The sequence below is a fragment of the Cajanus cajan genome, chromosome 3 (genome assembly GCF_000230855.2).
Source record: "Cajanus cajan strain Asha chromosome 3, NIPB_CcT2T_4, whole genome shotgun sequence".
In the NCBI taxonomy this organism is placed as follows: Eukaryota; Viridiplantae; Streptophyta; class Magnoliopsida; order Fabales; family Fabaceae; genus Cajanus; species Cajanus cajan.
This window is the reverse complement of record NC_138519.1, coordinates 64,001,838-64,055,031: the sequence shown is the minus strand read 5'-3', so window position 1 is coordinate 64,055,031 and position 53,194 is coordinate 64,001,838. Positions and strand designations below refer to the sequence as shown.

Sequence of the window (53,194 nt, the reverse complement as noted above, 5' to 3'; positions counted from 1 at the left end):
TCACTTCAAATGCATATATATGGGCTGGTAAATTGTATAGTTTCACATTAATATATTTTCTCCCTATATATATGGAGAGGTTTCAAATTCGTATATATGGCGAGGTCTCATTTTATAGTTTTGCATTGATTAACTCTATTTTATATTCAACTATGATAAAATTGCTCTTTAAAAACCGACTCGGGAAGGAGACTAAAATCTTTGAGAACATAATATTTAACACATTTAAAATAATGAAAATATTAAATTCAATATTTTAACCATATTATCATCGTTGTATTTTGATAGATAAAAAATATGAATTAAAATGATGAACAAATCTTCCTTTCATTCAAAATTAATCATTCTCTATGGTCTAATACTAAAATCTACACTACACCAAAATACTAATTTATTATAAAATAATAATATTTGTAAGATTTGTATCGCTAGATCTTCCTACACCAATCATACTTTTTGTTGCTAAAGATTTATCGAATCTTAATGCTTAGAATTTATCATCCTTGATCCAAAAATATTAACTTAGCTTTTTTGTTTCTAAAACATATTTTTTATTAATCAAATGTAGTTATCATTGGGGCAGTTCTTTAATCCATTTGAACATCTCTAAAAGAAAAAACACTTTTTAATATTATTTATTTAATAGTTTCATTAAAAATTAGGGAAAGTTGGAGAAAACCAAAATGGAAAAAGGATAAAAAGATCAAGCTATACTACCAAAAATACATCTATGTTTTTTCATATTTTATTAATATTAAATGACTATGCTATAGGTGGTTTGTGACAACATAGAAATGGTGCATATTAGAGGACCACAATTTCATTCATCTTGCTATTTTTCTTTTTTTCTTCTCTCTTGCCAATAATTGTTTTGTAATTTTAAAGTAAAACAAGTGGTCTTGTTGGTAGCATAAAATCCTTGATGTTGTTTCTTACCTGATTTTTCTATGCCACTGTTTCTCCAATTTTCACTTGGTATGAAGTTGAGAAATTAGAATTTTACTCAAAAAGCCTCTTTAATTCTATAGATACGATGTCAATTTGCTAACAAGATGATAAATCAATACGCTGTTGAGTATGTGGAGTCTGAAGGATTTATTGGGCTTCTCCCATTTGCTTTCTTTCTTTCTTATAAATGTTCATGTAATTGTAAACCTAATAAGATGAAATAGAAAATATCATCTAGTGCAGTCATGGACGTACGTTATTCTGATCGAACCACGTAAATATTTGTATCTTGTTTTCTCTCTTACAAATGTGTGAGTGAGTGCATTTGGGATCCCAACAACTGGTATCAGAGCCTAATTTTCATGCGAGTGGGAGCAATGGAAGAAGACAGGGAAGTGAAGATTGACAAGTTCGATGGGAGTGATTTCAAATTTTGGAAGATGCAGATTGAAGATTATTTATATCAGAAGAAGTTGTATCATCCTCTGTCCGAGAATAAACCAGAAACGATATCTTAGGAAGATTGGAATTCGCTAGATCGACAAGCTCTAGGGGTTGTCAGATTGACGTTGACGAAGAATGTCGCCTACACCATTGTCAATGAGAAGACGACATAAAATCCTTGATGTTGTTTCTTACCTGATTTTTCCATGCCACTATTGCTCCAATTTTCACTTAGTATGAAGTTGAGAAATTATAATTTTACTCAAAAAGCCTCTTTAATTCTATAGATACGGTGTCAATTTGCTAACAAGATGATAAATCAATACTCGACAAGATAGAATATACATAGCAAAGTTTTTTTTTTTTTAAAAAAAGAGAGAATATATACAACAAATCAAGTAAATTTTACTAATTTAGATAGAATTTACAGTCATTAGATGTTTATTCTATCTATTGTTATTCAACCTATCTCATCGACAACAATTTCAAGCAACTGTTTATTGAGTTAGTGCATGTCTTCTCGAGAATTGGAAAACAGAAACATTATACCAAAGCAAATTAAGTATCCTTGTGAAAAAAGGTAGGTAAAACACGAGTCTACAGTGGAGGTACAATCTCAATTAGAAAATTGGATAAAAACTTCCATTAAATGCGAGTCTTTTTCTACTATACATCCAACCTAAGAAATACACTTTAACATGATGGTAATTTGTTGGCAAACAAATTGTGTGTACATTTTACAATTCAAACCATTTTTTTTCCTTTTATAATATAGTAGGGGTGACAAATGAATGGATCGGATAATTTTTTAGGCAGATTGTTGAGTTTCTGTTTGGAGTTAGTTTCTCTTCTTGTGAAATGTAATTAAATTTCTAACCACAGACTCAAACACAGCAAGTGCACCGGTCGTTCAAGTAATATAAAAGATCATACACACATGGACTAGATAAGGTAAAATAAACATTTAATGACTATTAGTGACTAAAAAATGATTTCATTTTATAATTTATGATGCATATGGAATTAAATAGTATAAATTACTCTAAAACTAATTTTAGAAGATAGTTTGTGTGTGGAAGAGATAAGAAATGATATAGTGGAATTGTGAAATTGTGAAGGTTAGACTTCACCAAACTACACTCTTATGAGTTAATACTTCTCTTGTTACAAACATTATTTAGTCAAATCATAAGTATACTCAAACCTAATTCCTTAAAGAAAAAGCCTAGGAACATATATTGGATATTCAAGATATTGAGTATCAATCCCTTAAGTATCTAATATATGAACCCACATTAATGGTTAGGGTTTGAGACTACTAATTTGTCAAGCTTCATTCCTAGATACAATTTCCATTAGGTATTTTGTTTCAAAGCTAGTTTCAAGAGTTATTTTCCAACACTCAATGAACCCTATATCAAACAACGGGAGATCAATCCAAAGCAGGCATTAATATAAACACAATATAATAATGAATGAAACAAACATTTATCATTGATAGGATAACCAATACATAAGAGTTTAGTTGGTTGCATCTAACCCCACAAAAATGGGAAAAACCACTCAAAATTATGAGGGAAAATCAAAACAGACATGGAAGAGAAGATGGAAGAAAAAATGGAAGAACCGAAGCAAAGACCCACACACGGCACGGTCCCAAGTACCGAGAATCGCTTCCATAGCTCCTAGAACTTGAAACTTGTGTGAATAATGGAAAAACCCTCGATAATGTGTTCTAAAAAAAGCTGGATGAGTCAGGTCAAGATTTCCGTGCCCGACATAATATAATTTCGTGCCCGACACAAACATCTTCCAGAGAGTTGATGGTCTCTACCTCGAATCACGTCTGGTGCAAGAACATACGCATTTGGTGCATAGTGAATTCTAAAGAATGTTGCTCTTTGTCTTGAGTCACACCCAGCACAGTAACACATAAGTCCGACGCGAATTTCTTCTCCAACTCCTTAGCTCCTCATTCTCAACTCTATTAAGTTCTAATCCAAGGTATCCTCAACAACAACCTCTTCTACTCAATACCTATACAAAAAATGAGGTGTATTAGTGTATTGTTAGATGATTTTCAAGTTAGCAATATATGCACAAAAATTGAATCAAAAGAGAACAAATATTATGCAAGGTTAAATGTGAAGTTAGATGAAAAACACATAGAAGGGGGTTGAATATGTGTGTGTGTGAACTAAGAAATTTTAACGTTTTCGTAAGAAGGCTCTTTTTCATCCAGTGAAATAATATTGGTGAATGCTAAATTGAAACTGCCCAGGATTGGTTTAACAAAATATTTTGCGTCTGGAAGTTTCATCGTCTGCTTAGGAAAAATGCTTCTTAAACGAAAATCATTCTTTAAGATAACAAATTGAACAAGTATGGTTTTCGTCTGAAGATAGTTTTAATAGATGATAAGCATTAGATGAAGTTTCAGTATATTAAATCAATCAAATAAAAGTGCATCTGAAAAATTAAAGCATAGTGCAAATATTTTTATATTGGTTCACTCAAACTGAGCTATGTCCAATCTCCTTCAAATGAAGGGTTACACTAGATGTTCAATGAAGTACAAGTATTTTTTGTTCAGCCTCTTCAGGCCCGCAGTGAGTATTTTAGACCACCCAAGTCACGACCACTCCTGGTCCTAAGTATTATCAACCACTCCTAACTCGTCAACTTCACTTGCTAACACTAGTATTCTTTGATCAGCCACTTCTGGCTCTTAGTGAGTATTGTCAACCAACTCATAGCCCATCAACTTCACTCATCGATGCTAGTATTCTTTGATCATCCACTTCTGGCTCTCATTGAGTATTCTTTGACAAGCCTCTCCAGGCTTTACAAGTATTATTTCCCTAGCCTCTTCAGGCTTAATTTACATATGATAACTAAATAGGTTTGGTTTGAGTGTTTGGGTTACTCACATAGAGAGGATACATAAGTTGAATACACTCACTAAGGTTTGTGTTCCTAAGATGCACACTTGAAACTCCTTAGTTTACAGAGATAATTATACTATGGTACATTTGACTCTATACTCTCTATCTCTGGTTTCGTTACTTCATAGGCTGGATATCACTCTTTGTCTAGCTCGAACCATCTCAAGCCAAAAATAGCCAACCTTTCAAGGTTTGAGGTAGTGATATATATATTGTCTTATAGAATTTGCCCGTTGCAAGTATCCGTTGAAGCAGATATAATCGTTCATGACTAGTTTGATTTTTCATTTAATGCTCAAGATCTTGCATTAAATGTTGCTTCATGTTTATGGACATTGCGTGCAGTCTTCTTTGCCTTGTTAGCAACTATGTCTAAATGTAACAGAGACCTAAGAACCCTTTTGTCCTTTTCTAGTTGCGTAGCTGTAGAGTGTTGTCCTTATCTAAAAAAGTGATGTACTTTTTCTAACACATGCATGTTTTTACTTTTGCATGCTTTTCTTCTTCTTCTTCTTTCATCACGCTATCTTGTTGAGAGCATTTAAGTGATCGTAGATAATGCCTTAATTTTTCTTTTGTGACTTGATTCTTTAAGTGTTTTGCGTGGCAATCTTCGTCTGTTGGTCCTATGCATCTTAATCTGTGATTTTCGTCTGAGCATTTGAGTTTCATGCTTTAACTTTCTTTTGATCTGGTGAACGCTATAGATGGACGGACAAACTTTGTTTTTGTCTGAAATATCTTTCAGTCTGTGCTATCATTCGTCTTCTGCGTAGTTGACTTTCTTCTATTCTTTGACTCATGCTTCGTCTAATTTCTTATGTTGTACTGGAGGTTGTCCTTGACACACCTTCGTCTAAAGTTAGACTTATAGCCGTCTAGCGCACATATTATACTTTGTCTATTCAGTTAGCTTGATTTTTTCGATTCTCATGATATGCCTTGCCTTGATTGTTCTTTTATCTGAGTTGACCATCTGGTTTCATCTGATGTTTGATGCATCTTTGTCTTGTTCCAGATTTAGCCCTATTTTGGCTTTAGTGGACCAATTCCGCATTCAATTGGTAATCTATCAAAGCTTTATTGGTTATATTTAGCTGACAATCAACTTTAAGGAAACATCCCGGTATCTAGTGGCAATATATCTGGTTCTGATGATCTTGATAAGTTACACCATGCCAAGCATTTGTAAGTCAACTCTCTTCTGCAGTAGTTGGCTTATCAATTTTTTTTCTTCTAAATACACTACAAGAAAATTCGGTATTTCAGACGGCAAAAATCCGTGGGAAATGCCCAAAATCCGTGGGTAATGAGGCATTTCCGACGGATTACCGTGGGTAACTTTCCCACGGATTTTCCCACGGATTTATCCGTGGGTAATTTCCCACGGATAAATCCGTGGGAAATTACCCGAAAATTATAATTTTTTTTAATTTTAATAAATTTATTAATGTAATGTATATGTATGTTGTCAGTATAACTTGTATAAATTAATTCATTTAAGTCATCCTCAAATATACAATCTCGTATTTGTACTATAATAATAATATATAATAATTTTATATTACATATAATAATAATTAATAATAATAATAATATATTTAATTATTATTTATTTATATGTACTTACTTTTATAATTAACGTCTACTTATTTTTATTTAAAATTATAATTTAAATTATTTAATTTTATAATTTATAATGATAATATAATTTAAAAAATTATAAATATTTATTTAATACATACTTATAAATTAAATTTTAATATTTTAAATAAATTATTAATTAATTTAATATATTTATTTACCTTAAATCAAACATATAAAATTCAAAAAATGTATTTATCCTTGTTGTTTTTTTTTTTCTAATTATCAACTATTAATAAAATACTAACTTAAAATCTTATCTAATTATATATAATATTCTCATATCAAATTTAAAATCAGATATTAGTTATACAAAAATATTAAGATCATATAGTAAAACCAGATATTAATTATACAAAAATATTAAGATCATATAGTAAATTGTCAATAAGATTTTAGTTAAATAATTTAAAATAATTAATGTTTCAATTATATTGTTAATTCACAAATAATTTATTCCAAAACTAATTAATTTTTTATATTAATTATTAGTAAAATTTAGTAACTTTTAATTTAACAATTAATTAGATCGATAAAATTCAACACACGCCATGAGTTACTGAGCAGAATAACTTTACCAAAGAGTTATTTTATAAGTTATCTTAAATCAAACATATAAAATTCAAAAAATGTATTTATCCTTGTTTTATTTTTTAATTATCAACTATTAATAAAATACTAACTTAAAATCTTATCTAATAATATCATAATATTTTCATATCAAATTTAAAATCAGTTCTTACATTTTCGACAAATATAAATTTGTCTGAAATATTTCATCAATAATATAACTTTTCCTACAAAAATTTTCTCATCGAAAATATAAATTTTTCAACAGATTTAATTTTGTTTTATAATAAATCATCTTCGATTAATATAACATTTTGTATATACGATTTAAGAGTAAAATATTTTTAATTTAATGGTTGAATTTACAAAATTCACATTTAAATAAAGTTATACGTCATCTTGTAACTGATTTTGTCTAAAAAATAATAGATAATCATACCCTTAACTAATTTTTATTTTATATATTCTAATTTTATTTGTAATAATATGATTATATATTTAAATAATTTAATTTAAATAATTTTTTAAGTATATTTTTGTCTTTTCACTTAAAATATTTGAATTTCCATATTTTAATTTGAATTATTTTTTAAGTATATTTTTGTCTTTTTGTCTTAAATTTTTGAATTTCTATATTGTAATTTAAATAATTTTTTATTTCTATTATTTATTAATTCTTTTCTTTTTTAATGTTTTATAACATTATTAAAATTTTATAATTTTAATCTCTCTAATTTTATCTTACTTTTTATTTTATAAATATAATTTGGATTATTCATTTTATAATTAAATTAATTTTTTTTAAATTTTTTATGAGTTTACATTCTAAGAATGTATTGAAACTCATCAATTTTGAATTTAAAAAAAATAATTTTTCATAGAATTTCCCACGGATTTATCCGTGGGTAATTTCCCACGGACTAATCCGTGGGTAATTTCCCACGGATTTGTCCGTGAGTAATTTCCCACGGATAAATCCGTGGGAAATCCGTGGGAAATTCTGTGAAAAATTATTTTTTTAAAATTCAAAATTTTATTAAATAATTATCCTATTTAAACATATTAAATCAATCATAATTATGTAAATCAAAACAAGTTCATTCATACAAAATAAAATGTCATACATAACAAATAAAGTTTAGGAGTTCAAATTTAAAAATAACATATAGTACGATCAGTAGTAGAATTATAACATAATGTCTAATAATCAGAATATCCATGTTGTTGCTATCTAATAATTAAATATTGAGGAATTTCAATACATTCTTAGAATGTAAACTCATAAAAAATTTAAAAAATTTGATTTAATTATTAAATGAATAATCCAAATTATATTTATAAAATAAAAAGTAAGATAAAATTAGAGAGATTATAATTATAAAATTTTATTAATGTTATAAAATATTTAAAATAAAAAGAATTAATAAATAATAGAAATAAAAAATTATTAAAATTAAAATATAGAAATTCAAAAATTTAAGACAAAAAGACAAAAATATACTTAAAAAATAATTCAAATTAAAATATAGAAATTCAAATATTTTAAGTGAAAAGACAAAAATATACTTAAAAAATTATTAAAATTAAACTATTTAAATATATAATCATATTATTTCAAATAAAATTAGAATATATAAAATAAAAATTAGTTAAGGGTATGATTATCTATTATTTTTTTAGACAAAATCAGTTACAAGATGACGTATATTTCCCTTTATCTATTACTATAGATAATCAAACAACTATATATTTAACTATTTTTCTTCTATTCATTTTCTCTGTCTTTATCTCTACTTTCTATATATAGATTCATTGAATTTTTAAATACTCATATTTATACTCGTTACTTTGTATTTTACTGATTTACTTAAATATAAAATTCAGAAATCAATAAAATGTAAATTTAAGAAATTACTACAACTTAAAAAGAGATTTTTAAATCAATAAGTTATTAGGAACAAAAATAATTATTTAGTGTAATTATTTTAACTTTAATGTTTTAAGTTTTAAATAAAGAAGATTTAATCTAGAAAAAATTTCATTAACCCCTACTTGAAGTTTTTCTCAATAACGTCATACATATATCTCTTCTCAAATTTTTAAGTGAGCATTAATTTTCTTATTTATTTATTTAAGTGGCACATACAACTACTTATATAAGATAATAATGTTTATATACTATTAAGAAAAAATAATTTATTAATACAAATATCAATAATTAAATGAGATTTGATCTCTTATTTCATTATTTCAACTTTTTTGAAATTTATTTTAAATATCATGCACACTGTGATTTAAAAATATATTAAATTTAAGTAATAATTTAAAAAATGAATTGAAAAAAATATTATTTTCAAAATTGAAGATCAATGAAATTTTTCATCAAAATGACATAGTATTGGATGTAATTTAGAAATAAATGATAGATACATATATATGATTTGCAGAACATAATTTAACTTTTTTCCCCCTTATTTAATTAATAACGTTATTTTCAAAGAGATGAGTGATTTTTAAAATTAAAGAAAAGATGTGTTATTCTTAAATTTGAACGTCATGTGTTGGTATTTTTCAAGATAAGTAACAAAAAACACATTTACGCTAATTAGTTTATAATTTATAATAACCTAAACATATAATTATATATAGGTAATATAAGTCATACCTCACACACTTTGATTTATATTTATCTTATCTATATTTTGAAAACACCCATATAATAATGAAAATATTATATAGTACATTGTTGTGTGTATTGATGCGATTAGGATTGGTTGCATTTGAAAAATAATTGGCTTAAATTTTATTTAATAATTTCAGACGTGGGAAACTCCGTCAGAAATTTCAGACAGATTTTAATCCATGGGAAACTTCGTCAAAAATTTTAGACGGATTCAAATCCGTGGGAAATTCCGTCGGAAATTTCAGACGGATATAAATCCGTCGGAAATTCCGTCGGAAATTCCTTCATGTAAAAATCCGTGGGAAATTCCGTCAAAAATTTCCCACGGATCTAAATCCATGGGAAATTTTCGACGGATTTTGGTCCGTGGGAAATAATCCGTGGAAAATTTGACTTTTTCTTGTAGTGATATGATTTGCTTTTGTACATACCAAAATCCATCAACGTATTTCCAATATATACAGTCATCTCGGGAAGAATAGTCCAAAATCTATCAATATAGTTGAACTTTTGTAGCATGTGTTGAATTAATATAGAAAGCGGGTACAAGCTTCCTTGTTAAATATATACCTTTCGACCTGAAAAATTTCTTGGTCAAGCTTTTGGAAAGCAATCAACTAACTAGAAACATTCCAACTACGCTTGGACTAGTTCAGAGTTTAGAGGTGGTGTAAGTGTCTATATTAGTTCCCGAGCAAGTTCGTAAATTTATTTATTTTTGCTCTCGGCATTAGTATAATGTTACACATTTGTAATTTTGTATAGGCGCTTAGATAGTAATTCATTAAGTGGACCTGTGCCTCAAAACATCAACAACCTTACAAATATTCAAGATCTGTAAGCAAACATAAAGAACATCTGAAACATTTCATTTCTTTGTATGCGTACTTATACTTGAAAATTGAACTTTTTTGGCTTTAATTTATGCATTTCAGGTTCTTGTCCAACAATAAATTTTCAGGCTCCTTGCCAAACCTTACTGTTATGAATGCCCTCAACAACTTGTAATTTGAAAAACACTTAGATATGATAATTATATTATAATTGTTATTCCTATTGTTAGTAGTAGCCTTTGTTCATTTGAAGTTATTGCTACCTTGTAATAATAAGTAACTTTTTTAATCTATTTTGAAGGGACATGACCAACAAATAAATACTGCATTGGTGTCTTTTTTGCAAACACAATTACCAGATATGATGAGGCATATACTTAAGGCAGTTCAACCATCAACATCACCATCAACTAACCAACGTAGGGAGGATCAAGGACGAGATGATGATGTTACTAGCTTAGGTTGATTACTATTTAGAATGACTCGTTATTTGGCTTTTCTTTTTGTAAAACATTGATTAGTTTGGGTTTCTTTAAGATAGTATGCACAAGTTGGATTTTGTAAGACATTTAACAATTTGGTTTCGTAAGAGATATTGTTACATGCAACTTTTATTTTAAATCATATCCAATTGAAAAAAAATTATGTTGTTGATTTAGACTTATTTAAAATATCAAATTAAGTGGTATATCTACATGGATTCATGAGAGAATAATGTATATATAGTTAAATTGGGAAGGTTTTGCAAGATATTAGTGAGGGATTCACGAGAAAACTCAAAAGATATCTTGATAAGGTTTCGCGAGGGATTAGCGTGGTATTCGCAAGGGAACTCAATTGACATGCTTTGATGGATTTGCGTGGGATTAACGAACAATTTGCGAAGGACATATTTGCAAGGGGTTAGCAAGGGATTTGTGAAGGACATATTTGCGAGGGGTTAGCGAGGGATTTGTAAGGGACCTCAATTGATATATTGCGATAGAGTTGCGAGAAATTGGCGACAATATCACGAGGGATAATTATGACGGAGTGGCGAAAGATTAGCGAGGAAATAATTAAATAATATTTTGCGATGGAATATCGACAAAGTAGCGAAGGATATCTTGCGAAGGTTTTGCGACGTGTTAACGAGGAAATATTAAATGCAGTTAGTGAGGGAATTTGGGTTCTACATTTGCGAGGCGATAGCGATGAATTAACGGCACAAATTTGTGATAGACTAGCGAAGCTGTTGTGAGGGAATGGCGAAGGATTGTAGCAAGGGAATTGCGATGGATATGCATCCATAGTTAATTAGCGACTTGAATTTAGCGAGGGAATCGTCCTTCGCAAATCCCTCACTAGTCCCTCACCATTTTGTTTAGTGAGGGATTTGCGAAGGATCTTTACCTCTCTAATTCACAATTTTCTTGTAGTGTTCATGTGTTCTTCTGAGAGTGTGGATGATAAGCAGTACTTCTTGTTGTGACTTAGTAGACTTTAGACGCAATTCAACGTTCTTCATTTTCGTCTGGAAGTTTTAGTCTCCATCTAAGAGTTAGACTTTGACTTTGATTGTTCATCATCTGTAGTCTTGTATCATCTAAGGCTTCATTATTTTCCTTCTTGTGCTTGGCTTGATATCGTTTGATCTCTTCATCTGATATCTTGTAGCTTTTACCTTTATCTTGATTGCTCGTGCTCTGTTCTTTATTTTGCGTTGTGTCTGTGATGGGAAGAAAAAATTGAATTTGTTGTAATGCAAGGTTTGTAGTTTGTGGGTAGCTTTGTCTGGTGTATATCCTTCTTTTGATCAGACTTCAACCGAACTTTAAGGCAAACAATAATCAAGCTGGGTATAAAGCCCTAGTTGTAGGATTTTTTTTGCTTAACAGATGGAGTCACAAACATAACAGTAAGAAGTGATTCTCAATTGGTGATAGGTTAGGTACTTAGGAATTTTAAGGCTAAAGATCCTCAACTCACTAGGTACTTAGATCGAGTTAAAGAACTATGCTCACTATTTGCAACATTCAAACTCACCCACATTCTTAGAAAGCAAAACTCACAAGTGGATCTTTTATCCAAACTAGCAAGTACAAAAAAAAATTGGGAACCTCAAGTCAATCATTTAGGAATTTTTGTCACAACCAAAACATTACCATAGAAAAAAGGGAAATCAACTTTATAGAGGAGGAACGAAAATCATGGATGGGTCATATCATGGCATATTTGGAAAAAGGGTCACTACCATCATCACTAACCAAGGCAATTAGACTTATGAGAAAATGTTTGATTTGCCATCATTAGTGAAAACTTATATCGCCAAAGGTTTTCAACACCATTTCACTTTTGCATTGCTCGAGTACTAGACAAGTATATCATATCATGTTCAAATTAAATCCATGATGGAGCACGTGGGAGCCACATTGGTGGCTAAGCTTTAATTAATAAAATTTTAAGGGCTGGATATTTTTGGCCAACTTTAAAAATAGATTCCATGGAGTATGTGAAAAAAATGAGAAAAATGCCAACTTTATGTCAATCTACACATGGCACCGGTTGAAAGGCTACATTCAATAATTTTCCCATGGCCATTCTACAAGTTAGGAGTTGATCTATGACAGCATTGTTGAATAATTATCAAAAATTACTATATCTTTCCCAAAGATATTTAATATAGGGAACAACTTAGGTTATTCTTCTCGAAGACACAAGTCAATATAATCCAAATTTATCATGTATGGTTAGAATGGAGATTTTTGGAATAGTGAACAAAAATTGGAATATTAAAATGCAAATAGAAAATTCAATTGCAAATTTCAATCAGAAAATGTATCAATTCAAGTTTTCAACCTTATAGTGAAATTTTCATGATTCAAAATATAATCCAAACTATCAATCAACCTAAATCAACACAAATGTAATCAAAATGTAGATCTAAATTTAGATCTATTGAATTTCATACAAATGTGAAATGCTATCATGATCTTGCAATTTTTGTGAAATTTAAGAGTGGTGAACGGTTGATTTAAGTGATTTAGGTTATTTTAGATATAGATCCAAAAATAAACTTCGATCTCGATTCTAGATCTAATTAAATTGAAATTCATAATTATGAAAATGGAAATTAAATCTAAAATAGAGAAGAAGACAAAGAATTCGTACGATAAAAATATATTGAGAATATGAATTTTATCACAATTCATGTAATCTTTAATCGATTGGATGGACTAGCCACATATCTCCATCAAGTTGCTACAATTCATTCATTTAGAAAATGTAAAGAAAAAAATCCAAGAGAGAAAAAGAGAATTTAGAGAAACTTGTAGAGAAAGTAATACTAAAATCTAAAAAATTAGAGAAGATGTACATAACAAGTCTCGCAACAACTATTAATATACCAATGTAGTGGTCCTAATCAGGATATTTACAAGACCTGACCCACTAATCAACTAACTAACAAGGTTAAACTACTAATACAACAAGTTCCTAAAGTAAACCCAAAATAAAGTACACAAAGTCGTAACATTGAGGCACATTTTTGGACACTTAAACGTTTGAACTAGGTGAAACTCTCAATAGAGAAGTTGTAGGGCTCTATCTTAGCTTTCTAGGGACACCAAGAAGACCCAATTTTGAATTTCGGAGCTCCAAATATGGCATGTGCAAGACACCATTTCAAAGTGGAAAGAAATTACAAAAATTAACTAGAATTTAGAATTGAAACCAAAATAGTCTAGTAAAACAAATGTCAATAAATTCATCAATTTAAGACACTTATAAATGCCAAATAAGCCCAATGTAATATGTTAAAATATATATTAATTATGCGCTATCAATTAATCTACTAGCATTATTCCCAAAAGCCATACACCAAAATGAAATTCCTCGTCATAGCATTCAACTATTTTAGCAAATGGATAGAAGCTATCCCTATAGCTATTATTTCTATCGAACGATTCAAAAAAAACTTTACAATCAATAATTTTCCAATTTAGGCTACTAAAGACAATGGAATTCAATTTGCAAGCAACCCAGTACAAGACTTTTGTCGAGGGTTAGGAATCCATATGGTTTTCATTTCAATGGAACATCGTCAAGCTAATGGACAAGTTAAAGCAGCAAATAAAGTAATTTTGAAGGGTCTAAAAAGGAAATTAGATGATGCTAAAGCATTATGGGTAGAAGAGCTCCCACAAGTGTTATGGTCATATCACACAACTACACATTTTTCTACACATGAAACACCTTTCTACATGGTTTACGGCATGAACGCAATAATCCCTATTGAAAAAATATAGCCTACTTCTTTAGTACTATCATTCAATGAAAAAGCTTTGGACAAAGGTAGACAAGCTAATCTTCACACTACATTAAAAATCCAAGATATAGCTCACATCAAAGAAACAACAATCAAGCATAGAGTAAAATGCAAGTATAATACTAAAGTATGATCGAGGTATTTCAAGATTAGTTATTAAGCTAATGACATTTTTCAAGAGAAAAGTTTATCAGATCATACTATAAGACGAATAATGATAGACAAATGGTTATTTTGTTATTAAGTCTCTCAGACAAATGACGTCATCTGTAAGGCAAAAGCATTTAATATATATCATTTATGATGTCTAATAATCAAGTCATCTTTGTTTATGTTATTCCTTAACAGACTGAAAGGAATGAAAAGATTCTTTGGTATTTGAATTACAAATAGGAATACAAACATGTTTTGTATCAAAGAAAGGACAAGAAAATCCCTCGAAGCACGTGAAGTCTCAAAAAAAGTTGTTTATGACTGACACATACAACACTTCCTTTCTTTTGGTACCAAAAAGATGATAAATAGCTTCCTTGATCAAATAAGAAGTGACAATTTGGTGAAATGCATTTATTGCCCATATTTAATGCACCAACGCACACTTCCATCCACAAGGAACAAAGATAAAGATAGACGAAACAAACCTGTGAGAGACACTCAAAGATTTGCAACAATCATCTTAATAAAGCACCTAGATAAAAAATCTTGAAGATTTAAAAGTACAAACATAGAAACACACATATACATACATAGAAATATAGAGACAACAATTGTAAAAATTTATATACATTTTTTCTGTAAATGCTTTGTACTTAATTAGCTGTATCATGTTTAAATAGTAAGATGAAACAACAAAGTGATTTTTCAGCTTTTACTTTATATTATTGCTTTGAGTTTGATAAGAATTATCTGTAAAAGAACACTTGGTTGTTGGAAGCTAAAGAGGGTTGACTACAAAAGAATACTTGGTTATTGAAACCTGGAAAGGCTTTGTGTTCAAAGAATACTTAGATATTTTCCTGAAGTGGTAAGTCAAAAAAAACTTAGGTTGAGCTAAAAGTGACTTGTGAAAGAATACTTGTATCTTTTTAAAAAAATAGTAGAACTTGATCAAGTTGATCAAGAATTGAATGTAGTCTTAATAATTGAGATGAATCAGTATAAAAATATTGTGTGTTCTTTTCTCTTAACTCTTCGTTTGCACTTGTAAGGCTTCATAAGTACTTCACTATTTTGGGAAAAAAAGTGTTCAGTTTTTTATTAATATTATTCAACCCTCATTCTAATGTCTTTCCTACAAAAATAAATTTCATTGGGAGTGAGAATCTACATCTCCCCAAGATAATTGCAAAAGTATCACTATGATAGATCGTATGTCAAAATTATCAATAAGTAGTTGAAATTCATCATGACTTGAAAAAATACATAATTCTACATATGTCAATCTGCAAGCTAAAGAATACAAATTAACAAGGGATGATATTTATCATCTTGACAAAACAATGATCGACATATGGACGAGTTAAAATCATTACAAGATTAGAAGAAACATTTGTTGTATTAACAAAATAATGATCAACATATAAACGAGTTAAAGTGGTTACAAGATTGGAAGAAATGTTTGTTGTATCGCAAGACAATAATTGGCCAAAGGATAGGTAAAATTTTCACAAGTTTTGAAATATTAACTACCTATTATATCGACAAGATGATGCTCGACAAAAATACAAATACAATGACTTAAAATAGCACAAGAGGAAGAAATGTTCAATACCTTGACAAAGTAATACGCTTTATCAAGAAAGAAATATTTATGATCTAGACAACAACACGATCTACGAAAGAATAAGTTGTAAATATTTATTGTGTTATTATATGAGTTAACATCATGGTTAAACTTTAAATTTTTTATCTAGACAAGAAAATGATCTGCAAAAGAATAAGCTCCGAACATTCAGTGTTATTAAATCTCTTCACTTGATAAAGGATGAGTCAACTCTTCATAGTTTAAACAAATTTTTATTTATCTCGACAAGAAGACGATCTATAAAAGAATGAGATAAAATTTTTCATGGCATTATTAAAATTCCTTAGTCAATAAAATGATAAGTTAACTCTTCATGTTTTAAATTGAAATTTATGTCTCAACAAAAATATGATCTACAAAAACATGAGTTAAAGAATATATAGTGTTATTAAAAGATGAGTCAACTTATCATAGTATAAAATTTTGTCTTGGCAAGAAAATGATTTATAAGTGAATTAATTAGCATTCATAATGATATTAGAAGTCTTTTCTCAACAAAAGATGAATCAACACATCATGAATTAATTTTGAATTTGTTAAATCAAAAATTTTATTTTAAGATAACAGACAATCCCTTAAATTTTAATGATGACAAACTAAAGATTTTCTTTAAGCAAAGCTAACATTCTTCAAAGACAAAGCATATCAGACGAAATGTGAAGAATATATACATATCATTTGTAAAATGAAAGAAATCAGACGATGCATACAGTCTGTCTAATGACATTAAATGAACACTGTTATGAGATACTAACATTAAATTTCATTTATTGTATTATTTATCAGCAAATCGAACAAAAAGAAGCTTTGAAACTCTCAAAGTGTATTAAAGAGGAAAAAGACAAAATGTCCATGAGAAGAAAAAAGAAAAATCTCAAATATCACGGAAAAGACACTACAAAATACTACTTTACGCCAACCTCAATTGCTCTGCCTAACACTACTTCTGCTATGTTCAATTCAGAAGAAAATGATGATAAGTAGCTGCCAATATGAGGAAAGAGATATACGCTTCATTGAAAGGAATTTAATGCTTACATTAAATGCATCAACTCCAGAATCAGCAAAGAAGATAAACAAAGCAACTTATGAAGAAATTTAAACGTTCAAACTCAACGTTGCTATAACAGTTATCTTCTCTGAAGCTACTATATAAGGATCAAGTCTTCAAACACCAAGCAGAGAACACACCACATACAGATACGAAGAGAAGCGTTGTTCATAACAAGATCAACATTCACTAAGTAGTTTACTCTAATCAAACATACTAAGAACAAAGTTGAAGCACTACAAAGAAGCTCTTCATTGTAAATCTTGTACATAGTTATTTGTAGTCTATTTGTGTTGTATTTTCATAGCATCACGTCTAGAAGAGACGAAGTTATCCTTGTAACTCTTGTCAAATTTATTTGTAAGGACTTGTTCAAAAGAATACTTGAGTTTTAGCCTAAAAAAGCTTGTTCAAAAGAATACTTGGGTTTGAGTCTGGAGAAGCTTGTTGAAAGAGTACTTGGTGTTTAACCTAGAGAGGCTTGTAGAAAGAATACTTGGGTCTGAGCAAGAAATGACTTATGAAATAATACTTGTATCTTAAAAAGATAGTGAAACTTAATTTGATTGGATTGACAACTGGACGTAGTCTCTATGTTTGAGACAAATCAGTATAAAATATCTATGCCTCTTCGTCTGATTCAATTCCAGTACTTCGTCTGTTAAAGCTCTTACTAATATACTGCAAAAAGCACAAGCTTTTGATATACACTATTCAACCCCTCATTCTAGTGTGTATTTTTTTCTCTAACAGAATTTTTATCTCGACAAGAAAGCGATCTATGAGTGAATGAATTAAAAACATTCAATCATTATTACTTGTTATCTTGGTTGCATTATGATCTACAAGGGAATTATTAAAAAAAAAACATTTTTGGTTTAAAAAAACACATCGTTACGTACTAGTCTGAGTAGTCTCGACCAAATAACGATAGAACAAAAAAGTTCTAACTTTTATCAAACACAAAGAATCAAAATGAAAAGACAAATATTCCATTTCATAAACTGAACAACACTAGCATAAATAACATTTATAAAACCATCTGTTAAAATGAAAAGAAAAAATACTAAGGTGCTTCTTCTTATTCCATGCCACTTCAATAATCTGACCATTAACTACCTTCTTGAATGGATTGATAACCCCAAATCAACTTCTAGACAAAAAAAAACCTTTCTTGCTTAATAGCATTATCAAACCTGATATGTATTGTTGGGCACTGGTGAGTTTTACTTTGGCTAGATCGGTCTCCAAACCTTTAGCTCGACTCAGCTAATGTCAATTGATCCTTAAGAGAGGAAGATTAGAGTGAAGCTTCAAATTTTTATTTTTTTAAGTTGTTATAGCAAAGTAACAATATTTTTTTTATTTTATCTTCAAATTATACACGCTCTTTTCCCATATATATCAGCTTTAAATTGCTCAAGACCTTCCTTTTCACTAACAAAGTTACTAATTTCGATTTGTAGTCGATCCACCTCAATCTTCAACATGGCTTTTTCCTGCTTAATGACTTTCTTCTCCCTGCTCATTTCTTGATAACGATCTTCGGTCGTGATAACAAGAACATTGGCTCGATTTAAAATGGCCTGTAAACCACTTGAAGTACCATAAAAACTCAGATTTTGCATTTTTGGGGCATCAACATCAAATAAGTTATTAGTTTGGATATGCTTCGAGTGAGGGAAACCAAGTTCCCTCAGAGATTTCGATCCCTCAGTTGTTGGCCCTACGTCCATAATACCTAATTATCCCCAATTATCATATTGACACCAACTTGATTAATTACTAGAATGAGAAGACACTTCATATAAATAGGATTTTTTTGACACTCACCTTGGGGGATTGTGTTGATTGATTTCTTTTTGAGGCATTTACAAGTCCTTTTTCAATGATAAGTGTATGTTTGGGAAAGCGTTTCAAATAACGTAACTGACCTTTCCCACTTTCCAAAGCTAAAATGTAAAAGCAAGGCAATACTTGCTTTAAGTTTAATGTGCATTTTTTGGGTTTCAACGTCAACCCAAACACACTAAAAGACCTCGTTAGAACTAGAATCAACATGGAGCACATGTAGAGCCTCAGCCACTTTAGCTAAAGCATTGACCTAAGTTTGGGCCTTCAGCATTTTTTCCATCTCCCTTTTTGGCATCACCATAGTTGAATCTACACAAGAAGTAAAAAAGTTTAAAAAATAAATAGATCGATATTCTAGTTCTAGTAAACGACCTATATCAAAAATCACATTAAGCTTGTCCAACTTTTGATAGTCATCCCATTTCTTAGGTGTCAACTTATGCCCATCCAATCCACCATAGACTTTAGGATCACTCAGCCAATAAAGGGGAACCCTAGCAATGACTCAAGATTATGGGCAGGGGCTAAATCTAAACAAACTTCTATTTAAAATTTTTAAAGGGGGTTAAGCATTACTCATCCTTTCACACTACTTAAGGATGTCCAAAGCCTTTTTTTCACATTCTTGAGTTTGAAAAAAATAACTTCCTACACTCGTCCTTTCACACTTCTATTTCAAATAAACTTCTACTTAAAATTTTTAGAATAGGTTGTAAAAAGACTAAGCATTACTCATTCTTTCACATTGCTTAAGGATGTCCAAAGCCTTTTTTTTCAAATTTTTGAGTTTGAAAAAAAAGAAAACTTCCTACACTTGGCGTATACCAAACACCTTGCAAAAAATCATAAAGCCACAGATGAAAGCCCAACTATTAGCATGATGCTAGGTCGAGGCTACATTTATAATCTTAAGAACGTCTTTTTGAAGAGTAGTTAAAGGAATCCTTACAACCAACTTAGAAATCATAGTAGTATAAAAAATGCAAAAAAGGCTCTTCATTTCCCTCTTCACCACGACATCTAGCTTCACCCACCAAACACGGCTCGACAATAATGTCAACCTTTGCTCCATCAAATGTAAAGGCTTGATTACGCATAAGATGATTCACTTCGGGCCACTCAGTGTATATCAATTATTTCCTACAAACTTCCTACTTAATCAATGAGTAAGGGACTTCCTCCTCCCTCTCCACCCCTCAATCTCCCCATACACAATAAAAATGAAGCGAGCAAAGGATGAGTGGGTGAAAATACCTTCAAGGAATTGCTATGTCACTCAGAAATGGCAAACACCACACTAGAAATTGCTTCATTGCGCTAGAAATCACAAACACTGTGATGAAAATTTCTATTCAAAGAGCAAAGAAATATAAAAAGGAGGGACACTGACCACCTTTATTTAAAGGAATGACTAACATCACATGAAAGGCTACCGTCATTACGAGCTTTTAATGAGGCAAAGTGTTGGCAGCAGGACAAGGGCACAAAATGATGCACACTAAATTAGGGAGATGTGCGCGAGAAAAACTCTCCAAACATGTAGTGATATGTGGAGCGCGAACCTCTCACCAAGTGTGTCTTTGGTAAAAAAGAAATAAATAAGTGAGAAATAGAGTGGAGAAAAATAAAAAGAGAGTAAGAATGGATAAAAAAAAATAAAGTAGAAATTTGGTTGTTTAATTGAAGAGAAATAGGTGAAAAATATGTGAGAAATAAGGTGTATATAAGAAAGAAGAGAGAGAAATAAATAAATAAAAATAAATAAGAGGCTCGAGCCCACCACGATTTAATTTCTCATTCTCTTATTTTTCCTCAATCAAATAACTTCACTTATTTTCACTCTCTTATTTTCATTTTCTCCACCTATTTCTTACCCATTTTCCCTTAGCCAAATGAGGCATAAAATAAAATATGTCCCAACACATTTAAAGCACAAAAATGAAACATTTTGAAAAGACAGTCGGTCTCACGAAAGACTATTCATATTCATAAAATAATAATAATAATAATAATAATAATAATAATAATAATAATAAACAAGGGACCCTATTTAAGTGAGAAATGGATCTATGAAAAGACGACCATAGTTTATTTAAGCCTTTGTGCACTATAGCACTTAAGGTTGAAGGACAATGTACCATCCTAGGCTTATAGCTAATCTATGAAAAGAAGACCATAGTTTATTTTAGCCTTTATGAACTATAGGACTTAAGATTAAAGGGTTGTGTACCTTTCTAGGCTTATAACCGATCTATGAAATGATAGTCATAGTTCATTTTAGCCTTTACACACTATAGCGCTTAAAGCTGAAAGGTTAAGTACCCTCCTCTGGTCGATCTACAAAAAAAGACCAAAGTGTATTTTAGCCTTTACACACTATAGCACTTGAGCTTGAAGGGTTATGTATCCTTTTTGAGCTTATAGCCGATCGATCTAAGGTCAATAATTCCCATGTCAATCATCCCATAACTGATCTACTATATATTGAGCGTATAATCTAAGACCCATTTAATTACATATATATATTGTACTATCCACGTCAGATACTAAAGCCCACCTCGATGCTTGCTCGCCCAGCAACCTCGGCCAAGCAAGAGGCCACTAACCTTATTGGGCCGCAACCGGCCCAATCCTCACCCAAGCGAGAAAAACCCTAATTTACATCAAGGTACGTGCATTATATATATGAGACCCGCACATCTACAAAGACTAACTTAAGCATCAGAGTCTCTTTTGCAGGTGTCACCCCCACCTCAGAACAACCGACTTACCAAGCAGAGGAGGCTCACAAATCTCATCAGAGAAGTTGCCCTAAGACCGATCTCAGGTGAGAACATCTGGCACCCACCGTGGGGCCAAAAAAGGACTTTCCTTTTCAGCCAATCTTATAGTTTTCACCCGAAGCCATAAAAGAAGAGTGATAGACGAGGAAGATCAGAACGTACCAAGGATGGAAGGAGAATCGACGCTTCGGCGATTGATCGAACAGGTTGAGCAACTGCGACAACAACATACCAAGGCCCTCGAAAACATGCGCACCCAGCATCAAGCTAATCTAGCGACACTGCGAGCAAAAAATGAGCGCATTCGTGCCCAACTCCACTAGCAACCTCCCAACCCACCTCCTCAACCAAGTTACCACCATGAGGAGGAGCACCAATCAGTTTGCCCGCCTCCGAAGGCACAAAGAACGGCCACTCATCGGTCAGCAACACATCAATCTCACGCACTGACACAGAAATCAGACCATGAAGTCAGCCATGCCCCGACCCAAGTCCCGGAACATCAGATAAGCGTCCGCTGTCATCCCTTCGTTGATGGCATCATGGAAACCCCCCTCCCTTTTGGGTGGAAACCTTTGACCATCGACCGATATGACAACACGATTGACTCAGACGAACACATCAATTTGTACGTCACACAGTTGAACCTATACACCAATGACAATGTTATCTTGTGTCGAGTCTTCCCGACCTCGCTGAAAGGTCCAGCACTTACCTGGTACACCTAGCTGCCAGCAAGGTCAATCCATAATTTTGAAACCTTGGTAAGATGATTTACGGCACAATACGCAACAAGCCAGCCTTACCACAATACATCAGCAGCCTTGGCCAACCTAAGGCAGGGCGATGACGAGCTGCTGCGGAAGTTCATGGAATGATTCGCCAACGTCTCCATCCAGATCTGCAACTTGAATCCCAAAGTTGCCCTACACGCCATGCTTATGGCATTGAAGCTAGGCCCTTTCGTCGACAGCCTTTGCCGACGACTTCTTCCCGACATGGACGAGTTACGCGCTCGGGCTGCTGGAACATCCAAATGGAAGAACATATTGAATTCTGCAACCAAATTCGCGGAAAGTCACAAGAGAAGCAAGACCAAGGCAATAAGGACAAGTTGAGAATTTCTAACGATAACCAATTCAAAAAGCCGAGACAAAATAGGGGCGGAAAGTATGATTTCTACACTCCCCTAAACGCGACTCGGGTACTATTGAGATTTCCGTTGAAGTACTTTTGTTATAATTGAAATTTAGTTTAATTCCATCAACGGTCTCAAACACGGCAAGTATACCGGCCGTTCAAGTAGTAAAAATATCGTATCCACAGGGATTAGAAGGTAAAATAAGCATTTAATGACTATTCGTGACTAAAGAATGATTCCAAATTGTAGTTCGTCATGTATATGAATCGAAGAGCATGACTACTGGAATGAAAGCTATAAATAAATAATGGCTTGTGAGTGGAAAAGGGTAGAAATGGTAATGGTTTTGTGAGGTTGTGGGGGTCAGATTTCACCGAACGTAACACTAATGTATCCTTAATCTCTTGTTAAATTCATTGCTTAGTCAACCCATAAGTTTACTCAAACCTAATTCCTTAGAGCAAGAGCCTAGATGTGGATATTGAATATCAATCCCTTGAGTACCCAATATCTACATCCGCATTACGGGCTAGGGTTTAAGACTACTAATGGGCTAAGCTCCATTCCTAGATACATTTCCCACTAGGCATTTGTTTCAGAGCTAGTTTCAAGGGTTATTTTCCAATACCCAATGGAACCTATATCATGCAATGAGATTAAATCCAAAGCAAGCATTAAGAATAGAAACAAACACAACAACGAATAAAACAACATGTATATATATCATTAAAACCGTAAAGATTACAATAGAGTACGTTGGTTACATCTAACCCCACAAAAAATGGGTGAAACCACTCAACAAAGAGGGCAAATACAAAATAGAGATGGAAGAGGAAGTGAAGAACCGAAGGAAAGATCCGCACACGGACGATCCCAAGCCCTGGGAATCCCTTCCGCAGCTCCTGGAGGCGCCCAATGTGTGAATGGGGGTTTCTCCCCCGAAAATGGCTTCAAATACGAGCTTGGGGAGTCAGATTAGGGTTTCGCGCCCGGCGCATAAGTCTTCGCGCCCGGCGTGGGGCCTTCCAGATACTCTCTGCCTTAGGACAAGCCCGGCGCAATTCACATTACGCCCGGCGCAATGGCTCCTAGAGGTGAGATACTCTGTTTTGCTCGCCTGGCGCGGATCACCTTGCGCCCGGCGCAGAACCTCTTCTCTGCTCCTTATCTTCTTAGATTTCCAATCCTAAGAGTCTTCAACTTTCCACTCTTCCTCAATACCTGCACAAAAAATGAGGTGGATTAAGGTATTGTTAGATGAATTTGGGTTAGTTATATCTGCACACAAAATGAACCAAAAAGAGAACAAATATATTGCAATGGTTCAAAGGATGAGTGGAATTTGTTCAATAAGTCTCATCCAAAAAGAGGTAAATTTGAGACTTAACAGGTACATATACTAGAAGAAGCTAGTAACATCGATCTGATCACCCTACCACTGCCTGGTCACAACCCCAACAACGTTGACAAGACAAAGCATTGCTGCTACCATAGAAACTACGGCCATACTATCAAGGAGTGTCAAACACTTAGAGATCGCATCGAAGAACTTGTCCAAGGTGGACACCTCGGACAATACGTCCAACGACCTTAATCTCACAGAAGTGGCTACCAAGGGCAAGGTAGAGGACGAGGACGAGGCCGAGGTTCCAACTCTTGAGTGGAACAACCCTCCAAATCCCGACAGAACGACGGCGGGACAGGACAAGTTGAGGTAAGTCATGACACAGAAACTTTTCTCCTACGGGGAGTCATTAACACAATCTAAGGAGTATCAACAACGTCCACATTGTCACCACAGCTCCACCATGCAACACACTACCAATCACCTTCACGGACGACGATTACATCAACATCTGTCCCAACCAGGATGTTCCCATGGTCATCGTAGAAGAAGTCGCCAACTGGGAGGTCCACAAGACACTGATTGACCAGGGCAGCTCAGCTGACATCCTGTATTGGCCAACTTTTTTGAGGTTAGATATCCCTCATACTCTCATTCAACCTCATATAGAGCCCCTAGTCGGTTTTGTAGGAGAACGGGTCCACACCCGTGGTTACATCGAATTGCTAACAACCTTTGGAACACCTCCCAACTCAAAACGAACAATGGTCAAATACCTTCTTGTCGATGCCAACACATCCTACAACATCATCGTAGGTAGATCAACATTGAATCAACTTGGCGTTGTGGTTTCCGCCCCGCATTTGACGATAAAGTTCCTAGGAAGCAATGGGCAGATAATCTCCATCAAGGCAAACCAGAGAATAGCTCGGTAGTGCTATACAGAGAGTCTGAAACTGTCACCACCCCCAGCCGAGACCCAACACCGAAATGACACCCCCACTATAGCCCACACAGATCAAGTTGAAGTCACCGACCTCGACCCATGGGTCGAATCCAACGACAACCGTCCAAGCCCCATTGACGGCTTAATCAACTTCTAGATCGGTAAATTGCTCGGTCAATGCACAAGGATAAGCCAACAACTAATCCACGAGCTGCACAAGCAACTCATGGCCGAAATTTCTAAAAACGTCGATCTCTTTGTTTGGTCAAGCACCGACATGCCAGGTATCGATCCTAACTTCATCTGTCATAGGTTGGCAATCCACAACGAAGCACTCCGGGAAGTGGCGCATGTGCGTCGACTACACTGATTTGAACAAAGCTTGCCCGAAAGATGCATATCCTCTACCGAGCATCGATAGGCTGGTTAACGGAGCCTCAGGTCACGCCCTCCTCAGCTTCCTCGACGCACACTCAGGATACAATCAAATCATGATGTACCCACCAGATAAGGAAAACACGACCTTTATCACCAATCAGGCTAATTTTTGCTACTATGTGATGCCCTTCGGACTTAAGAACGTAGGAGCCACCTACCATAGATTGATGGATAAGGCCTTCCACCAACAGATCGGAAGAAACATGGAAGTCTACGTCGATGATATGGTCATCAAGACCACATCTGCCGACCTGCATGTAGCTGACCTCACTGAAGTGTTGGGCCAAATCCGCAAGCATAACATGTGTTTGAACCAGGAGAAGTGCATTTTCAGAGTTAGAGGAGGGAGATTCCTAGGCTTCATTATTACCAGCAGAGGAATTGAGGCCAACCCCGAAAAATGCGAAGCTATCATACGAATGCAAAGCCCCCAAACTCCCAAAGACGTCCAACGATTGGTGGAAAGATTACCCTCCCTTTCACATTTCATACCCAGATTGGCAACAAAGGCGGGGCCATTCTTCAACCTCATCCGCAAGCCAAAAACCTTTAAGTGGAATGATCGGTGCGAAGAAGCTTTCAAGGGCTTCAAAAGCTTCCTCGCCACCCCACCAGTCTTACAAAGGCTGGACCACCATTCCAAAGGATGCCATCAGTGCAGTGATAGTGCAAGAGCACCACAAAGAACAAATTCCCATATACTTCATTAGTTGAGTTCTCCAAGACACAAAAAAGCGATACCAGATGATTGAGAAGCTACCGTTGGCACTAGTCACTTCTGCCCAACGTCTCTGACCTTACTTCTAGAGCCACCAGGTCGTAGTGAAGACAGGCTACCTAATTAAACAGATACTAAGGAAACCAAAACTCGCGGGGCGCATGATTGCCTGGTCGGTTGAGCTGTCCGAATTTGGCATCAGATACGACTCTCGAGGACCTCTTAAATCCCAATGCCTAGCAGATTTCGTGGCCGAGCTTACCCCAACCTCTATAGAAGAAGACCAAATTTGGACCTTGCACGTCGACAGATCCTCCAACACTGAAGGCGGAGGTGCAGGAATTATCCTTGAAGGTCCTAACCAATTCGCCATCGAACAGTCCCTTAAAATTGGATTTCAAATTACCAACAACTAGACAGAATATGAAGCATTGTTGGCCAAATTGAGGTAGGCACAAGACATCAGAGCACAAAGGGTAAGATGCAATAGTGATTCAAAACTTATGGTGGAACAGCTTAGCAGCGTCTATCAGACCAAAAACTCACTACTACAAAGATATTACCATGAGGCATCCCAATGGATGGCACACTTTGAAGAGTTCACATTACGCCATGTGCCTCGGGAACAGAATGTCAAGGCCAACCTCCTGTCCAAGCTCGCCAACACGAAACATCCTGGGTAACACAGAACTATTATTCAAGAAACCATCAACTCTCCAGTCTAGAAGGCAAGGTTGTCAACATCAGCGATGTTGACGATAAAGAATGGATGACCTATATCTGGAAACACTTAACGATGGGTCACTACCCGAGGACAAAATTGAAGCTCAAAGAATCAAGTTAAAGTCGTCCTAGTTCACCATCCTAGCTGGAGAACTCTTCAAGAGAAGCATCTCGACCCCTCTACTTAAATGCCTAACCAAGTCCCAAGCCAGCTATGTCATTGAAGAGATTCACCGATTCATATGTAGCATGCACTCTGGTGCACGCTCCATGGCAGCCAGAGTAGTTCGAGCTGGGTATTAATGGCTCACGCTAAAGTCGGACTACAAAGACTATGTGCAAAAATGCAAGGTGTGTCAGCAGTTCGGCAACGCACACCGACAGCTATCGGAGATCCTCCACCAAATTGTGTCCCCATGGCCCTTCACCCAGTGGAGAATGGACATCCTCATACCATTTTCCCCCGCTAGAGGCCAGCTCAAATTCCTCCTAATAGCCATCGACTACTTTACCAAGTGGGTTGAAGCATGCCCACTCGCCAAGATCACCGCCGAGAATGTCCCAAAATTCATATGGAAGAACATCATTTGCCCTGCCAAACTCCTTTATCACCGATAATGGAAGACAGTTTATTTCCCAAAGTTTTGAAACCTTCCTCTAACAGCTCGGCATCAAGCACCTAGCCACCTCGGTCGAACACCCACAAATCAACGGCCAAGCTGAGGCCACCAACAAAGTCATACTGCACAAACTCAAGAAACGACTAGGAAACGCTAAGGGAAGTGGGTAGATGAGCTTCCGAGTATCCTCTAGGCATACCATTGCACCCCACAGTCAACAACCCAAGAAATACCTTATAGGCTGACCTATGAATCTGATGCCATGATTTCGGTTAAAGTAGGAGAGGCATCTCATCGGTGACTTACCTTCAACAACGAGCAAAACATCCAGGGGATAGCGGCTAACCTCGACACGATCAAAAAAGTCAAGGAGGAAGCTTGGATAAGAGAAGAAGCTTGCAAACTTCGCGCCTCAAGAAGGTACAACACTAAGGTCTGACCACGAGCTTTCCGAGCCAGAGACCTAGTCTGGCGATTGCAAGGTGAGGCACGAAAGAATCCTTTACAAGGGAAACTCGCACCTAACTGGGAAGGCCCATTCCGAGTCACTGACACCCTTGATAATGGAGCATACTGATTAAAAGAACTCGGTGGTAAAGTCATCCCCAGAATGTGGAACGCCACCCACCTCAAGTTTTATTTTAGCTAAATTGTAAAACAAGGTGTTGTACTCTTTTTCCTCCTTGATTTTTTTTCCCAAAGAAAAAATAATGGGTTTTGGCTGAAGGGATTTTAACGAGGCACACCTATCAAATCAATAAAAGAACCACCATTCTTCACACATTCTTAAATTCATGCTGTCTAAAAATGCCAAGATCGAATTGGTACAATTTGTATGTAGCCAAGGTCGAATTCGAACCTTGGTACAATTCATATTTAGCCAAAGTCGAATTCGAACCTTGGTACAATTTGTATTTAGCCAAGGTCGAATTTGAACCTTGGTGCAATTCGTATTTAGCCAAGGTCGAACTCAAACCTTAGTGTAATTCGTATTTAGCCAAGGTCGAATTCGAACCTTGGTGCAATTCGTATTTAGCCAAGGTCGAATTTGAACTTTGGTGCAATTCATATTTACCCAAGGTCGAATTCGAACCTTGGTGCAATTCATATTTAGCCAAGGTCAAATTCGAACCTTGGTGCAATTCGTATTTACCCAAGGTTGAATTTGAACCTTGGTGTAATTCGTATTTAGCCAAAGTCGAATTCCAACCTTGGTACACTTTGTATTTACCGAAGGTCAAATTCGAACCTTAGCGCAATTCACACTTATCCAAACAGGAGCAACATATGAGAAAACCAAAGCAAAACACACTTCATTCAAGCATAAATATTCATTACCAATGCCAAGTCTGGAAATACATAAACAACAAAAAATACATAAAGCGTTAGTCTAAACAGTTATGTCTTCACTTGAACTCTCAAGGTTGTCCTCGTTCACCAGTTGGCCACCCCGAACATTCTTGTTGACATTCATCAAGGAAAAATCTACACCCGGAGCAAGGAGTTTAGCCTGACGAGTCATTTTAGCAAAGCCCTTCTTGTGCTCAATCAGGACGGCTCGTTGAGTATCCCGGAGCTCCACCTCTAGCTTTTTCTTTGAAGAAGCAAGTACCTTGAGATCTGCCTTCAAGGCACCTATTTCTTCGGCTCTGCCAACAAGGAGAACCTCATCACACAATTGCTTCTTCTCGGCCACCTTCACCTTGGCCTTCAAAACCTCGCCCTCCTCCTCCAGTGAACGAGCTCGACCAGAAGCGGCCTCTGACTCACTCTTAGTCGCCTTGACGACCTCAAGGAGTTCGCCAACCTTCGCAGCATAAGTCTCGTTGGCCTTAACCGCCACCTCCAAGGACTTCTGAGTTTTTGCAAAGTCCCTCCTCATCACCTCGAGCTCATCATGTTCCCTCTCTCTGCGCCTTCTCTAACTCGAGTTGGTTGCATTGCCATCAACGCTTCCAATGGTCCACGATGGCAATGGACCGCTGCATGAATACTTCGGCCGAGTCCAGACCCTCAACCGGACCCACCTTCTCTATAATGGCCTTATCATCCATAAAGGCAGGATTTTCCTTATAGAACCCCTCAGCAGTCAAATGAGGGTTCAAGAGTGACGCCACGTTGGGTGACATGCTGACGTGGTCCAGCCGGGCCAGCGGTCGGGTGACATCGAGTCGCTGGTAGAGGCATCTCGACTTTGGCGCAGTAGAGGGAGTCGCAGCAGAAGGAGCCGTCGATGGTGCCCCCACATCGGTGGTCGCACCGACCACCTCGGTGCTTGGCGCATTAGGAGTCGCCTACAACGAACAAAGAAACACGAAATAAAAGGTGATGGAAAATAACTTAGAAAATAAAACACGATAACTACCCTACACGAGACCAAGTTGATACCTATTTCTCTGGGATAACCTCGGTTATAGGCTCCCTAGGCAGAGTCACCGGACGAGGACTCACGGTCAGATCAATAGTGGTCGGCTAGCCGGCAACAGCCAAGGTCACCTCTTCCAACACAGGACCGGTCAACGATTTGATTGCCTCCTTTTGCGTCGTTTTCCTCTTGTGGCGAGGTCGAAGTGATGACCCCTCCTCCTCATCGGGATTCGACACCTCAAGCTCCTCTGTGTTAAACTTTGCCTTGAGCTCGCGCCACTTGTTTTCCCTATTAGTTCTAAAAACCAAAAAAACACAAACTTCATTACAATAACAACAAGTAAGTAGCAAATTGAGCAATCACAATCTCAAAGATACTCACTCTCCAAACCTTCTCTTTATTTGTCAAGTCTGCAAGGGCAAGGGCGAGCTTGTTATCTAGTGGACGAGGCAGCTCCTTAAGATTGTCTATGTCATCCTGGTCCGAAGCCGACAAGAGAATGCAGCCATACCCATTAAACTTAACTGGATTTCACTGCCAAAAGAAGGGAAACCTTAGTTCCCCCTCAAGATGGAAGACGCCCTCAGTCTTGGGTTGGTATTTATTGGGCGAACTCAGACAAACTCCTTCTTAAAATTTTTGTAGGATTGGGAGTATAGTTGAAACAGCCCCCCAACTTGGCTACCACTAAGGGAAACCCAACCTAAGAGAGGCTCGCCCAATTTCAACTGGTAGAAATGAAGAAAAATGAGAAGCAACGCACCCATCCCCAACGCCGAGCATAAAACCTGGAAAGCTCGGAGAAAACCCCAGCTGTTGGGATGAAGTTGGCTAGGGGCGACGTTAACGTGCTTCATAAAAGAGCACTCAAATGGTGTGTAAGGGAGACAAACACCGAGGTCCCTGAAGAGACATCAATACATATAAAAAAAATGGGGTATTCGTTGTACCCGACATATATACACACTCACCGGGTTGGCAAGGCTCAACCCGAATAAGCTTGGAAACGACCGACTTGCTTATCATCAAGGATTTCCAAAGGGCGTTCACTTTTAGAAAAGTCCTAACCCTACTCTCAAACTCTCCCATATCACCCCTAACCCACTCGTAACTGGGAACGGAGATGGGGGATGTGAGTCCCGCCAGTTGTTCCCCCCTTTCTTCTTTTGATTGCCACCCTCATCAATGACTACCCCACCGACAGGGCACCCAAAGTCTGAGAACCAGTGTATTACCAAAATCGACCTTCAGCATAAACTCTTCGCCCCAAAGAGCTCAGAGCTTGGGGGGCTAGTATACTATCCACGTCGGATACTAAAGCCCACCTCGATGCTTGCTTGCCCAGCAACCTCAGCCAAGCAAGTGGGCCACTAACCTTATTGGGCCGTAACCGGCCCAATCCTCACCCAAGCAAGGAAAAACCTAATTTACATCAAGGTATGTGCATTATATATATGAGACCCGCACATCTACAAAGACTAACTTAAGCATCAAAGTCTCTTTTGCAAGTACCACCGCCACCTCAGAACAGCCGACATATCAAGCAGAGGAGGCTCACCAATCTCATTAAAGTAGTTGCTCTTAGACCGATCTTAGGTGAGAACATATATATATATATATACACATGCACTTCACTTTAAAAGCAACACTTTTATGGAATGAAAATGATAATTCTTTCCAATATGAGTGGACTTTGATAATATAAAGATAAATCAATTAATGATAAGAATCATACTCGAATTAATAGGAAAATAAGACCTAACCAAACTACTATAAAAGGTTGAGCTAAGAAGGGAGAAGAAAGTTTTTGACTAATAATCACACTTTTATGTTGTGGATAAGACTACTCTAGTTTCTATACTAAAATAATTTTATATAATTTTATATATATAAAGGATTGAAGGGAGTATCATTTTACTTTAGATGTTATGCACTCATTCATTCAAGGAACCTTGTTTGTGGTTTATTAATAAATTTTTTAAAGTATTCGACCTCCTCGATACTACTACCTTTGTTTCTATATGTAAGAAACAAATGAGAGAGTTTTATTTTGTTTTTAATTATAAGAAAAGTAAATCAACTTTCAATTATATTAATTGGTAATTTTTTCTCATATCCTTAATTTATTATGAGTTTATTGATTAATGAGTTATCTATGCGTGTTTCTTGAAAATGAATGTATTTGTTAATTGGTAATTTTTTCTCATATCCTTGTCTTTTGAGTAATATTAATAAATATATAACTATCACTTATATTATTTGATTCAATGGATATTTTGAAATAAAATTTAAAATTATAAAATTATTAATTATAACTAATTAATTTAATTATTTTTATTACTCTTGATACATTAAATATTTGTTTTTTATATACATAAACAGAAGTAGTATTTAAAATTCTCTATTGTTATATGTTGTAGTTGTAATTATTAATTAACAATATTATTATATAAGAAACACATCAAGAATTACTTATTAATACGGCAGTTGAAGAACTATGGTTTAGTCTAACACTTTTAAAAGTTATTCAAGTATATACATGATAATTACATGAAACAAAATAACATTCTCTATACTTTACCAAAAGACATTCTCTTTATTTTACCATCCTTGAGTTTATATATAATTGTTATTCTAATATTTTTATACATTACATTTTTTTCGCTTTGACCGATGCATATCGTACACATTTTCAAGTTATTTACTTTATATATACTTTTCACGTTTGAAACAAATAGTTTCGTTGGTATCCCTGGAGCCTGTTACATTTGATTCATTGGCCAACTAATGTTAATCTGTTTGATGCAGCCCAATTCCTTAAGTATGTACTTCTTGAATGAATTAAATTTGAGTCATTTATTCCAAATTCAAATATAACAAGAAATTAGTGTCAGTCTTTTGATTGCATAGAAATATATCTTTAATTATTCGAGTCAATAATCTCAATTTTTAATATTTTATAGCCGACAGTGATTTAATTTTATGTGTATATGGGTAGTTACTGACTTACTGGTTAAAATATAAAAGAAATAAATTGCAATTTTATAAAAAGGGAAATTTAAAGCATGGATGACGGAGTTAATTACGTGTGGAGGATATAAGCATGGGATGATACACACGTGGTTGGTTGAAAGTGTCATAATCCCAACAATAGGCACAGTGAACGGGTTAATTTGAATAGGAATTGGTGTGAGAGGAAGCGCGAATAGTTAGGAGCAGAAAGAAATGGAAGGTGGAGATGTTATCGGAGGTTGTGAATGGCTGAGAAGGAAGGAGCTGAAGATATATAAGCAGGGGCGAAGAGGTGGAATATGCAGTGTTCTCACTCACAGTGTAAAACAAATTAATTAACAGAGTTAAGAAGAAGACATGGGTGCCGCAACAAAGTTTTCGTTATTGCTGGTATGCCTCTTGGCAGGGACAATGTCCCCGGTGAAGGGCGAAGACCCTTACTTCTATTTCACATGGAACGTCACGTACGGTACTCTCTCTCCTGCGGGTGTGCCCCAGCAGGTTATTCTCATCAACGGTGAATTCCCGGGACCCAACATCAACTCCACCAGCAATAATAACATCGTCGTCAATGTCTTCAACAACCTCGACGAGCCCTTCCTTTTCCATTGGTACGTAAAACTTTAAATGCATGCAAACCCTAATAATCGATTAAATTGATTTATTTGTTTTTGGTTTTAGGGCGGGTATCCAACAGAGGAAGAACTCATGGCAAGACGGTGTGGCGGGGACAAACTGCCCTATTATGCCTGGCATGAACTTCACGTATCACTACCAAGTGAAGGATCAAATCGGAAGCTACTTCTACTACCCAAGCTTGGGCATGCAACGCGCCGCCGGAGGCTTCGGTGGGCTCCGCGTGAACAGCCGTCTGCTGATCCCAGTGCCCTACGCGGATCCCGAGGACGACTACACCGTCCTGATCGGGGACTGGTACACCAAGAGCCACTCCACATTGAGCAAGTTCCTGGACAGCGGACGGGCCTTGGGCCGCCCACAGGCCGTGCTGGTGAACGGGCAGAACGCTAAAGGCGACGGCACCGACAAGCCTCTCTTCACCATGAAGGCCGGAAAGACCTACAAGTACCGCATCTGCAACGTGGGCCTGAAGAACTCACTGAACTTCCGCATCCAGAACCACCCCATGAAGCTGGTGGAACTGGAAGGGTCCCACACCGTGCAGAACACCTACGACTCCCTCGACGTCCACTTGGGGCAGTGCTTCGGAGTCCTCGTCACCGCGGACCAGGAGGCCAAAGACTACTACATGGTTGCCTCCACGCGCTTCACCAAAACCGTCATCACCGGCAAGGGCATCATCCGCTACGAAAACGGCAAGGGCCCCGCCAGCCCCGAGATCGCCGAGGCCCCCGTGGGCTGGGCCTGGTCCCTCAACCAGTTCCGCTCCTTCCGCTGGAACTTGACCGCCAGCGCCGCCAGGCCCAACCCCCAGGGCTCATACCACTACGGCCAGATCAACATCACCCGCACCGTCAAGCTCATTAACTCCGTCAGCAGGGACAACGGCAAACTCCGCTACGCTCTTAACGGCGTTTCCCACACCGAGGCTGAAACCCCCCTCAAGCTCGCTGAATACTACGGCATCGGTGACAAGGTCTTCAAGTACGACACCATCTCCGATAACCCCTCCGCCGACGTTGGCAACTCCATCACCATCCAGCCCAATGTTATCAAATTCGAATACCGCACCTTCATCGAAATCATCTTCGAGAACCACGAGAAGAGCGTCCAGTCCTACAATCTCAACGGTTACTCCTTCTTCGCTGTCGCGTGAGTATTAATTCATAATTTAATATCCATGTTCCATTCCATGCATATAATATAAGTATATAACCTTTTGTTGAATATATAACAGGATTGAGCCTGGGACTTGGACTCCAGAGAAGAGGAAGAACTACAACCTTCTCGATGGTGTGAGCAGACACACCATTCCCGTGTTCCCAAAATCGTGGGCTGCTATCATGCTGACATTCGACAACGTTGGAGTTTGGAACTTGAGGTCTGAGCTGGCTGAGAATCGCTACCTGGGACAGCAACTCTACATCAGTGTTCCCACTCCTGAACGTTCTCTGAGGGATGAGTACAACATTCCCGAGAATGCATTGATCTGTGGCGCTGTGAAGGGCCTGCCAAAGCCTGCTCCATATACCTAGGTCATGTATGACATCAAGAACGGAGAGCCTCCAAAGCTTGTTCGAGTTCGTAATATGGAAAAGTAGAGAAGAATAACATAGGGCGTCATCGGATTCGTTGGCCGGTTTCTGGTCAACTGGTTAGAAATATATGCATTTCAATTATTTTGCTCTTTTTCTCAATTTGTTTATTGTGGGTGCACGCCTCCTACCTTTTTAATTTAGATAAAAACAAAATATTGTACTCCTTTTAAGTATTAAACTATATGGTTGATTTCCATATTACTCTTGTCTCCTCAATTTCTCTTTCCCATGCTCTTTTTCATATATTGTGTTCATCGTAAAAAAAAATTACACTTTAGGTATTTTGGATAATATAATTCTTACTATTAACATACTATGTAATTTATATAAAAAAAATTATAAATAAATAAATAAATAAAAGTCTATAAGACATATTCAAATTTATAATACATTTATAATTTTTTAGTAAGTAGCTATTCTTTTTCTTAATTATTTTCTTTACTTAGTCTATATAATGGTATAGAAGTCTCTTTAATTAGTTTCTAAAAATGTGTAAAAATAACTCTAGAGGAAAAAAAAAAAAAGAGACGAGGCTAATCTACTCAAAATTTGGTAACCTCTCTTTTCAAATTCTTTTATCTTAATGTCAAAATTACTTTTAATGAAGTGAAAAGGGAGGGAATCAATTTTAATTAATAACTTAAAAATAATCTTCAATAACTTTTAAGATATTTTAAATTTAACGACCATCACATTATACATCTTTTGGTTAAGCCATTGTCTAATTACATGAGTCAATATTAGATTAAATAATCTAATATTCTCTCACTTGGTTCATGTAACGACTTCAAGATTCAACATTAAATCATAAGTGCACACCATACGTTAAAATTACAAGAAGTTGTCATCTCTAATTAAATTAAAATGATTGAATCATGGCAATTGCAAGTTACCTTAACAACTTGATTCCTTTCATGTATCACAAATCATTTAATTTAACTCAACATTAATTAATATTGTAACATGTGTCTTTATTATCCTTTCTAAGACATATTTTATCATCTCACTAAAATAATAATGTATACCATATAAAGTGAATGACAAGATAAACAAAAACAATTATAATTGAATCCACAATTGTCATACAATACGAGTATTATAACTATAATGCATGTATACATACACATCACGCTACATCGTTAACAAAAACTTATCCATAACACCCATCATTTCAACATGGCCAATGAATGTCTTGGGTGATAAACCTCTAGCCAATGAATCTGTTATCATTACTTTTGTACCAATATGCTTAATAGACACTTTATGTTTTTGCACTACTTTTTTAACTAACAAAAACTTTAAATTCATGTGTTGTCATTCATATAAAAGAAGAAAATCGTAGAGTTATCACAATAAATCTTTGATGATCTGGCTTTATTATTGATAATACCAAATCCTAAAGTAAATTTTTGCGACCATAATGCTTGAATTGTGGGCTCAAATGCTACAAACTTAGCCTCCATGGTAGAAGTAGCAATCATAGATTGTTTTACACTTTTCCATGATATTGCTCCTCCAACCAAAAGAAAGATGTACTCAAATGAAGACTTCCTTAAGCCTATGCATCTAGTATAGTCTAAATCCAAATAGTCCACCACTTCAAGATAATCTAACCTCCTATATGTGAGCATGTAATATTTTGTGCCTTGTAAATGCCTAAAATCTTTCTTTGCAACTTTCCAATGATTTATTCCAAGGTTGCTTTGAAATTGGCCCAACATTTCTATAACAAAGCTAATATCTAGCCTAGTACATGTGTGGGAATACATCAAGCTCCCAACAACTGATGCATAAGGGATAGACTCCATTTCCTTTTCTTCCATGTCATTTCTAGAACATTGCATTTGACTCAACTTATCCCCCTTTCTAAATTGGAATAATTTCTACAGAATAATTTTCCATCATGAATCTCCTTAAAACCTTATTGATATATCTTTTCTATGACAATTTGAAGAATCCTTGTGACCTATCATAGAATTTTTCTATCCTTATCACATAAGATGTCTCACCCATATCTTTCATTTCAAAGTTATTGGAGAGATATTTATTTACATCATGTAACATAGCAACATCATTAGCAACAAGCAAAATTTTATCAACATATAAAACTAAAATTACAAAATTTGCTTCCACTATCCTTCATATAGATACACCAATTGTACATAAAGAAATTATCAATTTTATGCAATTCTTATTAAAAGAATTTCACTCGGGACATTTGCAAATAAAGGAGAATAACATTCAAAGAGTAAAAGAATATATCTAATAGAGAAATATATTATCCTTAACCTTCTTTGATACCAAATGTTAGTAAATTTTATGATCATATGTAATTTCATACATAGAGTTCATCATACAAGAAAATTACACTATAAGGATCATAGAAAACATATTTCTTACTATTATCATACTCTGTAATTTCTATAAGAAAGTTTAGAAAACATATCTAGATCCATAATGTATTCAGAATTTTCTAGTAAGTAGTTCTTTCTTTGCTTACTTCCTTTACTTAGTTTGTATGACGGGGTTGAAACCGTTTTAATTAGTTCTTAGCGCATTTTCTTTATTTCTACGATCACTTACATGAAATCAAGTTTTCTGGAGATGTATAAAAAGACCTTTATGCTTTAATACAAATCAACTCTAACTTTCGTAATATCTCTTTTCAAAAAAAAAAAAAAAAAATTTAATGCCAAAATTACCTTTAATAAAATGAGAAGTAAGAAAATTAATTTTAATAATTTTAAAATAATTTTTAATAACTCTTGATATATTTTAAGTCTATTAATCATCACATTAAACATCTTTTAATTTGTGAAAGGTCATTCTCTAATTACATAAATCAATATTATATTAAATAATCAAACACTTTCTATTTGTCTCTTGCAAAATCTCCAAATAATACGTGACACGTGTAAGAATAAAAATCGAAAATCAAATATTTGCACGTTTAACCTATTAATCTCATTATTTAATTAAATACCAAAGAATTGACATGGTATTTAATATTATATATAATTTTTAATCTCTTATTTACTCTATCTTTTTCAAAATAAGTGACATCTAAGATTGTTTAGAATGATTAAGAAAAATAATAACTTAATGAGAAGAATAATTTTACTAAATTATCTTTCTTATTTATTCTATCTCAAGACTGATTTCATCACATTAATTATTTATTTGGCTAAAAAAATAATACTTCATTAAAAACCTAAATCAGCACTTAATATGAGTTTTTATTTAATAGTTAAAAATCACCCTTATTTTAAAATGGAGAAAAGAAATAGTTTTTTTATCATGTGTATATATTTTAAAATATTTTTTCATGCAATTATAAAAACTGTATGGAATAAACAGATAGTTATTTAAAATGATGTTACTTTTAGGTGAGTTATACTTTTTTTCATTCACAATCTTTGGCTATTAAACATTTTGGCTATTAAACATTTTGGAATATGTGGTTTGAAGTTTTCCTTCTTTCAATATTTTCTTTCCTTTTGCATGTTTCGTACTTGATTCACATATACATATGTCTTCATATATTAATATAATATTATCTATTTTATATTTAAATTTTTATAAATTTTCTTTTATTCATCACTCCAAAAGACTTTAAATTTTTTTGTGTGCTTATAAATTCATATTCTTCCTCTTAATTTAATAATGTGAGAGTTTATTTACACTCTAACATTACATTCCACTTGTTCTTTGATGTAGGTTTTAAAGGCACAAATATTTTTTTAGTCAACAAGTCTTTAGTTGAAGAAAAAAATTAGTTATTAAAAAAGTTAATAGATACTTCATAATATGATTGTTAAAAGAATTTATTTCTATGACCTTATGAGATGAAAAAAATTAGATTTTAATCCTTAGAGATTTTTTCTTCGGATATTTTCTCTCAAAAAGCTAAAATACATTATTTTTAGTTCATACTATCTTCTGACACTTAGTTTAATTGAAGTCAATTAATCATCCTAAGTGACATTCAGCAACATTTATGGTACTATATTAACATATGACATTCCTAAAAAAAATTCTAAATCTAAAAAAAAATAATGTTACTCTTCTACTTTAAAATGAACATTAAAAACTACAATTAGGAATTTCATACTCTGGATGGATATAAAAATCAAAAGATATTTTACAACCATAACAAAAAAAACTTGAAGGACTAAAAATAGTAATTTCAAACTTTAGAAAATAAAAAAAGGAAAAAAATTTATAACTTGTTCTTACCGGAGATCGCACTACTAGAAAAATTAATATTTGTGACGAATTTTGTGACTGACAAAATAGCGTCGCTAATAGTGACGCATTTTGTGAGGAAATTTTAAGTTTTGTGACGGATTAGCATTTATTGACTTTTGTGACGGATTTTGTGACGGAATATATTTCGTCTCTAAAAATCTGTCACAAATTTCGTCACTAAATAAAAAATTAAAATTTTGTGACGGATTTTGTGACACCCTTCTACCCCATAATAGATAAGTAACAACAATAAGAATAATTCAATAGATATAACATCAAGAAGGGTCCACATATTTTAATAAAAACTCATAGGTTCACAAGTCTTGAAATAAATAGAAATAATAATAATAATAATAATAAAGTTTTACTCTTAAAAGAAAATTATCAAGGTCTCTAAAGAAAAATGAAAGGGATCCAGAATTTACAAATATAAGGTGAATATAAAACTCTTAAAAATAAGTCTCCTCAAACGACAAATAACAATTCATAACTAAAGCATCCTAAATTCATGCCCCAATGTCACATCCTATCAGAGCAGAACCCTTTCCCTTTAGAACTCAACACTATGAGTGCCTTCATCTTCACCTAAAAGAAAACCACATAAAAACAGGACGGTGAGAGATAGATAACATCATATATGAACATAGAGCTACCAAATTCCCACCCCACACCGTGCACCAAAATATCATCATTAACTATAAACAACAAATACATCTCATATAATTACCAAACATCATTTTTTTTTAATTATACAAGCTTTCATACACATGCTCACTATATGCTCATACACATCTCCTCTCCTAAGAGTCTCAACTTGGCACTCCGCACAATGGGCGTACCTCGTCAATTCCCTTAGTTGTTGCCAATGCGGGCATACCGTTCTCACACCCTCCCAGGGCCGGTATGTTGCACGGTTAAACACCCAGCGGCCCGTGCAAAGGCAATCCACCCACCGTTAAACCCTCTGTGGCCAGTGAGCTGCGCAGTTAAACACCCAACGGCCCACGCATGGAACACCTCCCGTCATGGTCCCCCCTGTCTCAACCCCTCTCTGGGCCCAGGGTCCAATGCAATATAGCCACACGTCTGGCTTCTCAAGCACCACATGCAACTCATAAGTCTCATGCAACTCATGCATCCCATGTAACTCATAATTAATGCATCTCCATTATATAACATCATCACATGTCAATAACAATCCATGCAATATCATCCTCACATGCTAGGTACCTATCATTAAGTTATCAACATCATAGATCACAAATTTCACATAATTCTTCACACACATCACAATATCTATGACATTCAGTTAATAATTTAACCAAAACTCGAGATATACATATCCTTTCTAAGTGATCCCAACTCCATTAGAATCCTAACATCAATATCTACAACTTTCATGAAGGACACAAATCCTAATAAAGTCGTTTAGGTTACCATTCAGGGCTCACAAAAATTGATGTTGTGGTTCGCACACAGATTGGAAGGCTCAAATTGAAACTCACATAACGTGATCAAATATTAATATTTTTACACGATTCTTGTGTCTAAATTGTAGCCCCAGATGTCTAGTTTCTAACAAAACAAACGGCACTCGATTGTGATAACTACACAAAAAGATATCGCAAAATTACAAACGTATGTCGGGGTCCCGACGCCCGACGCCCAAAACTAGCGCTGAGCGCCCAAATCTCTGCCCAGACTCCCCTCTGTGAAATTAAACCTGCGTTTTACGAGTTTCAACAAGGTTTTTACTAATTTTCACTACTTCTACACCCCGTTGGTTCAGTTTAACTCCATTTATATTCTTCATAAGTTCCAAATCAATCCATACACATCTCAAGCCTCAAAAATTGGTTTCCATTGGTTTTACAAAAAAAAATCTAAACTCTTCTTAACACATAAAATTCAAGTCATCAAATTTAAGGATAAAGAATTAACAAGAAAGCCCCAATGGAATTCAAAGACAATTCAAGAAATAAGTTCTTCCAAATGAATTAAGAATTTAGAACATCGATTGCACAGATAATCGTTCAGAATTTTAAATAGAGTTCCTAGAGGGACTTAGGGATTGCCCTCACTACCCGAACACCCCTATATTCACATATGAAGAAACCCATCTCCCCCGTACCTGGATGAGCAGAAGATGAATGGTCTTGGTGTGATCTAAGATCGTTCCTGAGTACTCTTCCTTAGAGCTCTTTGTTTCTCCTCTTTTTTTCCCTAACCCTTCAGAACGCAAATGAGGCAGATAGGGTTAACACCACCTGACTCCTTTCTTAAAATTAATCCATTGGACTGGGTCAACCCAACCCATTTTCCTTCTCTTCTAACCCACTTCTAATTTTCCTCAAAATAATTAAATAAAATAAATACATGTATATTATAAAATATTTTTTCTCTATAATAATAATATATTTCTGACCCTAAATATAATAATATAATTTCAATAACAAAATATCATATAAAATCAACCTTCTCTTAAAACATATAAATATTTATTTAAAACTGCTAATAAAAATACTTATTTAATACGTACAAAATAATTGTCCAAAATAATAATTATTTAAAACGTACAAAATAATATTCCTCTATAATTATTAAAATAATTATGACCTAATAATAACCTTTTTGAAAATTGGGGTGTTACAATACTCCCCTCCTTTAAGAAATTTCGTCCCCGAAATTTTTGTAATGGTAGACTTCTCTCTTCTTACTTTCTAATCCTTATGCAACCTCACTACCTTATTGATGTACAATTCTATCAATTTCACCAAAGGATATCTAAAGGTAAAACAAGTAAACTTATCCACTAAAACACAAATAGAATCGATCTCTTAAGTATCTCAGACAAACCTACAATTAAGGTCTATCCACTCACCATTACAGTTCCAAAATGGGACGTCTAAGTGCTACAAAATTCCAAAAGACTTCTTGCATACTAAACACGAGCATACAATTTCTCTACTCCTCTCTTCACCTTAGGCCACCATGCTTCCGTTGCACCACTCTGATACATCCTCCTAAGGTCCCGATACATCTCAGTAGCTCCTAAATGAATGTCCTTCCTCTAAAATCATCTTTCTTAATTGAAGGTTACTAAGCACCCAAATTTGTTCTTGCACCTCAAAATAACATCGATTCTACTCAAAAAAATTATCTACACTCCTACCAATCTTTTCCACTTGGTTCTCTAAGAAAGGCTCTAACTCCTAGGCTTCTCTAATCTCATCCATTAATTCACTAGTCACTTTCAACATAATCAATTCAATGCTCCTAAGGATAATCTCACACACAAAGCATAAGTCTCTAAATTCTTCAATCAAATCCAACCCTTAAATCATCATAAACGATATACCAGAGGTTATCATAATCAAGGCATCTGCTATAACATTGGTTTTACTTCTATGATCATCTCTAAAGATTAAGCACCTAAGCGTAAGTTCACTAGGTATACATATCAGATCTCTAATTTCACCACTCCATCTACACCCAGGTCAAACTCTTATCCATCACCTTATCCTATAGCCTCATATCTTGTCACCAAAATTGTGCTTCTCCAATTTCCTTCAACAATCCATTCGTTACTCAAGTCATACTTAGTCTCACACTACTAAGAGTAACCTTATAAGCCAAACTTAAATCTCTAATTTGAGCCAAAAGGATTCATCTCTCTAATCATAAGGGAAGATAAATATAAAGGTTTCCTACACAAAGCATCGGTCACCACAATAGCTTTACTCAATTAACAACTAAGTTTGAAATATTAGTCCTCTAGAAATTAAACTATCTCTTTAGTCACATAATTAACTACTCAGTCAATAGATAATTAAGGCTCTAACGATCAAAAAATACTTCAAGCTTAGAATCATATACATAATGTCTCCAAATCTTAGTATAAATATTAAAGCTACTAACTCAAGGTCATAGATAAGAAAATTCCTCTCATGAATTTTCAATTGCCTAAAATCATAACCTACTACCTTTTCTTCTTGTCACAATACTCCTCCCAAACATATCTTTAGAAGCATAACTATATATCACAAAAGGCTTACTAAGATCGGCCAATGCTCACACTAGCGCACTAGTCGATCTTTCCTTAAGAATTTGGAAACTACTATCACACTTACTATCTCACACAAAAATAACACTCTTCTTACTCAATATGTTCAAAGGTAATGCTATCTTAGAAAGTTACTCAATAAATATCCAACAACAATGAGCTAATCCAAGAAACTCATAACCTCGCTAATAGACTCATGTATCTCTCACTTAAGCACAACTTCTATCTTAGATAGATCTACGTTATACCTCCGCAAGAAAATTACATGGCCTAGAACACTCATCTCATACAGTCAAAAATCATACTTAGATAATCTATCCTAAATTTATCTTGGATATATCTTCACACTTAACTCTTAATATGGTGATATCACATCCTAAGATCAATCTCATTAATACACAAACATCCACTAATTGATCCATAAAGTCATCTATCCTCATATATACATACATGCATATCAAATCATATTAGAATACCTACTTTAAAATCTTCATATATACTATCCCTAAGCATATACGAATCAATCATTGTTTACACCATAAAGCATGAATCAACTTTACCACATAACATCATACAATCTTAAACAACCTCTCAATCCACCTAACATCTTAGAATCATGACAAAAATCAATTTTTATCCTTGCATTGTCTAACGATTCAAAAATATCATGACACCATACATATCCCTTCAACAATGATCAAAGAAAATGATACCTAGAGAGTTATACTCATCCAAATGATCTCAAACATATCTCAAAAGAAAGCTAAGAGAATAAGTTAAAACTCTTATGAAGACATAAAATTCTAAAAGATCCTTTTCTTAGCTAAAAATTTCAAAAACCGCAGCAGATATATTCGGCGCTTACAGCTAGACCTTTGATCACCAAAGTAGCTATAACTGGAGTTCTAGACCTCCGTTTTACCTGATTCCAATTCCATTGGAAAGATAACGTCTAAGGCTACAACTTTTATGAAGATCATAAAATCTAAATCTGTCAATATGGTAGTCATAACGGCACAAAAAAACTGCAGCGAAAATATCCTCTACACCAAACAGCAATAGTATATCAATATATCTAAGGCCACAAAAATACATCAATCCTTCCAAACTCACACCTCAACTTCATATTCAAGCTTCCCACTACAATCCTAAACCAAACAACTCACATATTTAGCACAACAAACTTAGAAAATAAAACTCACATGCTACCTAAACCATAAACGGTAAACATGCCAACACCAACACTCAAGGGAATTACCAACATTTCAATCTCTCATCAAGGATACCAAAACTCCAATTCTCATATACAACCTCCTTGGATTCAATCGCTACAACTATAGATTCTAGAAACTCCATTAACCGTAAACTCTCGACAAATCAATGTCTCACCCAAATCTAAGGTCCCAATAATTTCTAGTTGATTAGCAAGGCTTCGTCCACTACTACTGGCACATATGCTTGCAATACGAGCGATACCACTCAACCACTACTTCTTACGTAAGCAAGAAGTATCAAAACAAATAAGCAATCATGAATAGCCTCAACTAAGCTATATCATGTCTTTCAGCCAAATTCTGAGAAAACAATATAAGTGTAAGCACAACACTAACAACACAAGGGAAACATCATCATCATCATCATTATCCTCATCATAAAGCAAAACATATTCCATCATTCATCTACCAAACAAGCATAGTAGACTCATAACTCACGGCCGATTGGATCGACCTGCTCTGATACCACTAAATGTGACACCCTTCTACCCCATAATAGATAAGTAACAACAATAAGAATAATTCAATAAATATAACATCAAGAAGGGTCCACATATTTTAATAAAAACTCATAGGTTCACAAGTCTTGAAATAAATAGAAATAATAATAATAATAATAATAAAGTTTTACTCTTAAAAGAAAATTATCAAGGTCTCTAAAGAAAAATGAAAGGGATCCAGAATTTACAAATATAAGGTGAATATAAAACTCTTAAAAATAAGTCTCCTCAAACGACAAATAACAATTCATAACTAAAGCATCCTAAATTCATGCCCCAATGTCACATCCTATCAGAGCAGAACCCTTTCCCTTTAGAACTCAACACTATGAGTGCCTTCATCTTCACCTAAAAGAAAACCACATAAAAACAGGACGGTGAGAGATAGATAACATCATATATGAACATAGAGCTACCCAATTCCCACCCCACACCGTGCACCAAAATATCATCATTAACTATAAACAACAAATACATCTCATATAATTACCAAACATCATTTTTTTTAATCATATACAAGCTTTCATACACATGCTCACTATATGCTCATACACATCTCCTCTCCTAAGAGTCTCAACTTGGCACTCCGCACAATGGGCGTACCTCGTCAATTCTCTTAGTTGTTGCCAATGCGGGCATACCATTCTCACACCCTCCCAGGGCCGGTATGTTGCACGGTTAAACACCCAGCGGCCCGTGCAAAGGCAATCCACCCACCGTTAAACCCTCTGTGGCCAGTGAGCTGCGCAGTTAAACACCCAACGGCCCACGCATGGAACACTTCCCATCATGGTCCCCCCTGTCTCAACCCCGCTCTGGGCCCAGGGTCCAATGCAATATAGCCACGTCTGGCTTCTCAAGCACCACATGCAACTCATAAGTCTCATGCAACTCATGCATCCCACGTAACTCATAATTAATGCATCTCCATTATATAACATCATCACATGTCAATAACAATCCATGCAATATCATCCTCACATGCTAGGTACCTATCATTAAGTTATCAACATCATAGATCACAAATTTCACATAATTCTTCACACACATCACAATATCTATGACATTCAGTTAATAATTTAACCAAAACTCGAGATATACATATCCTTTCTAAGTGATCCCAACTCCATTATAATCCTAACAGCAATATCTACAACTTTCATGAAGGACACAAATCCTAATAAAGTCGTTTAGGTTACCATTCAGGGCTCACAAAAATTGATGTTGTGGTTCGCACACAGATTGGAAGGCTCAAATGGCAACTCACATAACTTGATCAAATATTAATATTTTTACACGATTCTTGTGTCTAAATGGTATCCCCAGATGTCTAGTTTCTAACAAAACAAACGGAACTCGATTTGGATAACTACACAAAAAGATATCGCAAAATTACAAACGTACGTCGGGGTCCCGACGCCCGACGCCCGACGCCCAAAACTGGCGCTGAGCGCCCAAATCTCTGCCCAGACTCCCCTCTGTGAAATTAAACCTGCGTTTTACGAGTTTCAACAAGGTGTTTACTAATTTTCACTACTTCTCACCCCGTTGGTTCAATTTAACTCCATTTATATTCTTCATACGTTCCAAATCAATTCATACACATCTCAAGCCTCAAAAATTGGTTTCCATTGGTTTTACAAAAAAAAATCTAAACTCTTCTTAACACATAAAATTCAAGTCATCAAATTTAAGGATAAAGATATAACAAGAAAGCCCCAATGGAATTCAAAGACAATTCAAGAAATAAGTTCTTCCAAATGAATTAAGAATTTAGAACATCGATTGCACAGATAATCGTTCAGAATTTTAAATAGAGTTCCTAGAGGGACTTAGGGATTGCCCTCACTACCCGAACACCCCTATATTCACATATGAAGAAACCCATCTCCCCCGTACCTGGATGAGCAGAAGATGAATGGTCTTGGTGTGATCTAAGATCGTTCCTGAGTACTCTTCCTTAGAGCTTTTTGTTTCTCCTCTTTTTTTTCCCTTATCCTTCAGAACGCAAATGAGGCAGATAGGGTTAACACCACCTGACTCCTTTCTTAAAATTAATCCATTGGACTGGGTCAACCCAACCCATTTTCCTTCTCTTCTAACCCACTTCTAATTTTCCTCAAAATAATTAAATAAAATAAATACATGTATATTATAAAATATTTTTTCTCTATAATAATAATATATTTCTGACCCTAAATATAATAATATAATTTCAATAAAAAAATATCATATAAAATCAACCTTCTCTTAAAACATATAAATATTTATTTAAAAATGCTAATAAAAATACTTATTTAATACGTACAAAATAATTGTCCAAAATAATAATTATTTAAAACGTACAAAATAATATTCCTCTATAATTATTAAAATAATTATGACCAAATACCATCTAATAATAATAATAACCTTTTTGAAAATTGGGGTGTTACAGATTTTGTGACGGAAAAATTTTCGTCTCTAAAAATTCGTCACAAATTTCATCACTAAACGAAAAAAAATGTTTGTGACGGATTTTGTGACGGAATAAACTTCGTCTCTAAAAAATCCGTCACAAATTTCGTCACTAAATAAAAAAAAATTTAGTGACGGATTTTTCCCTCTCAAAATTCCGTCACAAATAGGTTCAAATATTTTGTGAAAAAATTTGTGATGAATTATTCCCTCTCAAAATATTAAATTTTATTTATGAAACTTTTATATTTAAGAATTATGCATAATTAAAGAAAATATGTTAAATATTTTTAAAAAATAATAATAAAAATAAAAATATTTTATTTCATTAAAAGACTGAAAAAATTATGAAATTTATTTAATTAAATAAAAAATTGTCAATTTTGAGCATAAGAAATTAAGACATTCATTAAAAATATTTATAAAAAAAACTTGTGAAATTAAAAAAAAAAAAAAAGAGTATTAATTTAATTTTGGCTTAATTACATTTTTGTTCCCTCAAGTATTGTAATTGTGCAATTTTGATCCCTAAGGTTTTAATTGGATAATTTTAGTCCCTAAATAATTGTAATTGTGCAATTTTAGTTCTTTAATTTTTAATTGAACAATTCTTAAATTTAGATTTTTAATAAGTTGAATATGTAATAACTCAAAATTGCTGGTGGCCGGAACGGGCCGTTTCAAAAGTGAAACGGGCCGTTCCGGAATAAGCAAAATGCCCAAAACTGGAGAAGCAGAACGACCCGTTCTCATAACCAGCAGAACGTCCCGTTCTGCTTCTCCAATATAGGGCATTTTTGTTATTCCGGAACGGCCCGTTTCACTTTTGAAACGGCCAGTTCCGTCTACTGTTACGGAATAAATTTAAATTCTGTATAAAAATAATAAAAAAATGATTATAAAAACTAAAATTAAATAACTTAGTTAAAAAATGACTATAATTAATAATTTAATGTAAAATTTGTTTAAAATTTTTTGAAAATAAATAATAAAATAAATCCTCCCTTTTGTCTTCTTCACTTTTTAGAAATGTGTTGACAAGATAATGGATAATATATTTATTTTTAGATAAAACTTAAATGCAATATTAAATGTTAGAGGGAACCGGCCAAGTTAACTATATATAGAGTATCATACGAAGAATGAGAGTGACACTTAAGTATTCTTAATTAAGATTTATATTAAAGTTTATATTAATATTTTATTGTTGAATTTATTGTATTACCCTTTATCAAATTTTTCTGGTATTAAGTGCATTTATATATTTAGAGTTTTATAAATGTTACACTCAAAATGTGAGGAAATGTATTAAAAATTTTATATTGAATAATGATATAACTAAAATAAAGTATATATAAATAATAAAAATTCGTACATTACAAATCACTTATATATATATATGATTAAGAAATAACTTATTTAAGATATATTATATAATAAGTTTTTATATAATAAGATCTTAATTATAATTAACATTAAACATTCAATGAATTCGAATAATGATATGTTTTAAGAAATAACTTCTTTAAAATTTTATATAATATTTTTTAGAGATTTAATGAATTGAGTAAAATTTATATTAAAGATAATATATAATTAAGATTTGTAAGTTATTGATTATAATACTTTTTAGTTACCGTATTTACTAAAAAATTATTTTTAATTAAAATATATTTTAGAATTTTAGTTAATTCATTATCATTCACTCACTTATTAAAAAATGATAAAATATAATTAATTTTTAATTAATTTAATAAAATAAAAACTTTAAAATATATATCTAAAATCTGTAACAATTTCTTAAATACAAATATTTAATTAATTAATTTTAATATATACTAAATTTAATATTAGAAAATTTATAAATATTTTAGTTATAATTTTTATTATCTTTTGATTTAATATTGGATTTCTTTTGATGGTGAAAGATATTTACCTGGATTTGAGTTATGATTATTATAATCTTTTGATTTAATATTGAATTTTATTTATTATAAAACATAATAAATAAAATCTAAAATCTAAAATCTAGAGCAATTTCTTTGATACAAATATGTAATTAATTTTAATATATAATAAATTTAATATCAGAATATTTATGATAATTTTAGTTATGATTTATATAATATTTTGATTTAATATTAAATTTATTTTGATTATAATATTTTAATATATTTTATTTAAAATATCAGTTAACATATTTTATTATATTTTCATTTTACTTTATTATAAAATAATTAGAATATTTAATTTAACATCATTAAAAAAATAATCATTATAAAATTTATTCTTTTTTCATTTAATTATTTATTATAATACTTTTTAGTTACCGTATTTACCAAAAAATTATTTTTAATTAAAATATATTTTAGAATTTTAGTTAATTCATTATCATTCACTCACTTGATTAAAAAGTGATAAAATATAATTAATTTTTAATTAATTTAATAAAATAAAAACTTTAAAATATATATTTAAAATCTGTAATAATTTCTTAAATATAAATATTTAATTAATTAATTTTAATATATACTAAATTTAATATTAGCAAATTTATAAATATTTTAGTTATAATTTTTATGATCTTTTGATTTAATATTGGATTTCTTTTGATGGTGAAAGATATTTACCTGAATTTGAGTTATGATTGTTATAATCTTTTGATTTAATATTGGATTTTATTTATTATAAAACGTAATAAATAAAATCTAAAATCTAGAGTAATTTCTTTGATACAAATATGTAATTAATTTTAATATATAATAAATTTAATATCAGAATATTTATGATAATTTTAGTTATGATTTATATAATATTTTGATTTAATATTAAATTTCTTTTGATTATAATATTTTAATATATTTTATTTAAAATATCAGTTAATATATTTTATTATATTTTCATTTTAATTTATTATAAAATAATTAGAATATTTAATTTAACATCATTAAAAAAATAATCATTATAAAATTTATTCTTTTTAAATTTAATTATTTATTATAATAGTTTTTAGTTACCGTATTTATCAAAACATTATTTTTAATTAAAATATATTTTAGAATTTTAGTTAATTCATTATCATTCACTCACTTGATTAAAAAGTGATAAAATATAATTAACTTTTAATTAATTTAATAAAATAAAAACTTTAAAATATATATCTAAAATCTGTAACAATTTCTTAAATATAAATATTTAATTAATTAATTTTAATATATACTAAATTTAATATTAGAAAATTTATAAATATTTTAGTTATAATTTTTATTATCTTTTGATTTAATATTGGATTTCTTTTGATGGTGAAAGATATTTACCTGAATTTGAGTTATGATTGTTATAATCTTTTGATTTAATATTGAATTTTATTTATTATAAAATATAATAACTAAAATCTAAAATCTAGAGCAATTTCTTTGATACAAATATGTAATTAATTTTAATATATAATAAATTTAATATCAGAATATTTATGATAATTTTAGTTATGATTTATATAATATTTTGATTTAATATTAAATTTCTTTTGATTATAATATTTTAATATATTTTATTTAAAATATCAGTTAATATATTTTATTATATTTTCATTTTGATTTAATATTATATTATCTTTTGATTTAATATTAGATTTTATTTATTATAAAACATAATAAATAAAATCTAAACATAGAGCAATTTCTTTGATATAAATATGTAATTAATTTTAATATATAATAAATTTAATATCAGAATATTTATTATAACACTACAAGAAAAACTGTCATTTTACAAATATTTGTATAATTTCACAAAAAATTATGGGTGTTAATTGTCATTTTACTTTTTTTTTATATTATAATAATTTTTTTTATTTATTGATAATTTATTTTACTTTTAATATTTAATATATAAATAATTATTATAAATAAAAATTAAATTAAATAAGAAATTTAAAAACATCATGTAAATATCTTATGGAAAAAAACTCTTGCATAAAATAACCGTTGGTAATTAATATATTTAATTTTGTATTTATTATTTTCAACCAATTTATTAGAATTTGTGAATTTAGATTAGGAATGTCTTACTTTGATTGTTTAATTTATGAATTATTTTAATTCTAGTTTATAAAAAGGGGGCCGGGGGGAAGAACGAAGGAGCGGCGGCTACCGAAACTCGAAAAGCAAAAAAAGCAAACGATATCCCGATCCGCGCATGCCTTTGGAAACGATATCTAGCCGTTGAAATCCATCTATCAACGTTCACTAATTGTCCATCCATTAGTCCACGGATCGCAAACTTGAACCGTAGATTAACCTTAAAATCTAACGGCCAAGATCAAATTCGAAACACGGAGGGTGTTAAGAGAACATTCAGGGCATCACCAAACCTACGATTCGTAGGTTGGCGAGAAGAGGTGGTGTTAAGAGAATCAGTGGTTTGATCTACGAAGAGACCAGAGGAGTTCTCAAGATTTTCTTGGAGAACGTGATTCGCGATGCTGTCACCTACACCGAGCACGCTAGGAGGAAGACTGTTACTGCCATGGACGTTGGCGTCGGCATGACCAAAGCAGGTAATGCATGCGCCTTCTCCTTAGTTACTATTAATTAATCAATACTCTGTTTGTTAATTAATTAATTGTGTGTGCTTCAGATTTGGTGAACAATTTGGGAACCATTGCACGGTCTGGCACCAAGGAATTCATGGAGGCCTTGCAGGCTGGTGCTGACGTCAGCATGATCGGTCAATTCGGCATTGGTTTCTACTCCGCCTACCTCGTCGCCGAGAAAGTAATCGTCACCACCAAGCACAACGACGATGAACAATGTTGTTTATGCGCTCAAGAGACAGGGAAGGACCCTCTATGGATTCGGAGGCTGAACAATTTGTTCTTTTCAATGGCTTTGGTTCTGTAATGTAGGATGTTTCTCTAGTTTTACATTGGATAATAGTTGTATAACTTCGATTGGAATTATATCCTGTAATGTTTCTTCATTAAAGATTATAGCTCAACGTTAAACGTTTTGTCTTCTCCTGCTAATTTAACACTCCACAGTATCATTTTCTAACAGTTCATCGATATATTTAAGGATCTCTTGATTGTTTGAGTTATGTTTTTGGTGTAATCCACTACTAAACGTATTCAAAGGATCGATGTTCTTTATTGATTTCTGTTTTGTGTTGCCTTTGGTTATCTTTTTTGCACCAATATATGCTATATGTGGTAATCGATTACAAAAAATGGGTAATCGAT

General features: G+C 33.4%; 2 protein-coding genes and 1 pseudogene across 2 annotated transcripts; 2 read left to right on the top strand and 1 right to left on the bottom strand.

Annotated features, from left to right (window-relative positions):
* The first annotated feature begins 33,465 nt into the window (after window positions 1-33,465).
* Window positions 33,466-35,614, top strand: LOC109799037 (L-ascorbate oxidase homolog). The gene is made up of 3 exons (XM_020359518.3): window positions 33,466-33,787; window positions 33,858-34,967; window positions 35,053-35,614. Exons 1-3 carry the CDS (start codon window positions 33,534-33,536, stop codon window positions 35,348-35,350), a joined length of 1,662 nt encoding a protein of 553 aa, XP_020215107.1. The 5' UTR covers window positions 33,466-33,533; the 3' UTR covers window positions 35,351-35,614.
* Window positions 35,615-36,717: 1,103 nt separating this feature from the next.
* LOC145956395 (secreted RxLR effector protein 161 pseudogene) lies at window positions 36,718-37,236 on the bottom strand (annotated as a pseudogene).
* Window positions 37,237-52,283: 15,047 nt separating this feature from the next.
* LOC109801529 (uncharacterized) lies at window positions 52,284-52,960 on the top strand. Its single transcript, XM_083071063.1, has 2 exons — window positions 52,284-52,513; window positions 52,594-52,960. Exons 1-2 carry the CDS (start codon window positions 52,483-52,485, stop codon window positions 52,854-52,856), a joined length of 294 nt encoding a protein of 97 aa, XP_082927189.1. The 5' UTR covers window positions 52,284-52,482; the 3' UTR covers window positions 52,857-52,960.
* Window positions 52,961-53,194: the final 234 nt, after the last annotated feature.

What these genes read in the sequence shown, in the direction of transcription:
- LOC109801529 (XM_083071063.1), top strand. Translation starts at nt 52,483, where the DNA reads ATGGACGTTGGCGTCGGCATGACCAAAGCAG. An exon ending in CGTCGGCATGACCAAAGCAG is followed by an intron (nt 52,514 to 52,593) that starts GTAATGCATGCG and finishes TGTGTGCTTCAG; the next exon opens with ATTTGGTGAACAATTTGGGA.
- LOC109799037 (XM_020359518.3), top strand. Translation starts at nt 33,534, where the DNA reads ATGGGTGCCGCAACAAAGTTTTCGTTATTGCTGGTATGCCTCTTGGCA. An exon ending in GAGCCCTTCCTTTTCCATTG is followed by an intron (nt 33,788 to 33,857) that starts GTACGTAAAACT and finishes TTTTGGTTTTAG; the next exon opens with GGCGGGTATCCAACAGAGGA. An exon ending in TACTCCTTCTTCGCTGTCGC is followed by an intron (nt 34,968 to 35,052) that starts GTGAGTATTAAT and finishes AATATATAACAG; the next exon opens with GATTGAGCCTGGGACTTGGA.